The sequence below is a fragment of the Dysidea avara genome, chromosome 1 (genome assembly GCF_963678975.1).
Source record: "Dysidea avara chromosome 1, odDysAvar1.4, whole genome shotgun sequence".
Classification (NCBI taxonomy): domain Eukaryota; kingdom Metazoa; phylum Porifera; class Demospongiae; order Dictyoceratida; family Dysideidae; genus Dysidea; species Dysidea avara.
This window is the reverse complement of record NC_089272.1, coordinates 57,420,570-57,492,511: the sequence shown is the minus strand read 5'-3', so window position 1 is coordinate 57,492,511 and position 71,942 is coordinate 57,420,570. Positions and strand designations below refer to the sequence as shown.

Below are 71,942 nucleotides of genomic sequence, written 5' to 3'. Positions count from 1 at the left end.
AGCACCAGCCTAGCCGTTTCTGCTAATGGAGGAATATTTCGGCCAACTACCAGCACTAGTAGTAACTGCACAAGAAACGGGACACCTCCATCAACATCTCGAGCAACTACATCCACACCAATATCCACACCAAGATCCACACCTGGTCTTCACTCTCATGGAATAAGTGATAACGATCCAATTTCAGACTCAGGGTTAGTACTGCCATTGTAATGCTCAGTTGTCCAATGTTGACCATCTCAATAGGGACATCGATGTTTCACAGGCAATAAAAGATCTCCAAGAATGGCAAAAAAAAGCTGCAGTCGTCATCAGCTAGAATTGAAGAGATGTTAAAGCAGCAGATGAAGGAAAAAGGGAATCCTGCTGGTATTAAGCTCACAAATGTGCCCCGAGAAGTTAGTGTGAGGTGCTATATAACAGTGTGCATTATGTAAACATGTCTCTTGCAATTTCAGACTCTTGTTCGAGATGTATATAAGAAAATGGTGGACGAAGAAGAATGTGAATGGAATTATGCAGTCAGGTATGAATATGTTGCTATCAATGTACGTCCATACTTTTATTGGATACGTATAGCTTTGATGATCAGTCCAATAAGGATGTAAACAGCTCAATAACCCGCAATGTCAAGGCAGTTGCTCAGGATTCTCAGTATGATGTTTCATTAATAAAACATAAGTATGATAGTTAGGGACCAGTCTATTATGCTTTATAAGCTTCCGATTATTCTTTCTAGCAATTCTTTTTAAACTCACCTATTATTCTCAAAATTATTCCAGTACTCACCTATTATTCCTAATATTATTCTCAATTATTTAATTAAAGCACACATTTTTTTTTGTAATATATAGCAATACACAAAGTATAGCTTTTAAAATGTTGTACATGCTACTTGTTTTTACGGTTATTGTATCTTAACATGGTCGATACTTCAATGTAATCTTGTAACGAATTTTGCTGTTTGTCTTTGAAGGCATTGTTTAACATTGAAAAAACCCTTTCAACAGCTGCTGACGATGGCTGCACAATCAATATCTTTTTAACAGCTGCAGCCCATTGTGGTAAAGTAGATTCAGAACTTTTCCAAAACTTTAAACAATCAACATCTGAAGAATCATCATTGTCAATAGCTTCAATGTTAGCTAGGTAGCTAGGCAATTCTCTCTTGAGAGCTGTTATTTCTTCTTGATTGAAAAAAGGAATGACAGAAAGAGTATCCACTGATGATGCATCAGGATTCAGGAATTTAACTGTATTTGGATTAAAAAGCCGTGATGCTTTAAAAGCGGCAAGTGGAACTTTAAGGCTCGAAGTAAGTTGTTGTTTGAAATAGTTCAATGTTGGTTCGGCACAATTTTTTGCATGTGCAACAAGTTGCTGTTGAACGGCAGAGGATGATGATATGCTCTTGGCAATCGCCTGCACATTTGGAATATTTCCAACTTGTACGGCAGATATGACCTCCTGGATTGTCTCGTAACATGTTAAAGCTAAAGGGCCATCACCCTCCAATTTGTATGTTGCTTTAACGAATACTTCACCCCAGTCAACTACCGCTGCTAACTCGATCTTCAAATGATTAAGCTTCTGTGAATCCTCAAAGAAAGCTAGGAGTTTTGGTCTTGTAGAAGGACCAATATCTGTATTTTTTTGCAAGAATGGCTTAACATCTCCAAACTGTACCAAAATTTGACTCAAAATTTCCCATTTACTCCACCACCTCGTGTGGCTGTATGTAGCCATTGTTTTCCCAGTTTGCTCTTGCCATAAAAATTTACATTTAACACTGTGCGAGAATAACAAAAGCCAACTGTTGAGAAACTCAGTAAGATTTGGCAGCTTGAAGTAATTCCCAACCAAATCTAGAGTATGAGAAAAACAGCCAACATCTAGAACATTTGGGTAAACCACTTTCAATGTTCTCATCGCAACGTTGTTTGCTGAAGCTCGATCTCTCATTGCAGAAATGAGGTGATTTGGTCCAATGCCAAATTTGGTCGAAAGCAGACTAATCACTTCACGAGCAATCTCCTCGCCTGAAAGGCTTTTAGCAAGCAGCTGAATTCCAATTAAGCGTTGCTCTATGATCCAAGAATCACTAACAAACCTAATAACAACGGCTAAAGCTTCACATGTATGCGTTGTCCCATCAAATACAACACCAACAAACTTGCCATTCATTTCACTTTTAATTTGAGCTACTTCTTCATTTAGAACAAAAGGAATCAAATCAAACAGATACCGTTGGGTGCACAGACGATAACCGTTCTCCTCCAGTATTTCCTTAAATACATCCAGTTTGGCTAAGGGCACACCTGCTTGCAAAAATGTCTTCATCACTTTTACACGATATACTTGTTGAGCCTCGGGTAATGTTTCACCTCTAAGATGCTCCACACTATTGTACAGTTTCAGAGATTCAGCTATATCCTTCTCCTTTGCTGTCTTTTCCTTAAGCCTCTCTGCACCTTTCTTGTGCTTTGCTGGGGCTATATGATTTTTTACACTACTTTTCTTTATGCACAATTCTTCACGGCAACCATTGCAAAATAACTTGCTGTTTGATACAGTGAAAGGCTCATTAGGGTACTCTCTTATACGCTGCGTAGGTTTTATATTGGTGGGGTCATTAGCCGAGTTACCCCTACACTTCTTCTTCCCTCGAGGCGGATTTCTTAAAACAGAACGCTTCCTCGACAAGTCAGAGGCCTTTGGAGCTTTAAGGACGCTTAGTAGTGATACTGCTGATGATGAACTTCTTCCAAACGAATCAGTTACAGAAGTAACAGAACTTGATACTACGGAAGAATTCGTTCCACTTTCACTGTCCACGTGCTGCGTGACCCGCATCACACTTGAATCTTCGTCTTCTATACAAGATACATCACTAATGTTTTGTATATTATTATCGAAGCTATCATCTGAGGATAAATCGTCTTGTTCTCTATCTTCATCACTGTCCAATACTTCACGTAGTACATCCGCCATTTTTTATTCCCGGAAATTTACCGATTATTCCGGAATTATTCTTTATGCTTTCATATTCCAATTATTCCTAAAATTATTCCGGCATAATAGACGGGTCCCTAATTTGATAGTGTGAATTTGCTATGGCCTTATGGACGCATGATATTGATAGGTACTGCTAGGACATATTTTAAGTCACGAAAGAGTGCCCATCAAAGGGTACAAAGGGGAAAACAGCAATCTACATCTAAAGCTGCCCGTAGGCGTCAAAGAAAACATAATGTATGTTATAAAGCATTATTAGGTTTACTTTATAATTACCGATTGTTGTATACAGAAAGCACATGCAAGGCTGAAGGCTTTAAATCTGTCAAAGTCGATAGATGCTGAAAGAAAAGAGGAAATAAGAGCCGTTCTTACAGTGGATTTTATGTCATCGGATGAATCTGAAGTAGATTACGGTGGCCCGTTCCGGTCTATTTCCCGGAAATTTCTTTCATTTCTGGGAAATTTCCGAGAAATTTCTTCACTTTTTCTCATTTCTCAACAGTTTCTCTAAAGTTTCTCACCCTTTTCTCAATTTTTTCTCTATTTTTTGAAACTTTCCCTAAAATTTCTTTAGTACTTCTCGATCTTTTCTCGTTTCTCAAAAATTTCCATAGAATTTCTTTGAGAAATACGACGTCATTAGACGTCATGTGCACGTGATATTTGTTATTATGGGATGGTGTCAAGCACGCTCGCAAGCACGGCACTATCATGGCCATTCCTGCTTTGCACACAGTGGGTGAGGAAGATTTGATATTACGCTATTTCAAAGACGATTATACATATGAGGACATTTGCAAGTTTTTACACTTACGGCACGGTATAAGCGACTGAAGAGGATGGGCTTGCGAAGAAGAGACAAAAACGGTCAAACTTCCTTTGAAGAAGTCGAAGCGGCTATTAAAGTAAGTTGTGTATCCATGAAAGTAGTTCATTCGCATACTCCCTTCTCCACAGCTGTTTAGTCTATAGCCTATCTGTAGGTCCCTAGTGGGAGATATACTTTTTTGCACCTATTAAATCCCCAACTACCATGGTCAGATGTGGGCTGAGATTGCGGATGGTGCAGGGAATCTGTAATTTTCAGCTCCTTACTTATAGGAGAAGTATAGGCATTCAAGTAGAGCACAGGAAAATAGCTAGTGGGACAGTCACAGGAAGGGATGTGCAATCTTGTGGTGTTGATCTATGAATTCCAAGTTGCGAGTCGATATGCATGAGTGGCCCCTTACATGAATACATGCAGTATCTTAGTATCCAAACGTTCAAGGGACCCACATCTTTGCCTCAGTTAATAGCAATCAATCCCCCCTACCCCAGCCTGTATCTGTGGTAGTCAGAAATTACACTGAAATGTCAATATCTTGCGAGGACACTGGTAAAATGTTCTCCACACATCTTGTACTGGAAAAGTATCTTATTCACAGGTCAAGAATTATAAAATTGTCAGTGTTGAAGAGTCGGTATCATAGTACTACAATACAACCTGCTGCATAGCTATGAGGGGTATTCTATTAAAGAATTTCTGTTGTTTATGAATTTCTGCCTATCCTATTATGAGTTGTGAGAGGATGCTTTCATTGTATGTTGCAGGCTTTGTGTAGCTTAAAGAAGGGTGAGAAGCAATTGTTCCAACTTCCATGCTACATGGATCAAACATTGGGACCATTGTTTACATTCATTCTACGGTCTTTCAAAATAAATGTGACTATCATTACTGCAATACTGTATTCATAGGAAGAAAGGGAGGTGTCGGAACTGCATTGGTTACCGCATATTGCACAAGAGGCTGAAAGAGAAACGTAGTTTGCGTGTTGGAAGGTGAGTCAGTTGGTCCTTTATTTAGTCGGTAAGCAACATTTTGCTACAGAAATGTTGTGATGATGTCAGCTTTGGATAACCCAGAAGGCGATGCAGCTAGGAAAGGAAAAAAACTGAAGAGAAGGATATATCACAGCAAGGTGTATTCATTTCACCAGATAATGCTTTATTGTACTTTGTGTTCACTTTTCTGGTGAACTGTAGGGGCCAGACTATATATGGCATTGTGACGGATATGATAAATTAAAGCCGTACGGTTTTGCCATACATGGCTGCATTGACGGGTAAGCAATATTAAAAACAAGCATATAATTCTTATCTTACCTTTTAACAGCTACTCACGTAGAATCCTTTGGCTTCATGTATCCCCCTCAAATAATGATCCATACATTATTGCAGGGTACTATTTAAATTGTGTAGAAAAATTAGCAGGTTAGTTGAAAACATGAGATAAATATAGTATACATACAACCAAGCATTAATCCTCTAACTCTTGATATTACTTATTCAACTTTTTTGCTGAATGACTTAAGCATTTTTACAGTTTAATATTTTAGGATTGCTTTACTTTAATTGTCTACTGATGTGTTCCAAGGATGAAAATTTTGTGAAAACATCAACTTGCAATCCATATAGCGACATTGCGTTTGAGTAGTACCATAAGATAGTTGCCTTTTGGGCATTGGAATAAGTGAATAGGTGCTGCCCTCAAAAATGGCAGAGAGTACAGTTGCCCACCCTCATCCTTCCCAATTCTCAGCTCCTGCAGGATGGCATTTTGATCCTTGGATATACAGTATATGTAAACATATAAGGCCAAGACATAATATCCAATGTACTATAACGTACATTTTTAGATTTGATACAAAAAGGCTTACATTTGAATAGTGGCCATAGCTATACTGTGTCGGTGAACATGCCTCACGGTGACAATAATTATGTATCTGTAGTGTTAGAAAGGTAATCCTACAGTAATAGAGAAGGGAACAAACAATAGTTATTCTATAATGTGTTTCTGTATGCCATACCTTTTGTCTATTGTTTCCATTTTTAGTGTACATTGTGGTGAAACACATTGCAGCTATTGTAATAAGTACGTACTCTTTTTTTGATGCACTGAGGTCTAAGAGCTGCTTTGTACTGATAGCACCGGCTACCCTTGAATATCCTCATTAGTTTTTTATACTATATTATAAGCTAATTACAGCTGCAGTGTTTAATTAATCAATTGAATGTGGTATATTTTAAGGCATATGATAGCTAAACATATAAATTAAACCTGATGTGTTTATTACCGTAGGGTGTCCTACAATTTTAAGAACGGACAGAGGAACTGAGAATACAAATATAGCATTTTTGCAGCCATTTTTGCGAGATCAACATGATGATCCCTTTGCAAAGGAGAAAAGCTTCATGTATGGCCGATCTACTTCCAATCAAGTTTGTTTACCTTGTATTTTATTATTTTTTTGTTTTAATTGTGCACAAACTAGTGTATTGAGGCTTGGTGGGGACAGCTCCGCAAGAATGCTGCGCAATGGTGGATGGATTATTTTAAGGTGTGTGAAATTAGTGTTTCACATGTGATAAGTGCAAAATTGCTATGATTACAGGCTTTGAGAGAATTTGGTGAACTGGATGACAGCAGTGAATATCATATGTAAGTAAAAGAGTGTTGATATATATGTATGGTGCTGTTGCATATATGCTAATAAACTTACTGTAAACAATTAAAATGCATTGGAGTTTGAAGCAAACCAATTATATTAAAGTATTTTGATTTTGTTTGCATGCATCATCCAGTTTAAGGAAATATTGGCAATGCTTGAAATAAGAAAAAAAATGCTTGGTCACAGCGTCTGAACAACATAGGCGATTCTACTGGGGGGGGGGCACAGGCCTGCCCTGTTGAAAAATAAGTTTTCTAAAATTTAGGGGGAAAGTTGTGGTATAGATATGTATTGTTAGTTTTAGTATTTTTAATGTTTTAGCACTAATTTTAAGCCATTTTAAATCTTTATAATTGCAAAAATCCTGTAGCTTCTGGGGTCCCCCCCCCACCCTGACTCCCTTGAAATTCTGCTTTATGGTACAGTCATACAACATTTTATGCTGTCCCCCCACCTGTATATCAGGTCTAGAATCACCAGTGCTGAACAAACTATGTATGATTAGGCATTTGGTCACACAATTTATGCATTAGGTTATGTGAACATTCTACCAATATCAAGTACATTACTATGATTGAAAATTTTGTGTAGGCCAATGTCAAATTAAAAACATTAAAATAGTCATGTTTTCTGAGACAATGTATCTGGATTATAGTTTGGCTAACACAGCTATAGAATTTGTCAAAATACACACTTTTCACCAATTAAACAATGGATTTTGTGTGTAGTGACTGCCTTCGATACTGTTTTATGGACTTGATACAAGCTGAATTGGATTACGTGGCACATGAATGGAACATTCATAGAATACGACCAAGTAATTATAATCCTGGTGGTATACCAGATAAGCTGTATTTTCTTCCTGAAGATGAAGGTATGATAAACTTAAATTTGAATAAAATGTTATGCAATTATTAGGGACACGATCATATAGACACACCGTGAGTAGTGATGATGTAGAATCTGCACGTGAATGGAGTGTCACTAAACCCTGCTCTGTACCAAAGGAGTTCACTGATTTAGCTGAACATGTAATGAGTGAAGATAATATTTCAAAGCCTACAAATGCCGATGAAGCTATAGTATTGTACAAACATCTAAAAAGTGTCTTGAGTTTTATTTCCCTTAGTTGTTGTATCACAGTCATCATATTGATTCTCTTTTTCGCATCATACTGCAAACAACCTTCACACACCCTTCTGATGGTTGGGTTGAGGTGTTGTACGGAGGGTAGAGTTTTAGCCACAATAAGTTGTGCCATCTCAGCATGGGTCATTAGTTTTCCCCACGCATGCTTTCTCCCAAACACTTCAGATAAGACTAAACCAAAGCTCCAAACATCAGACGCAAGGCATGTGTTTCCAAAAAAGCATTCTGGTGAAGAATAATAAGGTGTGCCTTCAGCTTTTCCAACATTTGTCATTGTACAAGCTGTTGTCTTGAGTCTGGCTAATCCCATGTCTGTTAAGTATACATGGAAAGTTCCCTTTTCAACCTGTGAACAATAATTATAATTTCTAACAAACCATAAAATTATTTTATTCATAAATAAGTTTAAAAGTACAATATTTACTTGGTTAAACACTGCGGCTACTATTACCTTATAGTCTCAAAAATCGATGTGGCGACTATTCAAGCTTAACCACCGTTCGATACACGTGAACGATGTTTAAGCCCTTATTTTCACAATCGATTGTGGGCCCCCCTTCAGTGCGGCAACTATTAAAGGTGTGGCGTTTAACCAAGTAAATATGGTATATTGTTTTATGTGCAGCAGAAAGTCCAAAGTAATACAAAAGTACTTATGAAGTTCATTTGCACAATGTACAAAGCTTTTAAGGTACCATATCAGTGACATCTCATAACATTTATACCCAATCTTTCTCTAGTAGTACTATTAAGGCACCGAAGAACTTGACAAGTACACAGACAATGCTTGCCTATATTACATCAATCTACATAATTATGTACTTACCAATATGTTCATTGGCTTTACATCTCGATGAATAAAAGGAGACTTTCATCCATGCATATAAGCAAGTGCCTGTGCCACTTGATCGGTTATTGACAGTTGGTCACTTGCTTAGAGTGGTATTTTCTGTGACGATAATTACACATGTAAAGATTTCAGTCAAGTCAATAAATGTACCTCTTTGAAAAGGAGGTTGAATAAATCTCCGCCATGTACATAATTAGTCAAGATGTATATGTGATGTTCATCTCTGGAATACCCCATGAACACAACAACGTTAGGGTGGCGCAGTGAGCTGTTCAGTGTAAACAAATGTTATAAAAGCACATATGGAAATCATATAGCTATATAACTATTTTATCACCTTAAAACATTAATCTCACTCATGTCGACCTCATCTGATGTCAATGGAATCGAATTTGCTTTGCAGCAACAAACGTTCCATTTAGTTCGGACAGGAACACCAATCCATAACCCCCCTTACCAAGTTTACGTCCCAGTGTAAATGATGAAAATGGAATGAAGTGTTCATCTTCGTACATGCGTAGAGATTGAAATTGTGTTACAAAGCTGTGATATATTTACCTATTTTCTTGTCACTGCTGCATTGTACATCTCTCAAAGCCACCTCATCATTTGAGTCAGATGGTATTGTGGCAACAACATGAGAAGTACCTGGCTCTGGTATTGGAGTAGGAACATTAACTGGCTCACTGGGAATACCGATGATCTCTTGCTATATAGATTTCCAATACACATGATTAAATATCCCACATTCAGCATATACACAAGACTGCTTACTTGTACACAGAATATCCTAGTCTTTGATGGGAATATGCCATGCATGTGTAGATAATCTGCCAAAACCCATGAGCGGCCTTGCAAGGTGTTGGGCAACTTGCTTCCTTGCCCATCTGCCAAAAAATATTCACGACTTGCCACACCTGCTGCGTTTTCCTTGTAACTGAAGAAGTATTTTATTCCTTCCTCAACCAATTCATCATACGTTGCTGTGGGTGCCATAGAAACCCCAACATTAGGTCCAAGTTCCTTGCAGTGTACACCACGTTGCTTTACATCATCGAACCTCATTCCACCAAGTGTAATCTAACATAATCGAACAAACTTATTAAGTCATTTGCACACATGTGGCTAATGCTCAAGGGGTGGATCCATACTTTCGGGGTTTCACTTTTGCAACCCACACTTTTGAAGGCTCAGACCAAAAGCAGCAGAAATTTTGAGTGAATTTCAGTTTTTCTCAAGTTCAACATACAGTATGACCAATTTGGCAACTGCCATTTGATTACATCCTGGACTGTTGCATTATTGTAGTGATGGTACAATCTATCGTATACCGTGTATCTCATGATAATCATATTGTGACAAAGCTATATTGTGATATAAAAATTTCAACTAAATACATAGTAATTGCAATAAACAAGAAACTTTCTCTGATAGAAATTTTCATCACTAGTTACAACTGCACTCAGAAACTTGTTGTTTGTATAAGTTCTCACCTGTAGACTGGCATCTAATGTTACATGTTAATTGTCATGATAATTATCATAATCGTGATAATTTTGCTTGTAATATGCAATGTAAACAATAAGCTATATCGCACATCACTAGATTTTAGTGAATGCTCTATTAGAGTATTTTGATTGTGCTTCATTGATGATTTTTCAAAAAGGGTGCTCCATGGAACCCTCTCAAACCCCCTGGATCCACCACTGATGCTTATTAGAATAGTTAGTTATACACTGACCTTAATTAAAACTGGGTTTCTCTTTTGAACACTAGCAGAACATCTTGTCTTCTTAGAGCTATTTGATCGTTCTCCTCATTGGAGTTGCTTATATTTTTCAATAATCTCTTTTACTACTACCTAGTAAAATGATAGTGCCATGTTGCTGGTGATGCCTATAAAACACTAGCTAGTCACGTTCTTCATAAGCACCACTCGTCAATTAGAAGTTTAAAACCCCCCATTTCTAGGAAGGGGTCTGGTGAATCATCCATACCATTCTTGTTCAAAATTGTTGCATGCAAATTAAGGTTGAGACCTTGGCGGTAAGATTATATGGTTGAGACCTTGGCGGTAAGATTATATGGTTGAGACCTTGGCGGTAAGATTATATGGTTGAGACCTTGGCGGTAAGATTATATGGTTAAGGCCTTGGCGGTAAGATTATATGGTTGAGACCTTGGCGGTAAGATTATATGGTTAAGGCCTTGGCGGTAACAACAAATTGTATGCAAAAAGTTGCCGAACAAAAAGGTGTGGGCAGACGACAAAACTTTTTCTGAGGGGGTACTTATAATCTCTAATTGATAATGTCAAGAAGTTAAGGCAATACGGTCTGGACAGGAGACTTTCATGCGACTAGCTACATATTATACTTAAAGCAGGCATTAAAAGGAAAAATACAAGTTGGCTACAATAAAAATGTTATGAACAAAAAAGATATTTTCTGATAAGAGCTCAAGGCAGAAGATCCTGCTTTTAAAACACCACTGCTCATGAGCACTGCATATAGAGCATTTTGTTTTGACAAAAAACCAGACAGCTCTACAGACCAAAGCCAGGTTTATACATTAAAGTCAATATGCACGTGCTCGAACTACGTTCAGTATGTGTAACAAGATAACGGTTGCTGGCTTACTTGCAGTTGGTGTAGGGGGTTGGATACTATGATTGGGTCCATATCTCATAATAGCTCCTGTGGTGGCTGGTAATCTGCCCTTGCCAATGATATCGATGGCTTCGTCTCCCGTAATCTTGCCTTCCTTAACGCACTTGAACAAAAAAGAAACTTCATCTTTTCCCGCCATATCCACGCGCACTTTTAAGTTGTACAGTAAGAACTCTTAATTACGCATTATGACGTCGTATGCCACGAAGAAATTCTATAGAAATTTTAGAGAAGTACTGATCACGTGCACATGACGTCTTATTTCTCAAAGAAATTCTATGGAAATTTTTGAGAAACGAGAAAAGATCGAGAAGTACTAAAGAAATTTTAGGGAAAGTTTCAAGAATAGAGAAAAAATTGAGAAAAAGGTGAGAAACTTTAGAGAAACTGTTGAGAAATGAGAAAAAGTGAAGAAATTTCTCGGAAATTTGAAAGAAATTTCCGGGAAATAGACCGGAACGGGCCACCGTAGTAGATAGTGTTTCTACTTAGCATCCGGACAGCAGTGGCAGCAAGGATGATCGTGAACCGCAATCCAGTAAAAAGAAACTAATTAGAAAAAAGCTATCATGGAGATCCCAAGAGTTGCAATCTGTTTTTGATAGCCTTGACAGAAAGTTAGAGCATAGACGATGTGATCGTGCTAAAGGCTATGTGCCTTGAGATTAAGGTGGAGGGTGTATCTGACAGGAGACAACCAGACAATGCCCCAGAATGGGCAATCGAACTGTTCTCATGACTTTAACATTTTGTACTTGATGTACAACACTGACTGTACATGTGTAACCTCCTTTTAGTGCTCATTTATAAAATTAATAATTTCATAAATTATTTCAAATCTAATGCTTATAATATTTGTGACCGGGCCTGCGAAAACAGGGAATGTGGGCACAAACTACACCCTGTCACACTACAGGTCATATCTCAGTATTGAAACAGAATATTTGTATTCTGTAACTTGCATCATAAAGCCAAAGAAATGCTTGCTACGGGTCTAAAATATCATTGCCATAGCAAAATGGTATGAAAAGGTATGAGTCAAGGAAGTTTGAAAAAGTAGGCAAAAATCATGTGCCCACATGCCCTGTTTTCGCAGGCCCAGTCACTTTATGTATTACATGTATGTATTACATTAAGGTTGCTGACACATCTGGTAAAGGATTCACATTTGAGTAGTCACATACACGGTTGAAATTTGGCCTACAAACAAAAAGACAATGGCTCACATATGTATTAAATAGTTACATACACACTTTATCACATGTGTAAACAACATGATCAAATATGACATACACAACAGATGTACAACATTTATATTGCAGAAGCAAATGCACTTTTTTTTGTAGTGATAATGATATCAATATATATGTTCAAAGACTTGATGAAGATATACTGGTATAAGATACACAAGTTTCAGAATAGCGCAGTTACACCCCTGATGCTGGCTGCAGATTGTTAACATGAAACGATTTGACTGCTCTATTAGAGTATTTGAGCGTTCTATTAGAGTATATCGATCTTTAAAGGCTTTTCAGCCAGCACTTGTACAATAATGCCAGCTATATATCATTCTTGGTAACTTAACTCTTTCGTCTAGCTAATAATAGACACACCCCTTACTTCCACCGATTATTCCCGTGAACGTCCAATAATTCTAAAAGTATGCCTATAACCATCCTGTTATTCCGGAATTATTCCCACGAAATTGGTGACCTATTATTCTGATAATTATTATTATTTATTTATTGTTAATCAGCAGGACCCTCCAGGGGTATAATGCTGATGTGCAATCGCATGTGTACAATTTCAATTACGTAGCTACTTAACTATATAAGTATGTACAATTACGACAAGTTACTTAATTATATACATATGTACAATTACAATAATAAACTATAAAAATATATACAATTACGATAAGTTACTTAACTATATACATAGAAGGGGCTAATTTTTGCTTAAATTCTTCAACACAGTCAGTCTCAATAATCTCATCATCTAATCTATTCCATTCTGGTACAGTTCTTGGGATGAAGGAATATTTATATACATCTATTCTTGGTTGGTAAGGTACTAGTTTAAAGTTGTGTGAGTGTCGGGTCCGTAATACAGTAGATTTAAATGGGAGGTAACAGTTTGGTATAATTAATAAATCATGTAGTACTTTATAATATTATAGTAAAACTAGTCTAGCTGATTTGCGACGTTCTTGTAGTGTAGGCCATTGCAAGTTTTCAAGGATGTTAGTGATGCTGTCTCTATTATTTCGTCTCCATGGTTGACCTGTGACAAAACGAGCAGCTCTATGTTGGACCATCTCAATTATGTTGGTTTGGTGGTATGGGTCCCACACTGGTGAACAATACTCTAAAATAGGCAAGCCAAATTGTTTATATGCTAGCTCACGTAGATGGCTAGGACAATGCTGAAGATTTCGTCGCAAAAAACCAACAGCTCTATTTGCCTTATTGCAGATGTAATCTATATCTAATCAAAAACAGCCAAGCTGTAAAAAAAGGTGCGGCCCCCAAAAAGGCCATGGTGAAAAAAGATGTGAAATCCAAGGTGGCGGCCAAGAAATGGCTGTGATGGTAGGTTAATGGTTACATTTTAATAACAACAATTCAGGTGAATTTGGTGCCAAGACCAAGCGGCACAAAATTCACCTGAATTGTTGTTATTAAAATGTAACCATTAACCTACCATCACAGCCATTTCTTGGCCGCCACCTTGGATTTCACATCTTTTTTCACCATGGCCTTTTTGGGGGCCGCACCTTTTTTTACAGCTTGGCTGTTTTTGATTAGATATCACTTCTTTTTGTATTTGTATACTGCAAAGCCGGCCTATGGCTGGCTTTGGGGCTTTTTTAACCCATGTGTTTTTTTCTTTACCACAGGAAGAAGAAAAGAACTTAAAGAAGAATTTTAGTACTTCAATTATTTTTGATTTTATTAGTAATTATACAAATTATATACATATATTTATTACATGCTCATTATTCCCCACAGGATTTTTTTTGCAGCTGATCTCTCTACTGGGTGACTTGAAATGTAGCTGAACTATATACAGGATGGTTTCTTTGTAGCTGAACTCTCTGTAACAGGTGATTTGTTTGCAGCTTAACTCTCTACATGGTGGTGTCTTTATAGCCGAACTCTCTACATGATGGTTTCTTTGTAGCTGAACTCTCTATAAGGTGACTTCGTCTAGCTGAACTCTCTACAGGGTGATTTTTTTGTAGCTGAACTCTCTGCAGGGTGATTTGTTTGCAGCTGAACTCTCTACATGATGGTTTCTTTGTAGCTGAACTCTCTACAAGGTGACTTCGCCCAGTTGATCTCTCTACGGGGTGATTTGTTTCTAGCTGAACTCTCTACAGGTGAATTGTTTGCAGCTAAACTCTCTACATGGTGGTTTCTTTGTAGCTGAACTCTCTACAAGGTAACTTCTTCTCTACAGGGTGATTTGTTGTAGTTGAATTCTCTACTAGGTGGTTTGTATGAGGCTGAACTCTCTACATGGCGGTTTCTTTGTAGCTGAACTCTCTACAGAGTGATTTGTTTGCAGCTGAACTCTCTACATGATGGTTTCTTTGTAACTGAACACTCTACAAGGTGACTTCTTCTAGCATGATCTTTCTACAGGGTGAATTGTTGTAGCTGAACTATCTACAAGGTAACTTCTTCTAGCTGATCTCTATACAGGGTGATTTGTTTGTAGTTGAATTCTGTACAGGTGGTTTCTTTGTAGCTGAACTCTGTACATGATGGTTTCTTTGTAGCTAAACTCTTTACAAGGTGACTTCTTCTAGCTGAACTCTCTACGGGGTAATTTCTTTGTAGCTGAACTCTCTATATGATGGTTTCTTTGTAAATGAACTCTCTACAAGGTGAATTCTTCTACCTGATCTCTCTACAGGGTGATTTGTTTGTAACTGAACTCTGTACAAGTGCGTTTTTGTGGGTGATCTCACTGCAGGTTGATTTGTTTGTAGCTGAACTCACTAAAGGGTGATTTTGCTTGTAGCTGAACTCCTTGCATTGTATCTAGTTTCTAGCTGATCTCTCTACAGGGTGATTTGTTTGTAGCTGATCTCTCTACAAGTTGATTTGTGTGTAGCTGATCTCTCTGCAGGTTGATTAATTTGCAGCCGATCTCTCTACAAGGTAATTTGTTTGTAGCTGAACTGTCTATAAAGTGATTTATTTGTAGCTGATCTCTCTGCAGGTTGATTTGTTTTAGCTGAACTCTCTACAGGGTGATTTACTTGTAGCTGAACTCCTTACATTGTGACTAGTTTCTAGCTGATCTCTCTACAGGGTGATTTGTTTGTAGCTGATCTCTCTACAAGTTGATTTGTGTGTAGCTGATCTTTTTACTGGTTGATTTGTTTGTAGCCGATCTCTCTACAGGGTAATTTGTTTGTAGCTGAACTCTGTACAAGGTGCTTTTTTGTAGGTGATCTCACTGCAGGTTGATTTGTTTGTAGCTGAACTCACTAAAGGGTGATTTGCTTGTAGCTGAACTCCTTACATTGTGTCCAGTTTCTAGCTGATCTCTCTACAGAGTGATTTGTTTGTAGCTGAACTCTCTATAAGGTGATTTATTTGTAGCTGAACTCCTTACATTGTGTGTAGTTTCTAGCTGATCTCTCTACAGGGTGATTTGTTTGTAATTGATCTCTCTACAAGTTGATTTGTGTGTAGCTGATCTCTCTGCAGGTTGATTTGTTTGTAGCCGATCTCTCTATAGGGTAATTTGTTTGTAGCTGAACTCTCTATAACGTGATTTGTTTGTAGTTGATCTCTCTGCAGGTTGATTTGTTTTAGCTGAACTCTCTACAGGCTGATTTGTTTGTAGCCGATCTCTCTACAGGGTAATTTGTTTGTAGCTGAACTCTCTCCAAGTTGATTTGTGTGTAGCTGATCTCTCTGCAGGTTGATTTGTTTGTAGCCGATATCTCTACAGGGCAATTTGTTTGTAGCTGATCTCTCTACAGGGTGATTTTTTTGTAGCTGACCTCTCTTCAGGGTGATTTGTTTGTAGCTGATCTCTCTACAGGGTGATTTTTTGTAGCTGACCTCTCTTCAGGGTGATTTATTTCTAGCTGATTGCTCTACAGGTTGATTTGTTTGTAGATGAACTCTCTACAGGGTGATTTGTTTGTAACTGAACTCTGTACAAGTGCGTTTTTGTGGGTGATCTCACTGCAGGTTGATTTGTTTGTAGCTGAACTCACTAAAGGGTGATTTTGCTTGTAGCTGAACTCCTTGCATTGTATCTAGTTTCTAGCTGATCTCTCTACAGGGTGATTTGTTTGTAGCTGATCTCTCTACAAGTTGATTTGTGTGTAGCTGATCTCTCTGCAGGTTGATTAATTTGTAGCCGATCTCTCTACAGGTAATCTGTTTGTAGCTGAACTCTCTATAAGGTGATTTGTTTGTAGCTGATCTCTCTGCAGGTTGATTTGTTTTAGCTGAACTCTACAGGGTGATTGCTTGTAGCTGAACTCCTTACATTGTGTCTAGTTTCTAGCTGATGTCTCTATAGGGTGATTTTTTGTAGCTGAACTCTCTTCAGGGTGGTTTGTTTCTAGCTGATCTCTCTACAGGTAGATTTGTGTTGATTTGTTCATTGCTGATCGCTCTAAAGGTAATTGATTTGTTGCAGTTGAACACCCTGCAAAGTGTTTTGTTTGTAGCTGATCACTCTAAAGGGTAATTTGTTTGTAGCTGAACTCTCTCCACAGTGACTTGTGTGTAGCAGAATTCTGTGTAACTGAATTCTCTAGAGAGTGACTTAATTGTAGCTGAATTCTCTACACAGTGCATGACTTGTTTATAGCTGAACTTTCTTCAGTGTGACTTGTAATGTTCTGAATCTCTATAGTGGTATATTTGCTTAACTCTCCACATGGTGACTGTCTTCTTGCTGAACTGTCTATAAGATTAACTTTTTGCAGCTGAACTCCCTACAGAATAACTTATGATGTAATAAAATTCTATAATGGAGTAAATAAATTAGCCGAATGCTCTATTAGGGTGACTGTTCTATTAGAGTATCTCGATCTCGCTTTTGCTACACGGAGTTGGCTTTCGAATCATAACTCAGTGGTTTGTAATCCGATTCTTCTGTACTACTGCAAGGACTCTCTATGAAGATTATTCCAGCTATACACCGATTTTCAGCTCATTGCTCTAAGCGGTTTGCCTAGTAGGCGTGAAAACTAATACTTTTTTTATTCATAAAAATCTATCGCGTATTTGTGACACAGGTTGGGTTTTGTGTCATATCTCCGTGGTCTTTATCTCGATTCCTTTCAAACCACCAAAAGGCACTCCTACGATGGTTACTCCATCTACATAGCAATTCCCAACTCATTCCATGAAGCGGTTTACCCTGTAGGCGTGACAACAAATTGATCTTGTTTTACGCGAATAATCGGTCATAACTCCTGAACCATTCATCGGATTTGTACCAAATTTGATGCTAGGATTCGCCTTTGGTCTCCCTTTCTGTGTGCCAAATTTCAAGGCGATCGGAGTACGCGTTTGCTTGTTATAGCAATTTTTGCAAGTGTGCGAAAAGACGAAGAAGAAGAAAAAAAAAAACGAAGAAAAAACAACGAAACTTTGGCAGCTCGTATCTCAGAAATGGCTGGAGCGATTTCCTTCAAATTTGGAATGTAGACTCCCTTGGCTGGCGAGCAACTGTGTAGCAAATTTGGTTCCAATTAGATAAGTGATCACCGAGATACAAAGGTGTGAAAATGACGTTTTCGTTCTTCCTGTCAATATACTCACGGTGTGGCGCGCCGGCTTCTTGGGCCGCACGACACACTATCGTGTGTCTTGATGTGATTTCCATGAAAGTCTGTGATGCAACTTTACTCCAAGATACAAATGTTGTTCTGTAACTGCCAGTGAGGTGCCATTCATTACATACGAAAATAAACTTTTATTATGGTGATTAGAAATTTGCATTATCTTACATTTGCTGATGTTAAAAGCCATTTACCATTTATCTGCCCACTTTGACAGTATTGTCAAGTCTTGTTGGAGTGTTTGATGGTCTGTTGAACTGTGAATAGCTTTGTATATTAAGCAATCATCTGCAAAGAGTTTCATTTGGCTACTAATACCCTCAGTTATATTATTTATGTACAGTAAGAACAAGGTAGGACCCAAAACTGAGCCTTGTGGTACTCCCGATGTGACTTTACAATGATTAGAAAAGGAACCATCTACAACAACTTGTTGGTAGCGATTGCTCAAGAAAGACTCTAGCCATTGTAAAATCTTGCCTCTAATGCCATAGAATTCAATTTTGCTTAGCAGTCTTTTATGTGGAACTTTATCAAATGCTTTGGACAGGTCTAGTATACCAACATCTACTTGGAGTTTATTATTCAATGCTTTTGCAAAGTCATCAGTAACAGTAAGCAGCTGCGATTCACAGGAATGCCTTGATCTAAAGCAGAATTGACAGGGGACTAAGATATCATGAGCTTCACTGTGAAAAAAGAGGAATATAAGATGGTATTTCCAGTGGCTTATTGAATACAAAAAAGCTTGGTATAACCTGTATTATACTAACAATCCCACATAAGGCTTTAGTTAATGTGTTAAACATTCTGAAACCATATATGTGATGGTATAGTGTGGGAATTATATCAGATATAAGCTATTTCAAATATTGTGGTAATTAAACTGAAACCATACATGCAATAGTATAGTATGCATTATACTAAAGTATAAGATGAATATAATACAGGATTTATATTAAGGCTTATTTGTATTCAATAAGCCACTGGAAATACCATATTATATCCCACCTTTTTCACAGTGCTTCCAAGTGTTTCATAATTTGACTTGTGAGTATATGTTCCATTGCCTTGCAAATGATTGATGTCAGAGATACTGGTTGGTAGTTTTGTGGGACAGATCTTTTGCCAGATTTGAAAATGGGAGTGACATGTGCTAGTTTCCATTGTCTAGGGACCACACCAGTGGACAAAGATTGTTGAAAGAGATGGGTCAGCATCGGAGTAATTTCAGCAGCAGTTTGTTTTACTAAATGTCCAGAGATAGCATCAGGGCCAGGGGATTTATAGGGATCCAACTCAGATAGTATTTTGAAAACCCCATTTGGTGATATATCAATGTTGTTTATAGATGGATATGAGGACGCTGGCATTTCAGGGATGCTATCCAAGTCCTCTTCTGTAAAGACAGATTTAAACTGGTTATTTAAAGTTTCTGCAATTTCTTTGGGTGTAGTTACTTGATCAGTAGGTGTCTGTAATGTGTTAATGCCAGTTGTATCCTGCTTTTGAGACTTTATAAACCTCCAAAATGTTTTCTTCTGTTGTCACAATCTGAGTTTAGACTACTAGTAAGATATTTAAGGCGCTGTTGTTTTAAGGTTACGGGTTACCCATCAAATAATTTTGTAGGTGCTTATAGATCTGTTTTAACCGTTTTGCACGGAAGAACACACTAAAATAACATGGTATATTAATGTACAAGAAGTACCAAAAGCGGCGATACACTCAACAAGGGATGCGCTTGTACAGAAATGCAGGCACTAAACAGCGAAACTGTTGAGTTGCTATTCATCAAAAACCAGGTTTCATGGGAAGCCAGACCATGATATTCAGCATTAATAAGCTATTACTTAGTGATTTCTAGGTCGTCACGAACGAATTGAGTTGTTATCTGATTGTAACAGCACTGTAGTGCACTCGCGGTATTTCCGTAGCAGAACTAATCGCCATTATCCTTGAAAGATACGATAATTAACCAGCTTCTAGTCAGTTTTCCCACAAAGTCTCCACGACAGGACCTAGATAATATAACCACCCATTGACACTGCTATAAAAAAACTAGTGCTAATTGGCTGACAGCTGCTATTTTTGATGAATAATAACCACATTAAGCAGTAGCGCTAAACGCTGGTTCAACCACATTGCGGGGACTTAATTTTACGCTTGACTACCTTCCGCAGTAAATTATTAACACTCACTTTGTACGATTCTTCCGCTATTATCACGTGGCTATACAATGCTTTAAAGTTAACAACCTTCTCACTAACACCTGCTCGAGTTTCGTGCCAATATTGCACCAACCATTATCGCGCATCGAAAAATAATAACCTATTATTAAGCGCCTAACCCGTAACCTTACTTGGGATTACATGTCTTTATATGCTTTCCAATCAGAAGGGCGTTTAAATCTTTTAGCTCGCTTATACAAACGTTGTTTTCTTTTAATCAGCCCTTTGAGTTGAGAGGTCATCCATGGTAAGCGACTTGATATAGATATTTGCTTAGCTGGAATATGGTCTTTAACGATTTGTAGAATACTTTCATGAATAAAGTTCCAATTTTGTTCCACAGTTCTAGAGCTATTTTCATTCAAAGTTAAATACATGTCTGAAACTGTAGAGACATTTTCCCTAATTATATCCCAGTTTGCTCTATTTTAAAGGTATATTTTCTTCTGAACATTCTTGTGGCCAACTTGAAGATTGGCCAGTTCTACAATAACTGCCTCATGGTCACTGAAGCCTGATACTGTTATACGCTGATGGATATAGTCAGGGTGGGTGGTAAAGCACAAATCTAAAATGTTATTACCTCTGGTTGGCAAATTAACAGTTTTTCCAACATAAAATCATGAGCTAGTGTTATCAAGGATTCTCGGAAAGTTCATGTTATGTAAGAGTCCATAAGTGAACCAGACGACCAATCCACCCCAGGGCAATTAAAGTCACCTCCCAATACGATCATTGTGGTTGGAAATTTTTGCCTTACTTGTGTTAAGCTTTCAGAGAGCTCATCCCATACAGATGATGGAGAATTTGGAGGAGCATAGAAAGCTTCCAGGATGATGTCACGAGAATATTGGAGATGTAAAAGGACCCAGATAACTTCACAAGTTAAGTCTATCTCAAGAATTGATGATGGTATGGATTTTTCAACTAGAATAAATACTCCTCCTCCATGAATATTTCTATCCTTCCTGAATACAGAATAGTTTCTGGGGAAAACTTCTGAATCAAAAATTGTATCGTTTAAGTGTGATTCAGTTCCTATTAATAAGTGAATATCTTGATTATCTAGAAACAATTCCAATTCAGCTTGTTTGTTTCTAACACTACAAAAATTAGCAGTGGCAAGCCATGATAGTTTAAAACTAATTTCAGGGGAATCAGAGTTATGACAGCATAAAAGGCGCAGGCCTAATTTAGCACTCTAAAGGAGTCGTCTTAAACAAGCAGGCGAACAGCCAAAAGGTGCTGACCCCACACCCAATACTTTAACAACGTGGCTATGGAAACACTCCAAATGCAGCACTGGTGAGTATAGTTATGGCAACACCTTTCTTTAACACCCATGGGGAACATGTTTTTAAACATGCAACCAGACACCCCAAAAGTAGTTGCTATGAAACCTAACTTTTAACAGTGTACAATGTAAAAACAAGGCATTACAGTATAGCTATCATATGGGTGTTCATGTACACCCATGCCATGGTATCAAGGGGTAGCCAATGTCTTGGGACTCTCGTAAACTATCTGAGAAATCCAATTAGAAATCCATTAAATATTTAGAAATCCCAAATCCAGAACCACGTACAAAATTGGTTATTCTCGTTTCCGTCCGATCATGACTTCAATTAGGGTAGGGTAACACTACTTTCACAACACTTGATGCCTTTTGTGACTTTAACTGAAAACTTGTAAACAACTAAAATGGGAAAATTCTGAGTTCGATCCCAGGATGTTTCGTAATGAATCAGAGCCATAACCACTGTATCATTGCTGCCAGCTGCCAGAACCCGACGTACTTAAATGCAATATAATATAAAATGTGACCAGATTTGTAAAAATGTACCTTTTTCACACATAAAATTTGACCCATTTTTAAACTTTAAAGCTTCATGACTTTTTGATAATGTCATATAATTGCTTAATATTTAGCTACAGTATCTGGCTACATTTGGATACTAATGGTACGTTAATCAGTATAAGGAGTCAAGAGTTACATCATTTTGTTTGCTGGTATGTCAAATGTGTGGAAAAGGCAAATCTTGTCACAAATAGTGATCGCCGATTCTAGCGTATATTAAAGAATAGGCAGTGGTTACTGAACCTAAAGTCGATTCAATAGGCCTGACTCGCTATTGAACCGACAGTAAAACTTAGACAAAAAAGGGTCACTAAACGATAAAAACCACAAAACTCAACCTGGGCTCGAACCCTGGACTATTGAAACTGTAGGCAGTAGGCTTACCACTGTGCTACCGCTGCTAGCTACCCACTACCCCTACTTTTCTACTTTATAAATGCTACTCACGTAGTAGTCTCACTATACCGTATAGGGGAAACTTTGGCGGAAGAAAACTTTAGCGAATTTGACGATTTGCTACAAATTCGTCAAAGTTTAACCCGCCAATTACTCGTAACACTTGAGATTGGCGTTACAGATTGAGCTTGAATTCACCAAAATTTATTTAGTCAAATGCGATTTAGCTTGCTATTCGCCAAAGTTTACCCCGGCCAAAGTTTCCCTTTATACGGTATACACTATAATACAGTAAGAAGAACGTAACCTAAAGGTGAAAAAGAAATCAAAGCTGAACCCTAGCCTAACCCTAACGCTAATGTTACTTTTTTCGTCTCCTCAAGTCGAATGCTCGGGGAAACTACTAGACGCGAAAATAAAACACCTTTCGGTTCAGTAACCACTACCTAAAGAATATGGCTGAACCCAAACCCTACCCGTAACTGGATTTATACTGAACCCAAACCCTAACCATAACGTTGGACTACAGATCGTGATAAATCATTCTTTAAATAGTAGTAAAGCGCCCTCTACTATCTTGAAACCTATTGTGGTATAATATATCAATATAATTATACATTCGGGGGGCGCCCGCGGGCATGAAGCATTGTGAAATTAGTGTAAACCGTTCAATTACAGCCGCAGCTCTATGCAACGATTCAAATCGACAGTGCAAAGTGCACCTGTGCCTCTGCTGAAGTTCTTCAGATCCCCTCAGCTACTCTCTTACGTGTCTCCTGCACGGTGGCAAGTATTGGCAAACACTCGAGGTAAAAACATCACGATAAAATCGAAATTAGAGTTACATTGTATTTACAAATATATTTTAAATACAGAAATATTTTTGAAATACTTAAATATAGGGACTCTCATACATCGTGTTGGTTTTTCGTGGGTGCTGGCTACCCCCACCTGATATATTATACACTTTCACACCTCAGATAAAAGGAGCCGCTCGGGCTAAACTTCATATATAGCCCAACCAGCAGGGTTATATACGAAATGTATCCCGGGCTATAACTAGGCAGTGATTATATAGACGTCGAGCAGGGGCGATTTTAGGGTGTTTCTTGGGTTAAATAGCGCGCGCCTTACGATTCGTCTGGGTGATAAAAATTACAAAGAGTTATACATATTGTATTATATTATGGCTTTTTCTATTGGCTAAACTTCATACTTATGCCTTTGAAATCACCTTTACAGCGTTCAAAACCACATAGTGACCTTTTTTTAAATTTCTTGATCTGCGCCAGTCGAGTGTATTGGTAAAACCAGAAGGGGAGTGGGAGATTTCTTGGTAAAACCGGAACCTGGAGCTGGGAGATCACGTACGCAATACTGCAAGCAACTGTTATTTTTTGCACTAAAGATTGTTTATTGATGCAGAAGAGGACTCATGCAAGTAGTTTCCCAACACGAGAACGCACTAGCAATACTTTTACAAAAGATCGAGATACTCTAATAGAGCAGTTAGCCACTCTTGCAGAACTGTCTCATATTCTGTCTCTTAACTGCAAGAACAAAGTGAACAGTCTTAGAGCTTTCAAATAAAAAAAATCATGCTTCCAGAATGTCACCTATATCATTTCTGCCTCTTGTATAGAAGTATATTACGTGTACTAGTATATTAAAAATTATAAATTAAAAAATGAAGTAGGGTTTCAAGCTATAAAACGTAGTGAAACAAGAGATGAACAATGGTAGCTATTACAGCATAGCTCAGTGTTAAATCCCTACTTTGACATGGTATAACAATTATTTTGTGTTCAATGCCAAAGTAGGAATTTCCCACTGAGCTATGCTGTAATAGCTACCATTGTTTATCTCTTGTTTCACTACTTTTATAGCTTGAAACCCTGCTTCATTTTTAAATTTATAATTTTTAATATACTAGTTTGTTTAGTTTTTTGGTTAAAGCATGCAGCTAGCTATAAACATGTGACTGTTTTATTAGGGTGACTGCTGTATTAGAGTATTTCTAGTCAGCCTGAGAAAATGTGCTTGCCCCAAAAAGGGGTGTGGTCATTGTGGTTTGATCGATTATTAAACTAGAGTATCTCGAATCAGCCTACCAACTTGAGGGTGTGTGGTCACAAATACAGCTAGAGTAAAAGGGGCGAGTTCATCGTGGTCTTGATCGATAGATCGATAATACGTAGAATAAAGAATGGACGTGGCCTTGTTACCTATCGTCAAGTACTGGTACCTCCGTACAGTTGGAAGCCGTACAGTAGCGTAATCTAGGCGCCTTAAATAATTTCGTTGCGTCTATTATGCTGCTTAAAGAAAGTGTTGATATGAAAATTAACGCCTCGGTATGGTTTAGTTGGATGAAGAAGAAGACAAGCAGCCTGTTTGAAGATAAAAGAAAAGACAAGGCGCACAGGGCGCACACTTGTCGAAACCCCAAAAGGCACATCCCACCGGTGAGTTTGTTGTTGTGGCGTAAAATGGTGACCGTACGCTGCTTCGTTTAGGCTCTAGGCTACGACTGTGGTCAGTGAGCGAGTGAGTGAGTGAGTGAGTGAGTGAGTGAAACGAAATTTCGTGTTTAGACGATTTTAAAAAAATTCTATATATGGCCGTCAGTAAGTGTTTTCTTGTTTTTAACGCTACATTTGATGTTAGATGGACTAATATTATTCCGTAAAGGTGATTTTCGTCGCGTAAGAAGTTTCTAAGATGGTTTTTAAGGGCGGTATTTTTGGCGGCGTGCGTCACTTTTGATGCATACCCTACTTAAACAGTATTTGTAATGATAATGTAATCAATGTAATCATAGATATTAGAGAGAAGGGATAGGCAACCGAGCGCGCGCTGTGTATATCTACCATTGATTGTGGTTGAAGCACTCCTCGGTATTGATTAAATCCATGCGGACAGGATGGCAGTTTGTGGTTTAGTCGTCTTACAGTTGATTTCAACCACCTTGTGGTATTTTAGTTGATATACAAGACTTTTAATACTTCTGGCTTCTGTTGTTTAATCGTCTTGGGTGGTTTTCATCGCCATGTTGTGTCCCTCATGCGTATTTTGCCCATACGCGTATGGGATATCCCATACGTGTATACTCGTACGGGGTGCCTGTACGCGTATGGGATGCCCATACGCGTATGGGACGATGTTTTGAAATAGGTTCCATCTTACTATGCACGCCTAGATCTTGTCCAAATAGCTTTGTTGCACTACAAAATCACTGTTATCTAGCTGTAACTGAATGAATTGGCTAGACGATAAATGATTTTAGAGGCGCTTAATTCGCTATCGATAGCTTCAATGGGTTGACATGGCGTGGAGAGAAAAATGACTTTTATAGTTTTACTGGAACTTGCATGAAGGTGTAGTACACAGTCCATTGTATGTGAATAAAACAGTAAAGCTAGCTATAGCATGATATCAAGTTTAATATAATATTTATTCTTAATGCAAAACTAACTTATAGATAAAGCAGCTGGTATCCTGAATCCTGATTTGAACTATCAGCACTTAGAAGAGTTAAAATTGCAAGTTTGCAACAAATGCAGGAGTGTATAGCTAATGTATATAGCTAGCTATTCTGGAACATGTGGGGGACACCCCGAAAGGTGTACTGGGAACATCCTTTTTAACAGTGTGGGTCATAAACAACATTATAACTAGAGAAAATTACTTCATTGCATGGGGCAATTAAGTAATATGTAGCATCACCGATAGCAACTGCTGAGCAACAATACCTCAAGGAGCCATCCAAGCAGGAAGTGAAGTGGCTATCCAGTCAGCAATCGAACATGCTCCTAGCAACCACTCACCCATGTGGCCTTTGCCACACATGCATAGGGCCGGGACTGATCCAGGGAGTGGATGGGGAGACAAAATACGCATGAGGGACACAACACATATAAAGATTAGTTAGCCTAGCTGAGATAAAACCTGTTTGATGGTAAAGTGTACTAAATCAAAATGTATGATTTGAAGGATGATGTAGAGACAAACAAACAAACAGCCGACTTATTGAATCAAGAAGAGCCTACAATGGCTAATGTACTTATTGACTATTTCCACTTGCACAAATCCCGTAAGGATATTTTGTAGGCTGTAACTACTTTTCTCTATCTACACTTTTCATTCATTCATTTTCATCTTTATTTTGCAGGAGGGGTAGTTCATCAGTATTGTCCTAATTCATCAGATGAAGAAGTTGATGAAAATGATTATCAAACCGAACGTTTTGTGCCCGGTATATCATCTGTCTGCATAATATTGCTATCATGCAGGCCGATTAATGAGAATCAGAAACAAAACCCAGATGCTTTTTGAAGCGAAGTTTGGTAGTTACAAAGTTTACGACGAGGGAATTCTGTCACTGATCGACACCAATGGATGGGTTACTGATGAAGTACGTGCTTGTAAACTTTATGCAAGCAAGCATATATGTATATATGTTGTATATAGGTGATAGCATCTTATCTACTATACATGATCCGTGCCAACAAAAAGGTTAGAGATAATACATAGAAAAGTCTAGTGCATATGAATGTATGCATTATGTGCATGCTCACTTCCAAACACACAAAGAAGAAATATTTATCATGGACGTGTCTGCAGTGAATGACATTTGTAATGGGACGTATATCCTTAAGAAGAAAGTTTTAAGCAATGTATGAGTTGGTACTTTACGAGGACTTACAGACACCTGTATACATATATTTCTGCAGGTTGATTTGTCTCATTACAATGCCCTCATTGGACCTTACTGCTACCAGAAGATGCACTGGATATTGGTGGTCAGACATATTTGTACATTTATATCTTTATAGCTACTATTTCTTTAGATCATCGAACCAAAGAATGGAAAGGTTCTCTACATTGACCCAAAGAAGTATGAAGAAAGAGATCATAGACTAATACAAAGGATAAGAAAAAACTGGAAGTTAGTACAGTTAATATTTTGCACACATAGTTAGTTAAGTATGTATACACATTAATTTGCATATCAACAGGAACACATTCTTTGAACTCCCTGGCTATTTGCATATAATCCCTGGCTATTTGCATATAATTCTCTTGCAGCGCTTACAGCACCTATCAATATTGTGGTGGATATTGGCCAAAGAAGTATGTATGGGAAGTCGTTACGCCTCCACACAGTATACAGGAAGACAATTCGTCTTGTGGAGTTTATGTTATGAAGGTATGGCCTTAAGTATATTCTGCAACACAACATAAAGAATTTCTAAAATAGTTTGCTGAACAATATTTAAGACATTTACCAATGAACATCCATGCTGGAACAGTTCACGATTTAAGAATAGAGATGGCAAAAGAAATACTTAACAATTCAGGTAAACAAGCAGTTGTAAGGTACTTATGAGTGTTGTTAGCAATCTATTTGTTTGCAGAACCCATAGAAGAGCATTGCAGGACCTGCTCATTCACTGCTACTAAAGCACAGGATTGGGTAAGTGTTGTTTGCTCTTTGTTTCATTGACTATCAGCTGAATATATACGTAGATTGGCTGTGGAACATGTGAATCGTGGTACCACCTGAATTGTGTCAACAGGCACATTAGCATTAAGTTGAATCCAGAGGATATACCTATAGTTAACTTTATTGGACCGTGCTGTTCTACTGGTGCAACCTATGTAATTGACTTTATGTAATCATGGTTAAATATTAATGTATGGCATATTATAATTTATAAAATTGTGTTTGGCCCCCAGCGAACATGCATGGTGTAGAGCTAGCACTGCTACTGCTTAGTGCAGAGTAGATATTATGATTATGTGATCCTATGTCAGAAAATCAGTCGATTTTTAGTAGTTTTATATACCGTTAAGTGGATGTGTAAACTTCAGTCTCACTTACGCTTACGTTAACTAGTTGAAACGAATCTCTTGGACTGAACTCTGTGTTAGTGCATGGGTATTATGTTAGCTGTGCTGTTTGCTTTTGTTTGTAAAGCTTTACAGTGACCAGCTGCACTGAAGGTCTGACAGCACTATTATGTTATAAGTATGTAGTCTTAGTCCATGTCTAATTTATATGCATTAATTTATGACCTGGCTTGTTATAGCTAATAATAATTATATTGATTCATGGAATTGCAGCTTTCAATCGATTTTAATGATTTACCCGGTACTGCATGTTGTGCTATATATGTACGAAGTGCATGTAGCTATTTATACTAACTTACCATAGTTCTGCTTACACAATAATTCACATTAATTTCTACCCAGCATGCATTTGACCACTGGTATATGTCCAGTCACATAATAGAATAGCTAGATATTTATGGTGTGCTATATAAATAATTTGCTATTTATCTATTATACTGGACAGGCAGACTGACATGCCCATCGCTACTCCATTAATAACAATTAGAAATTATAGATTATAGAATTAATACTCAAATTGAGTTTGTACATTGCAAATAAATAAATAAGTAAATATTTTACTGGACAGGCAGAATGATGCCTGATTTGTTCAAGGGACTCGTGACTAGCTAGCCCAAAAGGTTGCTAGACTACTCAAGAAGTTCATCCGATTTAATCAACATATGCATGCTCCACATGATTTGAATGGTGAAGGCCAGATATATGATACATGCAGTACATAGCAGCTTATAGCATGGAGAAGAAACGTGCGCGAAGTACTATGAGGCAAACAAATAGCTAGCTAGCTAGCTACAAATAAGCGCGACAGCAGTGTGCTAGCTATGTAATTTCTACATAGTATATGCCAGTAGGTAGTACATCCAAAACAAAGGTATATTTAATGAAACTGAACTGCAAAAGCTACGTATTTGTAAACCCAGTTGAATCTATGCAAGCAACGCTAAGCGCCTCAGAATTAAATTATATCGTCCCGTACGCGTACGGGGCCCTATACGCGTACGGGATGCCCATACGCGTATGGGACAGGGAAAATGCCCATACGCGTACGGGATATCCCATACGCGTATGGGTTCTCCCATACGCGTATGGGACAAAATACGCGTACGGGATGCAACAGCCATTTACGATTTTGATCATCAATGGGTACCTCCGTTTTTTGTCTACCTGTTACGAAGAACAGAAGTCTAGTTCCACTGGGGAAATAGTGCTGAAGTCTTCGCAATACTTTGAAGTTTTGCACAGTACCACTGAAAGATTATTATTATTATTATTATTAATTAGCAAAGCCCACCAGGGGCAGCACGCTAATGTGCATTACAAATCACAAATTGTTTAGCTTATCTATAATGTTCTTAAAAGTGTCAAGGTTAATTGTGTCAATGTTGTCAATTTTCAAGTTATTCCAATCAATAATTGTTCTTGGCAGATGTTTCTCGCATAATAGCGCTTGTGTTGAAGTTGATAAATCATGGAGTAGTATTTTAAAGAACCGAGATGAGACTGCCAAAGGGCATTAATCAAGCGGAATAATAAAATGAAGTACACCATGCAAAACTATGTTACTTTAGGGTTACTGTGGCATTGTTTGCCAGTCGAAAGTGAACTTACCATGAACACAACAGGTACACAAAAAAATCGTGTCGATTGAGATTAAAATGATTGATGGCGGCAAAAACTCACAACAAGACTTACAATAGGAGTTTGCCTAGTACTTGTAAAACATAAAGAGATTGTCATGAAATACTCCACGCCCGTAGAAAGTAGTCCAGAGCAGAAGACACCATTTTGGCCTCATGAATTCACCAACGGCGGAGTGTTTCAGGGCGCGCGCTAGTTTCTAATCCCTGTACTCTAATATCTATGATGTAATTAATTGCTTGGGCGGCTGACTTTTACAATGTTTTATACAGTTTTGCTACTATCTCCTTTCATGGAAAAGGAAGCCAAGTAGTTATAAAACAGCTAAGCCAGCTTATCAAAAAGTGTTTTTAGTGGGACTACAGACCCTTTCTGAAGAGTGATCAACTAATTGCGTGGGCAGCCTATAAATATACACAGTCTACTATAGCCTTGCAACCATACTTGTGCAAACAAGCAAGCCAAAACAGTTACAGCAAACCACTTACAGCTACATTCACCACCTTCTTCACTTTCACCTGTTCATTGCCGTCAATTTAACGATTTATTGTGGGTTTCGGACTCAGGGGCGTACCTATCCAGAAGGTGATGGAGGGGCAGGCAACCCCACGAAACGCTCAAAAGCATTCATGATTGCAAAAAAGGCTAATGACCCAATGGTGGGCTAGCCAACATACGGTGTTGTATTAGTACAGCTTACACAACTAGCTACGTAACTATTTCATGCATATTACTGATCAATGATTCAATGGAGGTATATTAGTCGAGAATCATCGTACGTGCCATAACTGTACTCCAACAAATTCATCCACAGTCCGGTAAAGCTATATTGTTAATATTTTAGTGCATATACAAGTTACTTTATGTTAGCCACAGCCTGTGCTGCAGTCCTAGCAAACTTCTGACAAGATGACGTGTTCAGTCACTCATTTAACTAGGCGAAATTAAAATGCTACGTATATCATGAAATCCCACCTGTCTTTCTTGCTAGCAGAACTTGTAAACTTGTGCCTGATCCGCCTGACTGACGGACAAAATAGACTGCACTGCCGTACAAAGATCCAGTGTGATTGACTCGAGAAATAAACTTGGTACATTTAACACTTTATCACCTCGTAGGCAGTAGGCCGGTTCGTAGCGTCATCTGGTCTCCTTTGAGTTGCGACTCCAGCCGCGGCTAGGTCACTTAGAGCGGGTCACTCTTTAGATTCGAAAATGCTCTATCACGTGAGTAATCTAGGCTAAATATAGAGGTGTGTCTCTAATATTTTCGTTCGGTGGATTCACGAGCAAGTTGAATGTTGTGTGTGCGCATTCACTAGCAACCCCTGGTGATACCGCGTAGTAGCGCACATTTATAGTCATTTGCGTGTCGGTTTAATACTGGTAAGCTTGTGACGGAAGTTAAAAAAAAACAAAAAAAAACAAAAAAAACAATAACGCAGTACGGTGATGGGGGGCAAATGCCTCCCCTTGGATACGCCTCTGGTTTCGGTTAATCGGTAAATTATTTCCGCTTCGTAGCCGATACCGATACTTGAGTCTTTGGAGAAGGGGAACATTAGACTTGCTTTGCGCTGGGCCTCAGATGGACGTTATGGTAATGCGCTACGTGCTCTAGGCGCTAGGGGTGTTGCTTCCTATGACAATGTTGCAGCTCGGGATGATTTGATCCATCGTTATCCTCAGAATGTAGTTCCTTCCCGGTCCAGTGATGTCCCTGTTTCACTTGTAGTTGAGCCCTCGGTTGTGTTGTATGCGTTGCGTTCCTTTCCCAAGGGAACCTCTCCTGGTAGCTCAGCTCTCCGTCCTCAGCATTTATTGGATGCTGTGTGCGGTTCAACTTCACCAGCTGCTTTTGAATGTCTGTCCAACCTGACAAGATGTGTTAATGCCTTGCTTGCTGGTAAGCTTGATTCTCGTCTTGCACCTTGGTTTTGTGGTGCACCATTGACTGCATTGGTAAAGGGCTCTGGTGCCTTTCGTCCAATTGCTGTTGGTGAGACCCTTCGTCGTCTGGTCAGCAAGGTATGTTGTGTGTCTGTGCGTGATTCACTTCCTAGTTTGCTACTTCCTCGTGGTCAGGTTGGTGTAGGTATTCGTAATGGATTAGAAGCTGCTGTACATTCTCTTCGTACCATCCTTGCTACTGTGGGGTCTAATTGTGAACTATGTTGCTAAAAGGTGGATATGACCAATGCATTTAATGAGTGTAGCCGGGATTCCTTTCTATCACGCTGTCGATCTGATCTCCCGGAATTGTTTAGCTGGGTGCAGTGGTCTTACTGCTGCATTGGGGAACTACGTTTTGGCCCCCACCGGATTGCATCCTCAACTGGCGTACAGCAGGGTGATCCCCTTGGACCATTACTGTTTTCCCTTGTCCTTATTGATTTCTTATCCAGTGTTACTTTCCCAGCTGGACTGGCTTTTCAGTTATGGTACTTGGATGACGGAACCTTGGTGGGTACGCGCTCCAGCCTTGCCTCCTTTTTGCAAATGCTTGTACAGCGGGGTCCGAGTTTTGGTCTCTACCCTAATTTATCTAAATGTGAGGTCTTTTGGCCTTCTGGTAATCAGTCGTTTCCGGAGTTTCCATCATCTGTCACCCGTATTTCGTTGTTGCAAGAGGAAGGAGCTGCCTTTCTTGGTTCCCCTGTGTGGGGATCCTCTGATTATTTCTTGTCATTTGTTGGCAAGGCTGTTGATAAGGTGGCTTCTCTTCAGGACCGTCTTGTGGGTTTGGGGAACCCTCAAGTTGAACTCCATCTTCTCCGAAGTTGTCTGGGTGTTTGTAAACTTAATCATCTCTTGCGTACTATTTCCCCAAATTGTGTTATTCCTCAACTTGAACGTTTTGATTATAATCTTCGATCTGCTTTAGGTCGTATTTGCAAATCTTCTATATCTGACTTATCTTGGCTGCAGGCCACTCTACCGTGTTCTATGGGAGGATTGGGTTTGCGTGAAGCTACCAGTACCTCTTCAGCAGCCTTTTTAGGCTCTTGTTTCAGCTCCCAAGAATTGTGTTATCGTCTGCTCCAGTCTTTTAGTGGGGGTCCTGACGTGTTTCCTTCCATCCCGGATCAGGATGTTGCTACCTCAATTCTGCTGCCCTTGATTAACAGTGATTCCCTTCCTGATCTTATCCATCCAGCTTGTGGGCAGCGTGTTTTCCAACATGAACTTGATATTGCTCGTCAGACCCTTTTGCTTAATTCACTTACCATTCGGGACCAAGCCAGAATTTGTTCAATTTCTGCTGACCCCTGTACCAGTTCATGGCTTCGGGCCATTCCTTGTGATTCTTTAGGCCTATCCATGTCCTCACAGGAGTTTGTATGTTCTCTTCGATACTGGCTTGGTGTCCCTCTCTTTTCTGCCACTTCTCCAGTTCGCTGCCCATGTGGTAGTATTGTTGATCAATTTGGTGATCATCTGCTGGGCTGTGGACATGGACCCATGCGTATACGTAGGCACGATGCTTTATGTGATGTGATATATCATGCTTTACTTCAGGACAACACTGGTTGCCGTAAAGAGCAACGGTGTGCTGGTTCCCGATTGGATCGCCCGGGTGATGTTTTTCACCCTGACTTTGTGCATGGGAAGCCTGCGTACTTCGATGTTACTGTGCGTTGTCCATTACAAGAATCTCTGTTGGGTCGGTCTGCAGTTTCAGCAGGTGTGGCTGCTGCTAAGGGAGAAGAAGATAAGGATGCTCACCATGATGAGCTTGTACAGGCTGCTGGAGGTGTTTTTGTCCCCCTGGTGGTTGAGTCCTTGGGTTTGTGGTCTGCTGCTAGTCATCCTGTCTTGCAGGATATTGCTTTGAGGACAACCACCAGGAGTGGCATTTCTCGTGGCCTAGCATACCGCCATCTGCTAGAGCAACTCTCTATTTGTCTGTGGCGCCACAATGCCTGGACATTTTTACATCTGTTTAGCCTGTTGCCTGGCAGTCCTTTGTGGGAGTTGAACTCTGTTTCATGCTCCCACTCCCTGCAGTTTGGTCACACAGGGCGAAAAGTTCCATGTCCGCTTGTAGGTAATGAGTATAAAATGTGCATGAAATTTGTCATTTCAGCCACATTTCATACTTAGAACATTAGTAGATTTCAGTAAAGTTTCATACAGAGGATAGAGAAAGATTTACTGCATCTAGAATGGTGCTGGAAATGAGGCAGTGAAGAAATGTACATTTTAACACTATGAAATGCATACGGGATGTAAAAAATCCTGTAGCTGAAATCAACATTTTCTGTATTGTGCATCTGCTTTATACTGCGCTAGTAATATAGCTAGCAATGTGTCGCTCCTGTGTTGTATTTACTACCGACAATATGTATTTCATTAATAAGTAAAAAAGCACATCATTTGTACAGCAACTATAATTTTCAGTTCACAGAATTGAAGTTCTTGACACCTTCAGGATTCTTTTTTCTGAGGGATGTTACATCACTAAAATTAATGTAGATTTGCTCTTTTACTTCTGTCCATTGAGTGCAGCTTTCTTCTCATAATCTGTTTCATCACTAGTTATATATAGTTCTTATACGTAGGTAGCATCTATAAAAATGTTGTTACAATAAAAATATTGCTATGGCAATTTTTTTCTGTGACAAACCTTGAATTAATGTATACTATTCCTTGTACAGTGTCATTCATAGCTTTCACAAGATCCAGCCATGATCACAGGTTTCTCCACTGCCTAACTTCAATAGACCACAAAATACTCATTTCGAAGAACTATAGCAGAACTTACTATGTGATTTCATCTACAGTACTACCACAAGACATCATCAGCAGTCCACGTTTTGAAAGTATCAGTATCTACTTTGTAACTTCCTTTGACAACTTTATGTAGCTAGGTGATGTTGATGACAGATCCCACTGCCATGCAATGATAGATAACAAATTAATAACGAATCATGTATTAGCCACATCTTCTTACCTCACAATTGCTACAAATGCAGCTCTTCCTATATGTCTTTCTGCAAAGTTCCCTATGTCAGGGTAGCTTGCACTTGCAGCCATCTATAAAGTAGACTTAACCAATTCACTGTGAGGTAGTTGTACTAGAGATGATGAGTGCTTGTGGAATGCACCCAGTTGTCTCTCGACCCAGGGGGTGTTATCCTCTACTCCTTTTGCCAGCAAGCAACATGGGATTTTGTAGCTGCCAAATGCGTGTAGCACTGTACATAGCTAGCTACTGTAGCAAAGGTATACAATTGTGGCGTCGCTAGAAACTGGCGGAAAAGGATGGAAGAGGCAATATCTATGAACGATCATAAATGCTGTGACAGTCTTTATAGCTATACCTTGCAGGTAAGTCTGCCATGGAGCACAAGCACAGTTCTAGTTCTGGATGACAACAAGCTGCATCATTGCTAGAGCCTCGTTATTAACTGCGACTAGAACAATCGGAAGAAACATGCAGCAAAGGTGATTGTGCGCAATCTGTGCATGCATGCATGCTGTTGGTATATATATATGAGCATGATAGAGCAGTGACCTCATCCATGCGCAGCCATATAGCTAGTGCGGTGGATGCACTGTGGCTAATTAGATTGTCCACACTGATTAGTAAAAATATTCATGTACTTGGATGCATTCCTGTCAACTTCTTAGTCAGCCTTAGCCTACACTAACAGAGCAAAGCCCAACACGCACACACACACACACACACACACACACACACACACACACACACACACACACACACACATACAAACACACACACAAAAGACAATACCTTCAGCTACCACTTGCCATGTAGGCTGGTGCTAAGAGTCATCGTAAGCATAATCCTTCGAGGGCAGGACTAGTATTATACGTAACTCACAGAAAGGTGTACCATACAGTATCTCATGTGAATGTGTGGGCATGGCAGCCCAATTAAGTATCACCTGTACCTTCACCCACTACATATGTTATATCAGAGCTATGGATGGTCTGCCTCCCCAGTTGTCACCAGGTTGCCACTTAACACCTGGGTAACTGGATGGGGCATCAAACCTGGCTGAAACCTTTCAATTACCAAACTCAGACCACTTATCTTAACTGCCTCATTTACTCTCTCTCTCAACACACACACACACACACACACACACACACACACACACACACACACACACACACACACACACACACACACACACACACACACACACACACAAACACACACACACACACAAACACACACACACAGACACACACACACTAGCTACTACACAACATTAAATTTTTCCATGTATCAAAGCACTGATTGTGCCTACCAAAGGTAATGGATTTGATAGTGACAGACTGTTAGCAGCTACAGAATTTTTTGTGATTTATAATGCATGCATGCATGAGTCAAAAGCAATAGCAAAGTATAAGTCCTTTCAAACTATTGGCACACAGACTAACAGCTGTTCCTTCAAGCCACTAAAATGAATATAACCATTAACACTAATGAAATAATGCGCTGTGGTGGATTCCCAGTATGCAAGCAAATTCATAGAATTTTTTGCACTACACATCACTGCCTGCTTCGAAGAGCTTTTGCTCAATATGCTTCACACATCACTGTGGCGATTATTGTGAACACTTGGCACTTTTAAGTTAGTTTTAATATAGAAAAAGCTAACTACCACCATTAGCAGGACACATGTGCATAGATGGATTGCATTCCATCTTAAGAGCCTCTGTGATTGAAACTTACTTTGCTACATGCTTAATGCATGTTCCTGACATGTAGATATGTATTATAGTGCACACAATAGTTGCTAACAGGTGACTAGAAATTCATTTACAACAGAACAAAGTAATGTTATAGTTTAATATGTATTCAACTAAAAGCATTTAAAAGTAGGGCTACCAAAAAAGTCACCATTTAAGAAAGGTCCCTATTTAACAACTGGGTAAACCGGAGCAATGTGAGTAACCTTTCTTGTTCAAGGAAGCAACAACAGCAACTGAGCATCAACCCTGGCTGAAACCTTACAATTACCAAACTTTGATTGTGCCTACTATAATTCATGCATTTGATAGTGACAGACCGTTAGCAGCTATAGAAGTTTTTTTGTGATTCAAAATGTCTATAGGCCATGCTTACATGAATGAATAGCAAAGTATATAAGTCCCTTCCAAGCATTGGTGACACAAAGACACAACAGCTGGTACTTCAAGCCACTAAATGGATATAACCACTAATGAAATAACGTTATGTGCTGTGGTGGATGCCCAGTATGGAAATAGATAGAGTAGATTACTAAGCTACACTTCACTGCCTGCTTTGAAGAGCAATGTGTTTCACATATTGCTGTGAAAAAATTGTGAACACTTGACACTTTATAATCTATGCTTTAAACACATAAAGCTGCAGCTACCACCATGCAGGATCAAGTAACACAGTTAAGCAGGACACATGTACATAGATGGATTGCATTCCATCTTACAAGCCTCTGAGATTAAACTCTTACTTGCTGATATGATATAATTTTGTTCACACATTGCTGCTAAGAGGTGACCAGAAACTCATTTACAACAGAACAAAGAAATGGGCAGGTAGCTATAGTTTATGTATTTAACCAAAAGGTCTACCAAAACATTTGAATATAGTTATGTGTAATTCTTCAACTCTATGAATATGACCAATTAGCTGCCACCACCCTTCTCACTCATGCAGTTTCTTAGCAAATAAGCTAATTTTAGGAGAACTTTATTCCTCATGCAAGTCCTTGCACATTACTAGCTACTAGTTACATGTGAATGATGATCACATCTAGTTGGTCTCATAATGTGTTTAAGGCATACAGGTCTCCAAATCTGTATAGTAAATCTGTGAACTAAAAAAATGTAATGTGATACTAGCTATAGACCACCATATGAGAGTGCTGTAATCCAAACATTTTGTTTTCTTACAACATCATAATTCTTGCATGGATAGAAGCCATTTAACTGTAAACCAACATTACAATTAATAAACCATCTAAGTGTCATTAGTGTTTTTTCCTGCAATAAAGTTCTACCAATAACCTCTTGTACCAAGAGTCCATACTATAAGACCTCTTATTATGAACTATTGATAGTACACATATACAATCAAAAATCAGTAATTTATTGTTATACATTACATACACTTGTCAGAAAGTGCCCAGTGGCAGTGACACAAAGACTAACATCTGTTGGTTTGACAACCATCCACTATAGGATTGTGGGAGAGACTATACCACAGTTGGCTGTGGTGCCTCAACAGAGACTAGGGGAGGTCACAACATTACAGTATACTGTGTTAACGTCATCCATGACTGACCAAAGAGTTGAGATTAGCCATATTGTATATTGTCAATGCAGACTTGCGTGCATCATGTATCAGGTAATGTAGACAGTATGATGCAGCTAATGCACACAGAAACTAGCTATACGTAAAATGATGTGATATCATCATAGCTAAGTTGATAGCTTGCTTCAGTTATAAAATTAAGATAAAGCAACATTACAATAATATGTCACCCGAGCGATAACCGGGAATGCTAGGATGGCATCAACTTAGTCACTGCACTGTAGCTATGTTACACATAATCACCCACATAACTGTAAAGGCATATATTCCCATTCCTTATATATACACTAGGGGAAATTTTTATGGTGTACATGTATAATATTCATAGCCACTTACATTTCCTTTATTATTTTTATTCACGAAATGCACTATTTCTTTTTTATCTCCTGGCAACCAAGTGCAGGTTATTTTATCGTAGTAATCAGTACCTTTCCACGAATCCAGGTATATCATTGTAGCATACATTAAAGTACATTGCATGAAGATGGTGAACCGCTGAAACAGTAAGTAAAGCCATCGCTAGATATTTACTAAAATAAACACTTTGTCACAACGCCATACTCCCCAGCTGTCTGTCACTATTCATGACAAATTCTAACATCCATATTGTACAAAGAAACAAAGTGCAACACACAATTAAGGCCATAAATTCATGTAATATTTACCTTGGCATACAGTACATAACTATCTAGCTCCATGTGTTGACTGTTTACATTGTCATGTTGAAAGCCCTAAATGGTTGAGTATCATCACTGTATGCCATAGCTTCTTTTTTCTGTAGCACGGTAAGTCACTGAGAAATATGGTGTAGTTAATTTAGATACAATTCTGGCATAACGTAAAGTTAATTTTAAAAGTAAAATAGAGCTTCCTTAGTATAACAATTCATATACCACTAAAATGTTATTGCAGCAGCATAATATGGGTTACAGTGTTACACATTGTTGTAGAGACACTCTGTTATATGATGTTGAAAGCCTATGTTGTGTTGAGAACCAAGTTTTGGCTCAGTATTACACTGAGCTAAGCATAAGAAACCTGCAGTATCCATTTGATCAGTTTACAGCTGCATTTGCACTAGTCATGAATGTGGTGAAAATCTTAATACTGATTTTATCTACATTTCTTGTAAATGTTAAAACAATTTACTGCAATGTGACAATAACAGGAAATTGTACAGAAAATGTTCAAAAACATTTCCTGCATGATAACTCAAATAGGAAATTCTAAAGGAAATCATTAAAAAAATTTCCTACATGCTGACACAAGCAGGACATCTTACTTTTTGTGCAGTGTCAGTAGTCTGCAGGGCTTTCTTGTTAAGGCCCCTGTCCGGGGGTTTTGCTGTGTGTATGCTGGCGGTCCATGCGGTGTTTTTGTAGGCCTGTGTAGGCTCTGTAGGTTTAGCTGCTTTTTCTTTCTTCTGCTTTTTGTCATTTATTAGGTTTAACTTCTAGCTAGAGATCGGGGAGGATGGGAGTGCCATTAGGGCCGGAATTAAAAAAAAATTTTTTTTTTTAAATACTTGTAAAATTAAATTAGCTAATATCGGTTGTTACCGATACTTCAACCGATTATCGGTGCAACACTACTTTTGATACACATAGAAGATTTAAGGTTTTATTGGCCAAGTACTAACTTAGAAAGGAAAGGGGGCCCCTCCCTAAATCCGACCCTGCCTCTTCCACTATCAGTTTGCTAAATGCAGTATGCGAAATGTTTATTTTCAGTGATTTTGAGCTACATACATGGCATACAAGTATAAGTTTACTACTGTGCATTTCTATATAAGTATCGTAAGTGTCAATGCAACATGTCCATATTTGTGACCATATTTAGCAAAATCAACCATATGGGCGCAAAAGGCAAAAGTGAGATAACACCAGCATGAAGTTGCTGCACTATCAGGCTAACAATTTCCATATCAAACTCGCCTTCAACTTGTCGGGTCTGCTTTTGGTGGACCATTCTCTGGCGGCCTGTATAACCACCCCAGACGTCTGTACTGATCCGTGAACAACAGGGAAGTGCTTTGGGGAGTTCTTGCACTCTGGACAGACGAGCAGGGAGCTGAATGTGTGATGTATGACCACAAAACAGCCTGTCAGAGGCAGGAAATAGACTGAAATCTCACAAAACCGACATACATCACACATAGACTACAAAATGGACGAGAATGGTAAATGAAAGCACCAGACCACAAAACAGTCTGTCAGAGGCAGGAAATAGACTGAAATCTCACAAAACAGACATACATCACACATTCAGTTCCCTACTCGTCATTCCAGAGTTCAAGAACCCCCCCAAAGCACTTCCCTGTTGTTCACGGATCAGTACAGACATCTGGATATCAAACTCGCCTTCAACTTGTCGGGTCTGCTTTTGGTCCATAAATTCGCCACGAGTTATATAGCTATAGTGTGTTATAGAAGGACTATCTACTGGCGAAAAACTTCATACCTTAGCCTTTGAGATCACAATTACGGCTTTCGACAGCTGGTTGTGACTTTTTTTTTTTGGTCTTCGACTTATAGCTACGTAGGCTGAAATTAAGTGCAATCTGAAACCCCCTCTGAAAATTTCTAGATCCGCTGTCACAGTGATATATGTTTCCCCGGGTAACGTGTTTCCCGCACACATATCCCTAGGGATCCGTGTTTCCCCGCACACATATCACTAGGGATCCGTGTTTCCCACCAAAAGCTGTCAGTGATATGTGTTTCCCGTAGCGATTTTTAAAATATATTTCACCGCACACATATCCCTATAGGGATTTGTGTTTCCCCGCACATATATCACCAGGGATCCGTGTTTCCCACTAAGTTATAGCCAACGTGCAGTAACTCCAAGGCCCTATGGCTAGTTGCAAACACTGAGTACGCGATCCAACCATTCAGTAGATATATAGCTATATCTAGCTAATAGACACCCATGCTTATTACATGTATATAGTTAGCTAGCTAGAAACAAGTCACCCTGTAGAGAGTTCAGCTACGAAAATATCACCCTGTATAATATAACTAGCTATATAGCTACTATATAAGCATTATACTAGCCAGCCATACTGTGACAGTCAATTTAGAAGAGACTGTGTACTGCACGCATAGGCGGCGGAAAGGGGGGGGGGCTCAGAATGATATCACACCGAAATTATCTTTCTTGGAGTGGGGCTGAAAACCGTGATAAAGATCGAGATACTCTAATAGAGCAGTCACTCTAATGAAGTAGTCAGTGTGTAGCGAGCTATGTAATTATTATTATTATTATTATTATTGCTTTATGGTGTAAACACACCAAAGGTCTGTTGGTAACATGTACCAACAGCCGCGAAAGTACATTACATTACATTACTTATTTACCTACTTACTTACTTATATACACACATACATACAGATTCTACAAGTAGTTCAGGTTTGAGGTGGGTGGACGTGACTGGTGGCATCTTGAGCAAGGACAGAGATAGTGTAATGAGCAATTGTTGTTATCTTCAAAGTTAGTTATAAAATGATCCCAGAGAAAAGTTTTTAGTTTTGATTTTAGCAGAGGAAACGTTAGATCCAAGTTAAGGATAGGCATGGCATTCCAGAGAGTTGGTAATCTATGGAAATAAGAATGTCTAGATACGTTATTTAAATGATGAGGGATGATCAATTTGTTGCTGGTGCCGGATCTAGTATTAGCTGAGCTGAAGTTGATATGATCATGAATATTGAACTGTTTAGATTGTACCTTGATTGATTTGATTGCAAATAATATATCTTGTAACTCGAACAAGTACATCAGAGGAAGGATCCTTAGTTTTACTAGACGGGTTTTGTAACTACTGGTGGATGTAGTTTATCAGCTAGAAATGGTAGCTGGTGAGGTGGAAAGCTCTTGTCAGTTGGTTGTGACCTTTTTTTTTTTTGGTCTCACTTTACCAAACTATAGAAATAAGTCTGCATGGGTCAGCCCAGTCCCCCCTCATATCAACTACTTCTTCCGCCGCTGACTGCATGTATGAGCCAGTAAAGAAAAATAATAACGTTTATTGTATTTTGAGCTATATAGACTAGCTGTATATAACCAACTCGCTCACTAAGGCAAAGTTAGTGCAACTATATGTGTGATAGCTAGCATTAATGTGAATATATAGGCAAAGCAAGATGTAGTGAAAGTTGAAAAGTCCAAAACCACTTCCAAAGTAAAGGCAGCTATACAGGTTAGTACATATGAAGGATATGTTAGCCTTGCTGGTACTTTATGTGTATATGTACAATCACTGTATTTTTGTGTCACTATAATTATGTTTTTTACAGAACTGTATAATCTACTGTCTCTCTATATATATTAGAAAACAGACCAAAAGACAACTCGCCCATTGAGTAATCTTACACTGATTACAAATAAAGAAGGCTCAGAACCACATGTATTACATAATGATATAATACAAAACAGATATTGTGTTGTGTATCTTTTAGAAGCAACTTGAATGCATTTGGAAAGGGCAGCCATGCCATGCGATAAAAGCAAGAATAAACCATTTCTCCATCCATCATGGGAACTTTCACATCCTGAAGCAGAATTGTTACTTAAATGATGAGGTATGTATAGCTATTTACAGAACCACACGCTGTTACGTAAATGTCTTGTTTGTGTTATACATATAACACTTCTTTAGATTATTAATGGATATCTGAGGCTGTTAGCAGATATACATGGCAATTGTTTTGTCATCCCCAGCCAGACACTGAAAACAATAATAAACTGCTCAGCTGTATGCCACAGATCTTATCTATTATCCAGGGTAAGTATACTCCTGTGTGCAATGTTGAAGATGCGTGATATGTCACCTTATACAGGAAAGTTTACATCAGAAGAAATATCTGGTTGGGTGTTACAATCAAGATAGTAATCATTGGATATTTATTGTAAGCTAATTAATTAAGCAATAAAATCACATTAGGTATTGATGTACACACTGTTAGGCTATTGACCTGGAATCAAAGCACTTTTACTACTTTGATCCATTTGGACCATCCCGTGCTTTACGTGGTACCTTTGCTACATTAAAGTGGGTAATTGTTTATGCATGCAAATAATTTGGCATACGATTATGGTTTTATGCACATGTGCATATATACACACAGGAAATATTTCAAGACAAGGGGCGATTTCATGATTTCTGATGATGTTAGTATAGACAAGTTTAAAGTTCATGAACTGAGCAAGAAGATACAATTTGATCCTTTCAACTGTGGAGTCTTTTCATTGAAGGTAGACGTATAAAGCTTAATGGTATAGCTATATACACGAATATATTAACAATTACTTTCTTTATGTAGATTGCTGAACAACTCAGCAGTATGGACATTATGCAGGCAAGGATTGACATTGCAATCACAATTTTGTCCCATTCAGGTATGCAATTGCAGCATTAGTCTTGCATGCATGCATGCATGATGAATAACTATTTAATCTTATAGTGGATATGAAGGAAAGGTGTGTGATGTGTGGCGCTTCAGACATTAGCTTAAGCCACCTTGACTACTGTGACTGGGTATGTATAAAGTAAATATATATTATGCAGCTTGATCTTTTGCAACTCTTTTCTACAGATAAAATGTGACCAATGCAAATGTTGGACACACGCGCATTGTGCAAACACCACCATTGCTGAAGCAAAGAAGAGCACATTTCTCTGTGTAGAATGCTACAAGACTAAGCATAATATTGAGCAATTTGTACATTGATTAGTTATACGTAGCTGCAATCACATGATTTACTCTATATAGCTAGAGATATAGTATTTTTATTGTGTACATGTACTTGTAGCTACTGTTTTATTAAACTGATGTTATATATAGCTACATAGCCAAATCACAGCACAGTTTAGCAGTTCTAGTTGAATGCCAGTGAATGGCTTGATTTCCTCCATCAACATGTATAATTATAGTATTAGTAGTATAGGTAAGTGCAATGACTAGCTATGATTATTAAAAGCGCATGCGCGCCTATGCTAACACTACGTACGTTGCACATGACTTTAAAGGGGAAACATATTACCCGGGGAAACACATATCACTGTGACTTGTAGGTCGCTAGCGAGTTAGTGATATGTGTGCGGGGAAACACGGATCCCTAGGGATATGTGTGCGGGAAACACGTTACCCGGGGAAACATATATCACTGTGACACCGCCACTGATTTCGCACACTTTGCAAAATTCGCCATAAAACACGAATGCGTGCTCGGATTGGGCTGAAATTTGGTACACTTGAAGGGCTCATTAAGGCGGATCTCCGTACCAACTTTGATAGGGATCCGATGAACATTCACGGAGTTATGACCGATTATTTGCGTAAAATAAGGCCGAAGGTCTGTCACGCCTACAGGGTAAACCCCTTGGAAGAATCAGTTGAAAATTGATATGTAGATGGAGCAACCATCGTAGGAGTGCCTTTTTGTGGTTTGAAAGGAATTGGGATAAAGACCATGGAGATATGACACAAAACCCAACCTGTGTCAAAATTACGCGATCGATTTTTATGAAAAAAACTATTAGTTTTCGTGTCTACCAGGCAAACTGCTTAGAGTAACGAGCTGAAAATCAGTATCTAGCTGGAATAATCATAATAGAAAGTCCTTGCAGTAGTACAGAAGAATCGGATTACAAACCGCTGAGTTATGATTCGAAAGGCAACTACGTGTAGCAAATGCGAGATCGAGATACTCTAATAGAACAGTCACCCTAATAAAGTATTCAGCTGCGTTTATAATTTACTCAATTATATTACATTACAAGTTATTCTGTAGGGAATTCAGCTACAAACAAGTCACCCTGTAGTCAGATCAGCTAGAAGAAGGTACTTAATAGAGAGTTCAGTTACAAAGAAACCATCATGTAGAGAGTTCAGCTGCAAACAAATCACCCTGTAGAGAATTCAGCTACAAACAAATTTCCCTGTAGAGAGATCAGCTGGAAGAAGTTACCTTGTAGAGAGTTCACTTACAAAGAAACCATCGTGTAGAGAGTTCAGCTGCAAACAAATCACCCAGTAGAAAGTTCCGCTATGAACAGATCACCCTGTAGAGAGTTCAGTTATTATTATCAATTTACCAAAAAGAAAGGCATACACAAAAGGCAAAGCCTGTACAAGGTGTCCGCCTACAAAAACAAACATACATATACATATACCTGCAGTACACTACAAACTAAAAAGTACACAACAAAACACAAAACAGTGATTAAGAAGTTCCTTGACACATAAGTAATTATAAAGGTGATGCCGGAAAGACTTTCGATTACTGTCTTCAAGGATATGTAATGGTACAGTGAAACAAGTCATCCTGTAGAGAGATCAGCTAGAAGAAGTCACCTTGTAGAGAGTTCAGCTACAAAGACACCACCATGTAAGAGAGTTCAGCTGCAAACAAATCACCTGTAGAGAGTTCAGCTAGAAACAAGTCACCCTGTAGAGAGATCAACTAGAAACAAGTCACCCTGTAGAGAGTTCAGCTATAAGAAGTTACATTGTAGAGAGTTCAGCTACAAAGAAACTACCATGTAGAAAGTTCAGCTGCAAACAAATCACCCTGTAGAGAATTCAGCTACAAACAAATCGTCCTGTAGAAAGATCAGCTAGAAGAAGTTACCTTGTAGAGAGTTCAGCTACAAACAAATCACCCTGTAGAGAGTTCAGCTACAAACAAGTCATCCGGTAGAGAGATCAGCTAGAAGGATCACCTTGTAGACAGTTCAGCTACAAAGAAATCACCCTGCTTCATCTTTTCTTCTTCCTGTGGTAAAGAAAAAAATGATAGGTTAAAAAGCCCTAAAGGCTGCCTATGCTTTGGGGTATACATATACAAAAAGAGGTCAAAATTTTAAACCAATGGCATACTCCTTATGGTGCTCCAAAGTCATAAAAGTGGATGTGTGTGGAAGCCTTGTTTTGTCAAATTCGGTCACAAATAAGTAATGGTTAATCCCTATAGCTGACCATTTACATTGGGCACCACATAAATTAAAGAAGTTTTCAGCTGCATACTTACTGTGGAAAGTTTCACTATTAAAGCTTTACAGCTCAGGACTCAATGGTTTTGAAGCCTGAATAGAATTACAACTAAGCAGTCACTTACTCTAAAACAGCAGTCACTTACTCTAATACAGCTCTAAGATATACTCTAATAAAATAGCCTATTTTAGGGCATAATCTTGATTTTGAAAATATAATTTTGACTGGAGTTTTGAGCACTGCTCAAAGGTTATTTTCAAAGCATAATTGATTCAAGCCTAAAGACAAGTGAAAGAAGTTCCAAAGTCAGCCAGGCTGACTTTGGAGTATACAAATACAAAGAGTGATATCTATACCAAAACAACCAAACTGCGAAAAAGGGTGTGGCCCCTAAAAAAGCCATGGTAAAAAAGATATGAAATCCTAGGTGGCAGCCAAGAAATTGACTGTATGGCAAAAATTATAATAATGACAATCATTGGGATTCAGCCTGAATTGTTGTTAAAATTTTGCCATTAACCTACCATCATAACCATCTCTTGGCTGTCACCTTGGATTTCATACCTTTTTCACCCTGGACTGGCCCTGCATCCTTTATTCACAGCTTGGCTGTTTTGATATAGATAGAACCAATCAGTGTGTAATCAATATGGAGGGTTAATAATAGGGATGTAAATATTTAGTAGGCAATGATTTTCAGGTGTGTCTAATGTATGGGAATTAATGTGGTATAAACATTCTGTATGTGACCCATGCACTATACATTTATTTTTTAATCACTTGAATACAAAAGATGAAAGCTTATATTTATTTTTGTACCATCAATGATATAATACAGTATGTGGTATGTCTCTATTCTTGTATTAAAATTGCACTGAACACATTGCGTGTTGCTCAGGTACATTATGTCTGCTGAATCACAAATATACATGGAGAGGCACATGTACAACCAGGCTGAAATTAATGCAGGTGGTCTAAGAGAAAACTTCACTAGTTAGCTATGTTTGGTGACAGTAAGAGTCAAATAATGTCTCAGTTGTCTAAACACTAGGTGTATCATCAGTATACCAATGTTGTCTTATTGAGTAGTAACCACAAACTTGAGCACACAGTATTGTGATGATTCTACTCTTCCAAGCTGTTGAGTGTTCTATTAGAATATCTTGATTGTTCATGAAAATATTTTTGTGGATACCTGGTAAATCAAAAAGACAGTGGGCAGAATGCATCATTACACTTTCTCTAAACTTAAATGAAACTAGCACCATAAACAGCTTCTCTGTACATGCTTTGTACAGTCCCATGCATGGATAGCACTTAAACAGTGTTGTATTAGATATTTGCCCCAAATTTCCCCTCCATTGTGTATATACACCTTTTGTAATAGTAGTAATAAACTAATCTGCATGTACTTTTGCTCTTTTGTCTCTGTTTCCATAGATAAGGAGCCTGTAACTATATAGCACATCCACCACCTTGTTATTTTAAATCATCAGAAAAGAAAATTATGTATGAAATATACATTTCAACTGTATGCAACCAAAAAAACAATAGTATCCTAAAGTTTCCTAATGTAGCTCAGCAGAATATAAATCAGTTTAGTAAAACATCACTGCAAACACAGCCACCAGTAGTATACTGAAGATTCCCAATCCTTTTACAGCACCAGCTCCACCACAGAGATTGTTAAGCATAGCAAGGTAAGTACGTATGGTCTATTTTGGAAAATGTAATTACGTAGCAACTTGTCAATAATACATACTTAACAGTAGGAATCACAAAGCTTGACACTTAAATTTACTGTATGTGACTGGGCCTGCAAAAACAGGGCATGTGGGCACAAACTACACCCCGCCACTCTACAGACCATATCTCAGTACCAGAGTAGAATGTTTTCAATCTGTAACTTGCATCATAAAGCCAATTAAAATGCTTACTAAGGGCTAAAACTTGCATTGCCATACCATAATGGTATAAAAGTTATGAGGGACGGAAACTGAAAAAGTAGGCAAATCATGTGCCCACATTTCGCAGTCCCAGTCACATATGTTAAACATCATACAGTATGACAGTACTGTATATCAGGGATCATGAAAGTTTGGACTTTTCTGGCCAAATATATCACCCTAAAACCAGCCTAACAATACCTTAATGGTGCCTTGGTAGTATTGGTTAGGTATAACGAGCCTTCAGCATGAACTGAAATGCTTCCAGTAGGTTGCTTAGCAAAAATTTTCCACTGACTTCCTGACTGACTGATGCCTTCAGACAAGCATAACTTGATAACAGCAAAGGCTACAGGCTTGATTTGTTTTCTGTTCAACATCACTTCAGCCCAACAGGTGCCTTTTGGCAAATTACAGTACGTGCAATGCATGTTTCATGGACTTACCTGTGTTTTCCTTTGTGTTCCATTTAGCTTTGCTGACAGCGCAAGGTGTTGATTTGCTATAAGGTTCTATTACAATAAGTATCTTGAAATGTGCTTGCTACACTCATGAATGTTTAATATATATGCATATGTGGTAGGCGTTTGCCTTAGTTATAACTCATTGACATTTAAACAGATTTCCAGCACATTACTGAAAGTTTGTATATACCTTGATAGTTTACCAATATATGTAGGAAATTCTGCTAGTTTGCATAAGCAGTTACATGACAACAATAATATAAATAATTAATGAGAGTGAAAATTGGTGGAGATTGGTTGTCTTTAGGACATACAATACAAAATGAACATGTTAAATCAGAATGGAAGTTAACTGCAAAATGCTCTAAAATACACATTTTCCTGTCGTGAATCTGTTTGCATGACACACTATTGAGTGTTTTGATTATAATTTTTTTTCATTTATAATAAACATGTGATGTCCTATACCACATTCATTAATATTAGGCCAGGAAAACTTTGTATTGTTTCTCCTACTCACTTTTCACCCCACCATTCCAAATTTCATTATTGATAAAAATTGTAATTGCTGTTAATTATTATCTTGTATTAGCCCAATGAAGGAAGAAATCTACTTTAAAATCTGTAATAGATGTTGTAGGGGTGGTGAACAATACTCCAAAGCATGTGAAGTGGCTGTCAGTTACAAAGTATTTTAAAATCAATCATGCAAAGCATACCAATACTAGAGGGTATCTGGGGCATGCCCCATAGGAACGTTTGAAAGTTTAGTGCTTTGAGACTGAATCTGAGAGCAATTCCAGTGATAAACGTGTACTTGAATAGCTAAAATTTTATAACAGCGACTATCATTAAGATATTGTGCAAGTACAGTATATAGATATATACATCAGTAAATGAAGGTACTTCATATAGAATCATACATATAGATACATCTGTTAATGGAGGCAGATTGAATAAACCAACTTCTAATTTCTGCTGAATGTTCTATTAGAGTAGTTAGGTGACTGCTCTATTAGAGTATCTCGATCTCGTGCACTCCCAGTACTGTAGTTTTCCATTCTTGCATTACAAACTCCACTAAACCAAAGCAAATTAAATTGGCTGGGACTAAATAGAGGTACAATAGTTGTTGTACTATTAAAATTGGGTGGGTGGAGGGGGGGGGGGCAGTTGCCCTCTCTGTTCTCTTATTTCTCAGCCCCTGAGATATTGAAAGGCTTTAATGGTAACAGATAACCTTCTGTTCCACTGTTCTGGAGCATTTTTCAATAAAGAGAAAAGTCTTCCTGCTCACATGCAAATCTTTCTGATGAGTTAATTAGGTGTTTACCTTGTTTTGATTTTATTTGCTTTACCTGACAGTGGACACAAAGTAACTTATGAACATAAGGCAACTTTTTAATGCAAAAACTAGCTAGCTATACAACCAGCTATGGAATATTTCATTCTGAGTCATGAAATTCTACTATATATCTAGTTTATTACAATATAATATGAAAACCTGCTTTTGTACCTTGCATTACTAATTACTTTGCAAAGCACTTGTTACAAATTATAGATTGTATAAACGGTATTATATATGGAAAACATCAGCATACACCTGACAGATAATATAATATTATAATGCAAAAAAACAACCCACTTTTATTTTTACACACTTTTAAGATAACACTTCTAAATGCTTTAAAAATACTGTGTCCATATACATGCACAAACACACAACATTTTCTAAACAAGTAAACAATTAAACTACAAAACAATTAATATTATGTTACAAAAACTTACTGAATCTGAAGTACCTCTGCAAGTTGTCCTAACAGCTCTTCCCAATGTGTAGCATGTACCAGAAGTACTGCAGAAGAGGGCAGATGCATTTTGGCGAGATCCATCGCTAAGTGCATTATTGCACACTGAACTTGCAGTCAATGTAGTTGCAGCAGCACTACAAGCAGCATCATTGTTGTTGTTGTTGTTGTTGTTGTTGTTGTTGTTGTTGCCACACAAAGTATCAAATGCTGAACTGTCCTGTACATAATACAGTAATAGTAAAACCATTGCAGTTATTAATGTAGCATTGCATACAGCCACACAAATTTTAAAATTATCAATTGTATAATATAACTGGGACCTATTTAGCTAAATATAGCTAATTTACAGAGAAAGGTTCTACCAATCATATGACTTCATAGCCCACACCAATGTAGCTTGACATCCAACTAGGCCAGTGGTGCTCTAAAAATCTTACTAGTTAATTGTCAGTATCAATAAGTGTAAATACAAGTACGTATACTGGAACTGACAAGAATAACTCGTGTATCAAATACACTAATTGCTAAGTTTTATTTATCAAATGCTATCCGAAGTTGTATGAAGGTAAGCTGTGGTAAGTTAGTAATAGCTACTCATGAGTATTTCAAACATTGTTTAGAATTGTGCTAGAGGTTATAGTGTTAGTTGGCATGCTTGAAAAATTTATTTGCATGGAATGTGATTCATGTGAAAATCATGTAAACCTCCCCCAACATTTGTTAATACCTTGTTTCCTGTCACCTGCCCACATCCAGTTTTGTCACCCGCATTGGTAATTATTATTATAATTGGCATTTATAAATAATTAGAAATATGGAAATTATTTGTAATTTATGTACCTCCAGCGTTTGTCTATGAAGTTAGCATATCTCAGCACACAAATACGATTGTTTATTGGAGTTTCACAAGCAAATTCAATCATTTTGTAGGTTGTTTGACCCTACAGGTGGTTGGTTCATTTCTCTTCCAGCTGGTTATCTGATGCTTGTTTTTGCAGTGTGCAATAATTCCAACACTGTATAACTGATAAAGCTTAAACTTAGCCAATCCATTCCTCTGTCCAAAATGTTCGGATATCGCTGGTTTTCTAAAATTAAGTCATATATCCTGAACTTGACCAGTAGCTGTCTAACTTCAACTTGAAGGAAGCAATGGTATGTGCTGAGATTACTTTCTGAGGTAAATTATTCCAGCTCTTAATGATACATTTAGTAAAAAAAAGATAGTGGTTACTGAACCAAAAGGTTTTTTATTTTCGCGTCTAGTAGTTTCTTCACCGTTAGGTTACGTTCTTCTTACAGAGGGGAAGTGGGTAGCTAGCAGTGGTAGCACAGTGGTAAGCCGGTAAGCCCACTGCTTACAGTTCCAGTAGTCCAGGGTTGTAGCTCAGGTTGAGTTTTGTGTGGTTTTTTTCGTTTAGTGACCCTTTTTGTCTAAGTTTTACTGTCGGTTCAATAGCGAGCCCGGCTTATTGAACCGACTTTCGGTTCAGTAACCACTGCCAAAACAAAAGTTGGATAGAGCATTCAGTCTGGTAAAAGCTTGATGGCCTCTGGTGTTGGTAGCATCAGTTAGAGTTAAGAACTTTGTATGGTCTAGCTATGTCATAATAGTTCCCATAGCTAGGGTCCGCAATGAAAAAAATCGATATTAAACACGAAATTACTCCCCTATCATTTCAACCTGTAGGGCATATCAAAGTATTTTTCTGCGTACCAATAAAACTTATTTATCTTTCTCCATACAATGGGAATCGCGATTGTTTTGTGCTGGAAATCGTGAAATATTGTGCGCTCTCCGGATGAAGCATGGGTTCCTTCCCATACTTGGCATATGTGACCCAGTCTGACAACACCGGGCTTATCGCCTATTTAAAAGTATCGAGAAATGCCGGTTTTAAGTATTTAGTGTGTTGTAGCTCGCCAATGGTTGAAGCAATGTGTACCAAATTTCCACACGTTTTACACCAATTCCTTACCTTCCAGAGCATCCACTGTACAAGAAGCCAACAACTAAGTTTCCCGCCATTTTAGATAAATTTTTAAACCAAGGTTGACTGTATCAGGCGTGCTGCAAATTGGGTGGGAAGCGGGGGCCCTGGAAGGCGGGCAAGATGGTGTCCAAAAATTGAATAGGAAGGCCAAGGGATGAATTAGGCCAAGTTTTGAGCCATTGAAGTATCAAAACTGGCTAAAATGAAAGGAAATTTACAGCAGAGGTACTTATTCAACACCACAGAGCTGTACAGCCACATACAGTCATTCCCAGGCTGACCAGAGCTCCATTAAGGCCCCAAACCACACGTACGGATCGCCACTGGGCTTGGGAAAAGCAGCCAGCAAAACCAGACCACTCAAGTCTAGCTGATTCTAAGTGTGGAATTAGATAGTTTATTCATGTAGCTGTGTGTCCTGGGTGAAAAATCGAATCTGCTGATATGGGCGATAAGACCGGTTTTCTCAGACTGGGTCACATATATAGTCCAGGTCTATACCTGATTATAACCCACAGCAGAAATAAATCGATTTGCTACTGTGGATTTGGTACGAAGATACTCTGCCGAAAATCACATATTTTTGGATTCGGAACAATCCAGCAATCAACAGAAGGAAAGCCCACAAACCTTCACTATACAGCAATATAGTTTAGTTATCACTTCATGCACAGCGCAAGTTTCATATGGATCTGAGCTTTCCTTCCATCAAACTAAGCGGCATGAAATTTCTTTCTAGCGCGTCTGAGACTAAAATGGAAGGCATGGCTGCAATAACTCCAAGTTTTAGTTTCTGCAGCAAGTTATTTAGGTTTCAATAATATGTTGTGACCACCTAATGGTATTAGTTTTCAACCAGAAATCGATCACGTGATTATGGATTGATTTTTCGTGTGCATTATAGCTATACGTGGTTAGCTATGTAGTGGTATAATCCAGGTAAAATTTCACTAGTATTTTTATCAACGTCTGATTGCGACACCACTGGTGAAGCATAGAGTTAGGCATAGTAAAACTCGGGTCCTACCAAAAATGGCAGGGTTCTTTGCATGTAAGATCAAGATACTTTAATAGAGCAGTCATGTAAGCAGTCTCCAGTCTCTCTACTATATTCTGTTCTCTTTAGTAAGAAAGCGGAATCCATAAACAGGAAGAATTAAATATCAGGGTAAAAGTGCAATTGGAAAGAAACCTCAGCAGTATCAGGTTGCTGGTTGGGGGCATACCATAAATGAATCCACATTATGAGTGCATGGCTATACACAGTAGGCCTGAGCCTATTATGCTCAAAATTTTACCTATTATTCTTTCAAGAATTTCCCAAAAAACTCTCCTATTATTCCTTTTGTTATTCTTGTATCCAGCCTATTATTCCATAATTATTCTCATTCAGTATATATCTGTGGCTAGTCGCTTAGTTTTCAAGATGCTGCTATAAGTAGTTTTGTCCGAATTATTAATAGCCATATATGAAGCATTCCACCGTACACATCATTTTTCTATCCATAATAGTTACAGCAGACTTAGAATAGCTACGTATCTACAGTAATAATTCAAGTGTACTTAATTATTAGTGTATTATAATAATATGCTGTAACTACTGTATAGCTAAGTTAGGTAGATAATAATGCTCAAAGACTTGAAGAAGATACACTGGTATAAGATGTACAAGTTTCAGGATTGCAGATAATCATGCAGTTAAATCCCTGATGCTGGCTGCAGATTGTTAACATGAAACGATCTGACTGCTCTATTAGAGTATTTGAGCGTTCTATTAGAGTATATCGATCTTTTAGAGGCCTTTCAGCCAGCACTCCTGTCAGCTTTATATCATTTGTAGTAGCTTAACTCTTTCTTCTAGGTAATCAAGAAGAGACACGCCCTCCAATTCCACCGATTATTCCCGTGGTCGTCCGATTATTCTAAAATTATGCCTGTAGCCATCCTATAATTCCGGAATTATTCTCACGAAATTGGTGACCTATTATTCTCAAGATTATGCCGGCATAATAGGCGCAAGCCTAATACACAGAGGCAATATTTATAGACAAGATTATGTAATAAGAATAATTATGCTGCTAGAGTTTCAATTCACTACAATAATGATTCTATATAGCTGCAGGGGCATTTCAAAAAGAAATATTGGTATGAATTGGCCACCTTGCACTACTAAATGGCACAACACACACTTTTGGTTAATTAGCTATACCTGTAACTGTAAATGTTGTACATGTAATGATTTGTATAGGTCCTTCTAGTGTACTGCTAAGCAAAAATCATCACACAAACAGGCTGTCAAATTATAATGGTAGAAATGTCTGCAAAATTGTAATTTTCCTGTGCCTTAATCATACTCCCTGGTGGAGGCTCTGCACAGTAATAAATACAATACAATATAGTTATAATTATAATTTTAACGGTACAAATGCATAACTATATAATTATATTTTAATTAATTTTGCAATCTTTTAAATTTTTGTTTTGCTTGTAGGATATGCATGCAATTTTATGTTGAACTATATAGACTGCGTGTGCTATATATATTTTGGTAACTCATCGTTTTGTCTTCTAGCCGTGTTGCGGCTCCTCTAGTTGACCATCTTTTAAGAAAATGTACTTCTTGTTCCTTAGATGTTTATCAGCAAATGTACCAGTGCAAGCTTGATTTACGGGTCTCACGCCGAAATGATCTATCTGCTCAAGCAGACTTGCTTTGTGATCAACTGTCTCCACAATTTGCGACGTGCCTTTGAAGCTGCATCAGAGCGAGGCGCGTCGTGTTTCATGATGCCCTATGTTTAAGATTTGAATGGCAACCTGTTAACTTGCCTCAGACGTATGTTTGTGGTAAGCCCTTTTGTGTGGAGCATGCCTTTACTTGTCCCTGTGGCGGTTTCCATCTATCCGCCACAATGAAGTCAGGGATTTAACTGCAAGTCTGTTGAGTGAAGTGTGCAGTGATGTTGGTGTTGAGCCTGCTCTCCAGCCTCTTGATGGTGAGCCATTGCAATTTGCTACTGCCAATAGTGAAGATGGTTCCCGTCTTGATGTTGTTGCCAGGGATTTTTGGGGTCGAAATAAGCAGCGTGCGTTTTTCGATGTCAGGGTTTTCAACCCTTTTGCGCGCTCTTATTTTCGCTCCCAATTGTCCAGATGTTACCAGCTTCATGAACGTGAAAAAAGACGGGCATATGATGAGCGTGTTAGAGAGGTTGAGAGAGCTTGCTTTTCACCATTGGTGTTTGTAGTTACTGGTGGCATGGGGCCCACTGCTACAACGGTTTTCAGGAAGCTTGCTTCAATGTTGGCTGAGAAGCGTAGCATTAATTACAGCAAATGCTTATTCTGGCTGCGATGTAGGCTTTGCTTTTCATTGTTAAGATCCGCAGTGATGTGTTTGAGGGGTCATCGCTCTTCAGTTGGCCGTCCATCAACCACTAATATTGATCTGGCCTACTCCGAGGGTCGCTTGGAGTCTGGCGGCCTTGTTTGATTGCTGGTATTTCCAGCTGTCCAGCACTTTAACACCTAGTGCTGGGGGTGGTGGCAAGGGCAGTCCGTCTATCCTGGGGAAAAAATAAACAATCTAATTTCTATTAATTTCTCACAACATATCCATCCAATAACATCAGGTACATGGAGTCATCTAAAGAGATTTATCAGTCTACCTGCAAGATTGAATTGTTACTATCATTCTTTCCTCCCAACCTCAATCAGACTATGGAACTTATTACCCTGTGATTTCTATTCAATAACTGACTTGAACAACTTTATTAGTAAACTTAATACTATTAGACTGTAGATATTTTATAGATGTACTTTATATGCACACACACCCTCATTTTGAGGCTCGTGCATAATAAATTAATAATAATAATATCCGGATAATTTTAAAAGCGGGTTTGACCCGGATAACTCGTGACCCGACCAGGCGCTAATGTGCACGTTTCATTAGTAAGGCAGATAGGTTCTCGTGACCCGACCCGGTACTAATGTGCACGTTTCATTAGTAAGGCAGATAGGTTCCCGGATAATGAAACAGTCTGGTGATAATAGGGCCACCTAATTTTTGATTCAGAAGATTGCTATCGATGTTCAACGTGGTAATGCTGCATCTGTAATGGAAACGATTCCATGCATCAACGCAGGATTGGGCAGAGTTCGCCTCTTTGCCCAGTTTGACATGAAGACTTTCTTTTTCTTTTATTTATTGACTATTATTCCTTGTAAAAAGAGAAAATAAACTATCAGCCCTTTTGGCTATAGCTACCATTATTATAATGCACTATAGCTATCAATGTTAAGGCACCTAACTAGCATTGTCCAATTAATATAGCCGTTACTACAAAGATAAAATGTGACCCAATCTGCTAAAACCGGACATATTCGCGCAAGCTTAAATTTACAGTATAAAGCAATGGGTAAAATTCTCAAATATTTGTGTATTGGCTATTGCTATTATCCGACAATCACGTGAATAAAAAATAAAACTTAGACAATAAAGGTCCTCAAACGAAAAAAAAGAAACAAAATTCCTTGAGCAGAAATCGAACCAGGGACCTCCGGTGGTTGAGCCCAGTGTCGTAACCATTGACATTGTGCTACGTATAGCTCCCAGCTACCCACTTCCCTTAGTTTCTACCTTATATGTCTCCGAGTCGAGTAACTTCTATATAATATATGTGACCGTCTCAGCAAAAACCCGACTTGTTCACACAATTAAAAAATATTTTTTATTCATTCAGCAATGTCAGCAGTGTCCAAGGAATGGACCACCAAAATTTCAGCCTTCTTTGGTGTGTAGTTTTGGAATTATAGCGATAGACAGTAGGAAGAGCAAGGTAAGGCCACTCCAAATAAATTCTCTGTTTCCCGTCCTAGACTCTGGCATATTTGCATGCGGGCGGGCGGTCCATTTCCATTATTTTATTATAAGGTTGGCTAGCTTTTCAAGCCATTATTTGCCTGGCATAGCCAAAAAGGCTGCATAAAAGCATGTTTAAGTTTGTTCCTTCCTTTGTAAGTTGCAAAAATAACACAAACGTGAAGTTTGTGCTGACTTGATAGCACTGTTGACACTTGAGCTGACACTGTTTCAAGATAGCTGTTACTGAGCCTATCAGTATGCAAGAATAACCGGAAATAATGGAAGAATACGGAATAATGGAATATTTAGAGCTGGCAGTAACCAGATGCGGGCGGTGGACGGGAAACAGAAAATTTATTTTGAGTGGCCTAATCGATTTGTACTTTTTTCATTTGTCCAGCTACTATACTAAAAATAAACTACAGGCGCTTACATTCGCAGCCATAACTTCCCTTTGGATTAGTCTACAACGTTGCAATTTAGCTTAAAACGTTCACCTTGGATCAGCACATCAGCTAAGGTATAGTATTAGCCCTGTAGATACTTGCGCAAATGGATATGAAGGCGGTTTCGTAGAAGAAACGATGACAATCTTGTATACGTTTACCGCATCGTAAACAAACGCACGTGACACACATACTGTTGAAGCTAGAGAAAGGAAACAAAGATTTTCGAACTCTTCATGAACAGGCAAATAAGATGGTATATAGTTTTAATCGATTTGAATCTTCCTTCTTTGAGTACTGGCCCGATAAAAACTTGCGTAATTTTTTTTGTAGCATGCGTAATTTTAGGAATTATTTTTAAATTTCAATTTTCTCAATACGCATGCTTGTGTCAACAAGTCGGGTTTTTACTGAGGCGGTCACATATATTGAAGGTGAAGAAGAAACTAACCCGACCCTAACACTATAAACTACTTTTCGCGCCCCCTAAAGTTGAGTGAGAAATCTAGTGGACTGTCTGAACAATAGCACTGACAAAATATTTCCCGCTGCCGGAACTATAGCAACTTCATTGTGGATTATTGAAAAAATCCGTAAATTTTTAGAACGCCTCTTTCTTAGTGAAAGAAGGAATTAACAATAAAAACCTAGATATTATCTTATTCGCCTGCTCTAGAGGAGTTGGAAAATCTTTGTTTCGTTGCAGTAGGCCTAAGAATACGCAACTATGAGCATTTGTTTACGTCCCGTTGAAGCGATCGTACGCGATCGATTTTTCATTTTAATTTATTTATTTATTCTTCCTGAATTTCAACTTTGTATGCAGTGAAGAAAGGCGAGTAAAGGACGAATTTGAACAGTAATTGATTTCCCTATTCATGGTAAACAAGACCGTGAAATTTCAGCTCCGTTCCTCAATTTGTTGGTAAGTTACAACCGTTTTTGTAAGCGCCTGTAATTTATTTTCCATATATACTTGCTGTACAAATCGATTTTTCTGTTTTTGCTACTTTGTAGGGCTGTAATTCCGAAATTTATTAGCATAAGAGGCTGAAACTTTACCAGAGGGTACACTTGGCTAGTAGATTATAAATTTTTAATGGAAGGAATTCGAAAGAAGTGCGATTATGTCCGGTTTTCGCAGATCCGGTCACAAATATTTACAACACAAATAACGCACCGATCCACAGTCTTCGTATAAGGTCCTAAGCAGTGTTGCGCAATTGCCACTGCAAACTGTATTACTGCCAGTGGCAAGCATGGTTAGACAGTTGGTTGCGGCACTTGTCGCAGCAGCACATGCTTGCGGATCAACTTGACAGTTGCCATATGTAAAACACAGCATAATCACAACGAAGATTGCTTTAGCCATTTTATAGCTGATTTTCTGATTACTTGATCTAAATTTGCTTCAGATACAACTGCAAACAGTATAAAACTAGACAGGAATTTATATACGCATCTCCCACTAGCTAACTGCTACGTTCTGTATGTTTGCATACATGCATGTATGCATATAAGATTATTATTATTATTATTATTTAATGGGCTCGTAAATTCCCAAGCAATACTAAATTTCCAGGCTAGGCCGAAGGCCTTCGAAGGTGCCCATATCTAGATTGCTTCCAAAAATTATCCAAACGCAGCTTGAAGGTTGCAACTGTTGGTGCTGAAATGATAATGTCGGGTAAGGAGTTCCATAGATTGACTATTCTATTCGTACAAAAGTTCTGCCTATCAAGTAATCTTGATCTTTCTTTTAAAAGCTTAAGAGAATGGCCCCTGGTGGTAGCAGTATTTAAAGTAAAAAATGTAGATGGGTCCAAGTCATAATATCGTTTAACTTTAAGTATCTTATATGTTTCAATCATATCACCCCTTTGGCGTCTGCAATATAGAGAATAGAGATCCAGAGTTTCAAGACGGCTTTCATAAGTCAGATGGGCTAATCCGCGAAGGTGTTTAGCTGCACGTCTCTGAACCTTTTCAAGGGTGTCGATGTCTCTGGCTAAGTACGGACTCCAAGATTGCACGCAATATTCCAAATTCGGTCGAACATACATCTTGTACAAAAATATAAACATAGCCAATTAAGGGTCCGTAAACCAAAAATATCGATCAACTGTAGCGTCTAGAAACACTGGAGTTGCAGAACTTTAGTCCTCCTCTTCTACAGAAAATGTCCTGAAATAGCTTACCTGGAACGATATTCAACTGCATCCAGGACCGGAGCCTAGAGATTTTGAGTGGTCCGGCCATGTATGGACTACAATGGAGGTCATAGCCGTCATGCACACTATTCAGTTTTTATTGATCTAATATTGTGATCTTTAAATTAAATTAAATTATAGAGATTATCTGCTTTCATGTGATACTCAACTGCATGTGCTAAGCACACACAGCATGCCAAGCTACTTCTGAGCTTTCGTCTGGGGGCATGCTCCCCAGGGAAATTTTTGAAAATAGATGCTCTGAAATGGCATCTGGAGGTTATTTTACACGCGAAGTCTTTTCAACATCAATGATAATTTTGTGTTACAGTATACCAATTAATTCAATTTCATATCTAGTTAGTAGCTAGTCTTATTTTCATGATAATAAATCTCCTTAGTTCTTTGAGATACGATTACAACTGCTAATGCATGACATGCATGATTAGTCCAATACAATTCCATCTGCAGATGACTCTCTGGAACTTTGAGACAATTATCAGATATGTAATGGCTTACACAGCAGCCTAGTATAATTAAAACAGTAGCTATATTCTATACTGAATGCCTATTAGAGTGTCACGATGACTGTTCTATTAGAGTATATTTTGATGCTGACTGCTCTATTAGAGTATCTCGATTTTTTACAAATTCAAGTAGCTGAAAAGTTATGCAAAAGCTATGCAAGTTCTTGGTTTGCTAAGAAGGTCCTTCAAACTCTTTTCTGTTGACTTGTTGACTTTTTTGTACAAAATGTATGTCAGACCTCACTTGGAGTATTGCATCCAGGTCTGGAGCCCTTGCTTGGCGAAAGATATTGATCTCCTAGAGAAAGTACAGAGACATGCCACCAAGTTATTACCTAGTTTATTTGATTTACCATACGAAACTCGTCTAGAGAGACTTGGTTTATATTCACTGTATTGTAGACGTCAAAGGGGAGATCTAATTGAAACCTACAAGATATTGAATGGTTACTATGACATCAACCCTACCTCATTTTTCACTTTGAGTAATACGGATACCACCAGAGGTCACCACCGTAAACTCTTTAAATTTCGATTTCGGCTGCTAGTGAGGCATAATTTTTCACCAACAGAGTAGTTAATTTGTGGAATTCTCTTCCAGCAGATGTTATTTCTGCACCAACCGTGGCATTGTTTAAGAAGAATCTTGATGATTTATGGAGAACAACAAGATATGGGCACTCTCAAAGGCCTGCTGCCTATTATTATTATTATTATTAAATATACACACAGCAATGCTGGAATTACAACTAGATGTAAAAAATAAGTTATATCCCACACTTTAGCCAAAAGGTTAGGATTTTAATGTTCTGTCACAAACCGACGTAAAATATGACAGGAACTCAGTAAGACACTCTTCTGCATCTTCGGGATGAGGTTAGTATGATAAATCTGTAATGTTTGTAGTTGATCTTTTAAACCTTCAGGAACAGAGCCAAGGGAACCAATGATAACAGGAGCCACAGATGCTCTTACAGACCACATTTTCTGAATTTCAATCTTCAGGTCACTATAGCGTTGCCGTTTTTCAGAAATCTTTTGGGAAATTCTACTATCTCCTGGTATAGCAACATCAATCAAAAAACAGCAGTTCATTGTGAAATCAAGGCATATTATGTCAGGCCGGTTGTGTGTCAGATGTTTATCCGTCTGAACTGTAAAGTCCCTCAAGAGTTTCATTGAATTATTGTGAAGAACGGGCAATGGGCAGTGTTCCCACCACTTGTCATTGATTTCAAAGCCACCTTTTTTTGCCAACTCCCAATGAACCAACTTAGCAACAGCATCATGCCGTTTCTTGTAGAAAGACTGGGCAATGACACTGCAACTTGTGAGCAAATGATCGACAGTTTCTTGCTGTGAACCACAAAGACGACAATTAACAGAGCCAGGCTGCTGAAAAATTCTAACTTTAATTAAATTAGTAGGAACCGCTTGATCTTGACAAGCAAATATAAATCCTTCAGTTTCCTTTTTAAGATTGCTGGCAGAAAGCCATTTCCATTGAAAATTCATATCAACAGAGTCCAATGTTTCACGAAGGAATTGTCCATGTAATGGTTTGTCTTTCCACATTTCAAGGTTTTCCTGAACACAACGGTGCTTGTAATCATCTGGGGTTTCATTAAGCTCAAACTCACTGCTAATGTAAACTTTTTGAAGCCAGGGTTTAGGGTTAGATGCCAAATATTTACTCAGATTTAACTTCTCCCGGTACATCACTTCTTCCACAGCTAAAAGCCCACGGCCTCCTAATTTTCTTGGGATATACAATCTATGGACATCATCAGTTTTACTGAAGCACTTGTACATTGTTAACAATTTCCTGGTAGACACATCCAAACTTCTCACTTCAGCCTGTGTCCACTTTACTATTCCTGCAGTATAACGCACTAATGGGATCGCCCAAGTGTTGATGGCAATGATGATGTTCTTCCCATTTAGGGCAGATTTCAGGGTTTTCCTCACTCTCTTTTTGTAGTTAGTGATGACTACTGACTTGATTTGAAGTCCTTAATCACATTATTTTCAAACACTCCTAGGTACTTATAAGACTCAAAAACATCTAAAGCTTTTATGGTAACATCATCTGGCAGAGCAATATTGCTGCTTTCAGTAAGTTTGCCCCTTACAACAGAAGCTGTGGCACACTTGTTTAATCCAAAAGACATGCAAATGGAAGTGCTGAATATATGGACAATATTCAGCAGGGATTCCAATTCATTCTTTGTCCTTGCAAATAGTTTAAGGTCGTCAAGGTATAACAAATGATTCAGCTTTAGCCCATCTTTTTCTAAAATAAGCCCTTTGCCAGTGTTGTTTAATACATCAGATAATGGCATTAAGGCCAGAACAAATAACAGCGGGGACAAGCTATTATTATTATTATTATTATTATTATTATTTAATGGGCTTGTAGATGCCAAGGCAAGCTAACTTGCCAGGCTAGGCCGCAGGCTTTTGAAGGTGCCCATATCTAGATTGCTTCCAAAAATTATCCAAGCGCAGCTTGAAGGTTTATTTATTTATTTATTATTAATACTGTGCAGACCTCCATTAGGGAGTATAAAGCACAGATACATGCAGGTTGCAACTGTTGGTGCAGAAATGATAAAGTCAGGTAAGGAGTTCCATAGATTGACTATTCTATTTGTAAAAAAGTTCTGCCTAACAAGTAATCTTGATCTTTCTTTAAAAAGCTTAAGAGAGTGGCCCCTGGTGGTAGCAGTATTTAAAGTAAAAAATGTAGATGGGTCCAAGTCATAATGTCGTTTAAGTATCTTATATGTTTCAATCATATCACCCCTTTGACGTCTGCAATACAGAGAATAGAGATCCAGAATTTCAAGACGGCTTTCATAAGTCAAGTGGGCTAATCCGCGAAGGTGTTTAGTTACACGTCTCTGAACCTTTTCAAGGGTGTCGATGTCTCTGGCCAAGTACGGACTCCAAGATTGCACACAATATTCCAAATGCGGTCGAACATACATCTTATACAGAAACATAAACATATCAGTAGAGTCAATTCTAAAAGATCGCCTAATAAGCCCAAGAACCTGTGTAGTAGCCTTGACTGCAGCTTTTTGGCAGTGTAGAGATGGCTTGAGATCACTTGTGCACCACACTCCAAGGTCCTTCTTCTCGTTCACTAGTTCTAGGCTCGGTTCTAGGTCAGTAGATATATTTGTAGTGCCATCGTACATGGTGTATGATGCAGGAAGAGAGTTACCAATCTGCATTACTTTGCATTTGGCTGCGTTAAATCTAAGCATCCAAATGATAGTCTGAGAGGTCTAGGCCAAATTGCTTGACAGTCTTGTACTGCCAAGCAATTTTTGTCCATTAATAATAATAATAATAATAATAAAAGTGGTCCGGCCAATGCCGGACCGGCCGGATCGTGGGTTCCTGCCCTGACTACATCATGTAGAGTAAGCCTCCGATGTTCGACCGAAGGGATAACCCTTCACTTGCTCCCTTCGAGACGTCTGAGAGGTCTAGGCCATAGACTCTAGTATGCAAAATCTTTTTCGTCTGGCTACATAAGCTGCAAGAGTCACCTGTACGAATGTTTTCTCATTTATTGGACAAAATCTGTAGGAAGTTGCTATTGTTCCGGCAGCCGGACGCAACTCTCACAGGCTATTGCTCCGGCATGTCATCACGTGGTCACTTAAGATAACTGTTTGTCTATGGACTGAAGAGTTAAAGACTGACATACTGGTACATCGCCTTTTGTTGTTGGAAACTTTACTTACAAGGAATTGAAGGAAGTAATGCGGGGTATAACTGAGCAGAAGACTGTGAAAACGAGGGTACGAAGAGCTCAGGCAGTATATCCGTACGTGTGTATATATCTGAACTTGAAGAAGGCCAGCAAGGACCAGACCTCGTCTACTAGTATTGTAGCTGTTTCAGCCTAGATTATTGATCGAGGCTGGAGTAACCGGCTGAAGAAGAACAATCAGAGGAACGTACAGTTTGGCCTGTTGAAAAAAGTAGTTTGCTAGCTACTCATCACATCACTGAAATCCTGCCTAATTGCTTTATGGAATGAGAATAGCTAAAATTTTCAGTGATGTTATAACTGTCACATCCCTACATAGAACACACATGCTATACCTCTCAAGGAGCCAGCTAAGCTATGACACATTCTGGCTCCCTTTTATTAGTAGAGCTAGCTGCTAGTGACATTCTGTTCTAAATAACTTCCCGCCTGCATGGAAATCTGTGGATGAGAAACAAGTAGGCCTGCACCTATTATGCCGGCATAATCTTGAGAATAATAGGTCACCAATTTCGTGAGAATAATTCCGGAATTATAGGATGGTTACAGGCATAATTTTAGAATAATCGGACGACCACGGGAATAATCAGTGGAATTAGGGGGCGTGTCTCTACTTGATTACCTAGAAGAAAGAGTTAAGCTACTACAAATGATATAAAGCTGACAGGAGTGCTGGCTGAAAGGAGCTGAAAAGCCTCTAAAAGATCGATATACTCTAATAGAGCGCTCAAATACTCTAATAGAGCAGTCAGATCGTTTTATGTTAACAATCTGCAGCCAGCATCAGGGATTTAACTGCATATGATTATCTGCAATTTTGAAACTTGTACATCTCATATATATATATATATATCTTATGCCAGTGTATCTTCTTCAAGTCTTTGAACATTATTATCTACCTAACTTAGTTACAGCATATTATTAATTATAATACACTAATAATTAAATACACTTGAATTATTACTGTAGATAGCTATTTTAAGTCTGCTGTAACTATTATGGATAGAAAAATGATGTGTAAGGTGGAATGCTTCATATATGGCTATTAATAATTCGGACAAAACTACTTATAGCAGCATCTTGAAAACCAGGCGACTAGCCAGATATATACTGAATGAGAATAATTATGGAATAATAGGCTGGATACAAGAATAACAAAAAGAATAATAGGAGAATTTTTTGAGAAATTCTGGAAAGAATAATAGGTAAAATTTTGAGCATAATAGGTTCAGGCCTAGAAACAAGTAATCAAGATAGCCTGGCCTAATTTCAGCTGTCATGCAGTAATTCTCCCATTGTCCTTGACTACCTTAGTTATCAAGAACTGATTGTGACACTATATACCAATCCCTATATGTACCCTAGCCAAGTGGAACATCATGACCCTGTCAAGCCCCTCAACCAACAAAAAAGGACTGGATTTTCTGTTACTCTTGATCAAGGCATGTATACCTGGAGACACCAACAGTTTTACAAGTTGAACTTCGGCACCTTTTACCGCTTTATGCTATCTTTCTAGTGTTAGCCCTCTTAGTGCTATCCCATGTGCACTGCATTGTGTCAAGCCTTGTTGCTATTGAACAAACTTGTACAGCCCTTATAGGAAATGATAACATTAGTACGCAAATTCACTTAATAATGATCATGTACTTATATAGTATATCATTAGCTGAAAACATACAAAACTGTCAATTTTGTGACTTGGCTGAATCAGTGCATGTTCTACAAACCAAAAAGATGCCTTAGGACTTTGCTTGAGACATACGCAAGCAAAGTGGAACCATGTTAAGCAACAGTCACACATGATAGAAGACTGTGTCCTATCTGAGATGGCTTGAGTACATCTCCCACAATAATATGTTGGCTGTTTTTTGATGACATCTACCACTTGAAGCACTGCCTTCCAGGCATCATTGGTGAGGTACTTTTGGCAAGAAGCCAGGCATACATTTTCATCCAAGCAGGATGGTGATACTCTTTCTGGTTGCACCCCCACCTCATCTTCTGTAACAAGTTGGCCTTTTAAAGCTGCATCAGCTATGTCAGGGTCTACAAACCATCGTAGTATTACTATATGGGAAAATATAGGAAAATGTATATAACACCTATCAAATACACTACCAATACTACATAAGTATTATTCTATTACTGCTCCAATAAAATCATACTACATAATACAGAATGTGGCCATCATAATTAGGTATACATATTAGGTTAACCACTAAACCCCATGATACAACTGATGTGTGCCATTCCCCTAGCAGACTAATACTCTTTGGTGGGTGGCTGATATATCCACTGGCTGTATTTTATAAACACAAGCCAGAAAAATTCAACTCTGGGAGGCAACGTTTAATATGATGAATGGACAAGTCCAGGGATATCATGCACAGACAAATTCAATTCGGCAAATTCATAAGTGCTTTTTAAAAAAGCCTGTTGCGTAAGGTATTGACACAGTGTTTATTCATTGTAGAATACTGTAGATTCCCTAAAAATTCGGCAGAAATAAATTAATTCCGTTCGTGTCTGGCCGAACAATTAGGAAAAAATGTACCAATTCGGTGCTATTGTCGAATTTTTAGGGATCTATTCCTAATACAGTCTGCACGCTTCATGGCTATGTTATTTGCGATCCGTTTACTGCTTACTTTCTGGATTTATTTCTGCAGGGACCAATAGGAACGCCTTGAGGCGGTACTGACGATACCACAACACTCACTTGGCCGCAGCGCTATATACTATGATTGCCTACATTATCCAGGAGAGATGGTCAATTTATTACATCACTTTTGAATACAATCACCCAGGTGTAATATTAAGGATTTCAACAAGTAATAAAAAATATAAACCGCAATCAATAGCTAATATTATTAAACTATCTCGCAATAAATCTCGCTACCAGATGCTGCATGAAGTGTTCCAAGGCTTTAAAAAGCGTTATCTGAGGATGTATCATGTTACAAGGAGATGTGGGGCCAGGAGAGTTATGAAACGAAGATCGTTTTGCGGTACTAAGCCGGCGTGATGTCACATGATGATATCGTTGGGTACGTTCCCTGAACAATTTCACACTTGGTGCTTCATCCAGCATCGAGGTAGCATATTGTGTGAGATCACTGGGAATCCTCAGTACTCAAGAGACCTTCGTCAACTAGTACTCCAAGTGCCGAAAAATTAGCACGCTTATTATTAGAAACTTTCCTGCGCTTGCCGAAAATTAGAGCACATTGCGTTCAAAGCACGGGGAGTGCCGAATATTTAGAGATGCCGAAATTTTAGGGAATCTACGGTAGTTACTTTTCATATTATGGATTTGGTATGCAATTGATAACATACTGAAACACTTGTGGAACTAACATTTCTCAACTTGTAGGATAGCAAGGATGACAAAACGATTCTGCTTTTGTATATAGCAAAAATAATTCTCATAATTCAATGGCCTAATTCAATGTTTGATAGGAGCCATGGAGTGTTTGGTAAACAAACAACATTTTGCAACTTAAATCTGCCACATCTTCATCCAATAATAATAATAATAAATACTGTATGTAAATTGCAGTTTATTTACTATGGTTTCTTTCTACAAAACTTTCCTACTATACAGTACTAGATTTGCTTCATAAAGCAGGTGCTCCAATAGGTGGATAAAAGCATTATAACCGGTCTTATCGCCTATTTAAAAGTATCGAGAAATGCCAGATTAAAGTATTTAGAGTGTTGTAGCTCACCAATAGTTGAAGTCAGGTGTACCAAATTTTCACACATTTTACACAAACACCTTACCTTCCAGAACATCCACTGTACAAGTAGCAAACAGCTTAGTTTTTAAACCTATATTAGATGAGCCCCAAAGGAGTGGGAGGCAGGGACCCATAGGAGGGCAAGATGTTGTTTAGAAATATTAAAGAAGAAGGCATAGAGATGAATAGGCCAAGTTATGGGCCATCCGGGTCTCAAAATGAAAGGAAACTTACAGCACAGGTCTTTATTCAACACCACGGAGCTGTACAGCCACATACAACCATCCCCATGCTGACCAGAGCTCCATTAAGGCCCTAGACCACACGTACGGATCACCACTGTGCTTGGGAAAAGCAGCTGGACCACTCAAGTCTAGCTGATTTTGACGGTGCAATTTGATAGTTTGGTGAACATCAAATCTGCTGTCATGGGCAATAAGACCGGTTTTCCCATATCCAGTCACATATTCTGGTAACTGCTAAAGTCAGTCAGATCCTGACAGTTTATTATAGGCATGGTTTGTAGTCACTACTAAACCATCAACACATAACTTAATTAAAATGCCAAATAACTTATGTCCAGCCTTCCCCACATCATTATATTACACAGCACAGTGGAGATTAATATCGGCTTTGATTCTGATTAATCAGCTAGTAGCTAACATAGGCCGATACTGATTATTGAACCGATTATCGGTGCAACACTACCCAGCACTACTAGGTCTTGCATTGAGTGTAGCAACCACAGAGGCAAGCTAATTAAAATTCATGCAAGATCAGTTTAAAAATTGGGAATGACCGCAGGGCTGACCAAATATGGCTACCATAAAATAATCCAATTGGATTGTTTTTTCCGTGACAAAACCCTAGATCTCACCAAACACATGAACAGTTGGAATTTGTTGCATTAATATATATCAGGCACACATTTAAACTAGAGCTGAGCAATAGTTGCGATCTATCGCTTATCATGATAGTGAGTAACAATCATGATATGATAGTCTACAATCGTACTATCGCGATATATTAAACACGCCTGTGCTTAGTCAAAAACCATGGATAACAGAAGCAAACATGATAGCATTGAAGTTGAGGAAACTGTGCAAGTCTAGTTGATGATGCACAACAAAAATTACAATTGTAATATGTCACAATGTTTACCAAACAAGTGTTAAAAAAGCAGATACGTGGTATGTAATTGGATTATTTATGTGCTATTTACATGAGGTTAAGTGTCTTTGATAACTGCTAGTACTATCGTGATACTATCGTTATCGTGATATAAAAGTTACCATCAATCGTGATAGTGATAGTTGTACTATCGCTCAGCTCTAATCTAAATACTGTGCAGACACACGTGCACATACACAGCACAAATATACATTACATACATACATACATACATACATACATACATACATACATACATACATACATACATACATACATACATACATACATACATACATACATACATACATACATACATACATACATACATACATACATACATACATACATACATACATACATACATACATACATACATACATACATACATACATACATACATACATACATACATACATACATACATACATACATACATACATACATACATACATACATACATACATACATACATACATACATACATACATACATACATACATACATACATACATACATACATACATACATACATACATACATACATACATACATACATACATACATACATACATACATACATACATACATACATACATACATACATACATACATACATACATACATACATACATACATACATACATACATACATACATACATACATACATACATACATACATACATACATACATACATACATACATACATACATACATACATACATACATACATACATACATACATACATACATACATACATACATACATACATACATACATACATACATACATACATACATACATACATACATACATACATACATACATACATACATACATACATACATACATACATACATACATACATACATACATACATACATACATACATACATACATACATACATACATACATACATACATACATACATACATACATACATACATACATACATACATACATACATACATACATACATACATACATACATACATACATACATACATACATACATACATACATACATACATACATACATACATACATACATACATACATACATACATACATACATACATACATACATACATACATACATACATACATACATACATACATACATACATACATACATACATACATACATACATACATACATACATACATACATACATACATACATACATACATACATACATACATACATACATACATACATACATACATACATACATACATACATACATACATACATACATACATACATACATACATACATACATACATACATACATACATACATACATACATACATACATACATACATACATACATACATACATACATACATACATACATACATACATACATACATACATACATACATACATACATACATACATACATACATACATACATACATACATACATACATACATACATACATACATACATACATACATACATACATACATACATACATACATACATACATACATACATACATACATACATACATACATACATACAACGTACATACATACACCACACCAAACACTAAAATCATGCAAAGTTCGATCAATACCAAATGGCTAATACAATATTTGATACACACATCATAGTATAGCTGTGTAAGTACCTCCTGGAAAAATGATTAATCCAGCTTTAGCTATCCCAGTACACAAAGTTTAGACCAGAATTTGAACGATGTAGCTAGTTATACCAACCTTTGCTACTTTCTCTGGCCTGTACTTCTTTGGTGGTATTTTTTTACTGCCATAATTACACGACAAACAGAGAGAATAGTACTTTAGGTCCTTGTTAGCATTCTCTACTCCCTTGAGAGTTCTTTTCTTCGCATCTTCCAAAGTCCTGCTGTCCTGATGCCCCAGTTGAATAAAATTCGCCTCTTCATAAACTTTAATCCGTTCTTCCAATTCCTTGTAAGAGGAAAACCTATCCCCAACACCAAAAAGCGACGTATCTCTTGATTCTTCCCGAGATTCTTCCATGAATTCCGCCACAATCTATGGTGTGAGCCCGTAATTAATTAAGGTAAATGTGGGTAATTCCGGATACTCTTTAGTAAAATTGCTCTAACACTGCACTCACAACGAGTTAAGACAAACTCTAGGAATCGTTTTAAAGCCTATCTCATGGTGCATCTGCAGTACAAATTTCGTTTCGATACAATCAACTGCTGAGGAATTATGAGCCGAAATTTAACAGCGTGTAAAAATGCAGCATGCGGCTAATTCCGGACACTTCGAATAACAAGCCAGTAGCGTCTTCCACAGGTTATACCAATCTTCTTTGAAGTATGGAGGCTAAAGTACCACTCATCTGCAGCTTATAAATCAAGTAGAAAGTTTATACCCTTTGGGAGAAAGCGGCAGTGCGTATTTTTAAAAGTTTATGTAATTCGCGGATATTTTCTTTGTATTTCAACCGAGCAGCTGCTGAAAAATCGACTGTCACTCCGCCTGTGCAGGGTGGATTCTTATGGTTTTTAGTATGCAATTAGCCGAGAGTATGACCTTCATATAAATCTTTGAAAATCGAAAATATGAGCTTGGGCTGCCTGGTTAGATAAACATTTTCAAAG

The 71,942-nt window shown here is 38.2% G+C and overlaps 4 protein-coding genes, 3 long non-coding RNA genes and 1 pseudogene across 12 annotated transcripts in view; 5 read left to right on the top strand and 3 right to left on the bottom strand.

Moving 5' to 3' along the window:
- LOC136237598 (uncharacterized) overlaps positions 1-594 on the top strand; it is an 875-nt gene extending 281 nt beyond the window's left edge. Inside the window, exons 1-3 of the long non-coding RNA XR_010692577.1 lie at positions 1-194; positions 247-404; positions 459-594. The exon at positions 1-194 is cut by the window's left edge and continues 281 nt beyond it. This is a non-coding gene — a long non-coding RNA (uncharacterized lncRNA). The remainder of the gene's footprint in view (positions 195-246; positions 405-458) is intronic.
- Positions 595-5,022: 4,428 nt separating this feature from the next.
- Positions 5,023-7,897, top strand: LOC136242077 (uncharacterized). The gene is made up of 7 exons (XM_066033461.1): positions 5,023-5,123; positions 5,174-5,271; positions 6,140-6,279; positions 6,333-6,398; positions 6,453-6,499; positions 7,238-7,383; positions 7,428-7,897. The coding sequence occupies exons 3-7, from the start codon at positions 6,253-6,255 to the stop codon at positions 7,895-7,897; spliced, it is 756 nt and encodes a 251-aa protein (XP_065889533.1). The 5' UTR covers positions 5,023-5,123; positions 5,174-5,271; positions 6,140-6,252.
- Positions 7,537-10,197, bottom strand: LOC136251216 (uncharacterized). Its single transcript, XM_066043632.1, has 6 exons — positions 9,283-10,197; positions 9,067-9,217; positions 8,846-9,013; positions 8,659-8,776; positions 8,485-8,607; positions 7,537-8,004 (listed from the first exon to the last, which is right to left on the bottom strand). The coding sequence occupies exons 1-3, from the start codon at positions 9,571-9,573 to the stop codon at positions 8,886-8,888; spliced, it is 570 nt and encodes a 189-aa protein (XP_065899704.1). The 5' UTR covers positions 9,574-10,197; the 3' UTR covers positions 7,537-8,004; positions 8,485-8,607; positions 8,659-8,776; positions 8,846-8,885.
- A 16,887-nt stretch (positions 10,198-27,084) lies between these two features.
- On the top strand, positions 27,085-28,215 carry LOC136251206 (uncharacterized). The gene is made up of 7 exons (XM_066043620.1): positions 27,085-27,164; positions 27,222-27,290; positions 27,339-27,436; positions 27,577-27,697; positions 27,749-27,848; positions 27,906-27,964; positions 28,018-28,215. Exons 1-7 carry the CDS (start codon positions 27,096-27,098, stop codon positions 28,165-28,167), a joined length of 666 nt encoding a protein of 221 aa, XP_065899692.1. The 5' UTR covers positions 27,085-27,095; the 3' UTR covers positions 28,168-28,215.
- Positions 28,216-30,787: 2,572 nt separating this feature from the next.
- LOC136242067 (uncharacterized) lies at positions 30,788-33,957 on the top strand (annotated as a pseudogene).
- Positions 33,958-34,373: 416 nt separating this feature from the next.
- LOC136237587 (uncharacterized) lies at positions 34,374-43,887 on the bottom strand. 3 transcript variants are annotated; one of them, XR_010692569.1, is made up of 6 exons: positions 40,832-43,887; positions 35,364-40,784; positions 34,994-35,320; positions 34,805-34,932; positions 34,667-34,754; positions 34,374-34,608 (listed from the first exon to the last, which is right to left on the bottom strand). It is a non-coding gene; the product is annotated as an uncharacterized lncRNA (long non-coding RNA). The 3 variants fall into 3 exon arrangements; XR_010692575.1 differs by having other exon boundaries at positions 35,364-39,164; positions 40,832-43,875; XR_010692576.1 differs by lacking the exon at positions 40,832-43,887 and having other exon boundaries at positions 34,994-35,291; positions 35,364-39,342.
- LOC136237577 (uncharacterized) lies at positions 42,420-44,202 on the top strand. Of its 4 annotated transcripts, none has more exons than XR_010692553.1 (8): positions 42,420-42,779; positions 42,832-42,954; positions 43,032-43,157; positions 43,213-43,281; positions 43,339-43,627; positions 43,696-43,771; positions 43,837-43,910; positions 43,969-44,202. XR_010692553.1 is itself a non-coding variant. In XM_066027785.1 (6 exons), the coding sequence occupies exons 3-6, from the start codon at positions 43,529-43,531 to the stop codon at positions 44,101-44,103; spliced, it is 384 nt and encodes a 127-aa protein (XP_065883857.1). In that variant the 5' UTR covers positions 42,423-42,954; positions 43,032-43,157; positions 43,501-43,528; the 3' UTR covers positions 44,104-44,194. The 4 variants fall into 4 exon arrangements, 1 of the variants encoding a protein (XP_065883857.1); XR_010692545.1 differs by having other exon boundaries at positions 42,421-42,572; positions 42,705-42,954; positions 43,969-44,201; XR_010692535.1 differs by having other exon boundaries at positions 42,421-42,954; positions 43,969-44,201.
- A 3,658-nt stretch (positions 44,203-47,860) lies between these two features.
- Positions 47,861-59,338, bottom strand: LOC136237575 (uncharacterized). The gene is made up of 3 exons (XR_010692524.1): positions 59,077-59,338; positions 50,567-50,806; positions 47,861-48,083 (listed from the first exon to the last, which is right to left on the bottom strand). It is a non-coding gene; the product is annotated as an uncharacterized lncRNA (long non-coding RNA).
- Between the last annotated feature and the right edge of the window lie 12,604 nt (positions 59,339-71,942).

Excerpts from the sequence above, each read along its gene's own strand:
- LOC136237577 (XM_066027785.1), top strand. The coding sequence starts at position 43,529 with ATGATTTCTGATGATGTTAGTATAGACAAGTTTAAAGTTCATGAACTG. Across the intron at positions 43,772-43,836 it reads CACAATTTTGTCCCATTCAG|TGGATATGAAGGAAAGGTGT; the intron begins GTATGCAATTGC and ends TTAATCTTATAG. Across the intron at positions 43,911-43,968 it reads ACCTTGACTACTGTGACTGG|ATAAAATGTGACCAATGCAA; the intron begins GTATGTATAAAG and ends TCTTTTCTACAG.
- LOC136242077 (XM_066033461.1), top strand. The coding sequence starts at position 6,253 with ATGTATGGCCGATCTACTTCCAATCAA. Across the intron at positions 6,500-7,237 it reads GACAGCAGTGAATATCATAT|TGACTGCCTTCGATACTGTT; the intron begins GTAAGTAAAAGA and ends TTTTGTGTGTAG. Across the intron at positions 7,384-7,427 it reads TTTTCTTCCTGAAGATGAAG|GGACACGATCATATAGACAC; the intron begins GTATGATAAACT and ends TGCAATTATTAG.
- LOC136251216 (XM_066043632.1), bottom strand. The coding sequence starts at position 9,573 with ATGAGGTTCGATGATGTAAAGCAACGTGGTGTACACTGCAAGGAACTT. Across the intron at positions 9,218-9,282 it reads CTAGGATATTCTGTGTACAA|CAAGAGATCATCGGTATTCC; the intron begins GTAAGCAGTCTT and ends AAATCTATATAG. Across the intron at positions 9,014-9,066 it reads CAGCAGTGACAAGAAAATAG|ATGAACACTTCATTCCATTT; the intron begins GTAAATATATCA and ends GCATGTACGAAG.
- LOC136251206 (XM_066043620.1), top strand. The coding sequence starts at position 27,096 with ATGGACGTGTCTGCAGTGAATGACATTTGTAATGGGACGTATATCCTT. Across the intron at positions 27,291-27,338 it reads AGATGCACTGGATATTGGTG|ATCATCGAACCAAAGAATGG; the intron begins GTCAGACATATT and ends CTATTTCTTTAG. Across the intron at positions 27,437-27,576 it reads AGGATAAGAAAAAACTGGAA|CGCTTACAGCACCTATCAAT; the intron begins GTTAGTACAGTT and ends ATTCTCTTGCAG.